The 70850-nt window shown below is 40.1% G+C and overlaps 8 protein-coding genes across 8 annotated transcripts in view; all 8 read right to left on the minus strand.

Moving 5' to 3' along the window:
- Window positions 1-3117: 3117 nt before the first annotated feature.
- LOC116407795 (olfactory receptor 187-like) lies at window positions 3118-4049 on the minus strand. The gene is made up of 2 exons (XM_031893819.1): window positions 3435-4049; window positions 3118-3183 (listed from the first exon to the last, which is right to left on the minus strand). Exons 1-2 carry the CDS (start codon window positions 4047-4049, stop codon window positions 3118-3120), a joined length of 681 nt encoding a protein of 226 aa, XP_031749679.1.
- A 4314-nt stretch (window positions 4050-8363) lies between these two features.
- On the minus strand, window positions 8364-9313 carry LOC116407796 (olfactory receptor-like protein OLF4). The gene is made up of 2 exons (XM_031893820.1): window positions 8699-9313; window positions 8364-8447 (listed from the first exon to the last, which is right to left on the minus strand). Exons 1-2 carry the CDS (start codon window positions 9311-9313, stop codon window positions 8364-8366), a joined length of 699 nt encoding a protein of 232 aa, XP_031749680.1.
- An 8478-nt stretch (window positions 9314-17791) lies between these two features.
- LOC116407797 (olfactory receptor 5AC1-like) lies at window positions 17792-18742 on the minus strand. The gene has a single exon (XM_031893821.1). It carries the CDS (start codon window positions 18740-18742, stop codon window positions 17792-17794), a length of 951 nt encoding a protein of 316 aa, XP_031749681.1.
- A 4343-nt stretch (window positions 18743-23085) lies between these two features.
- On the minus strand, window positions 23086-24035 carry LOC116407798 (olfactory receptor 186-like). Its single transcript, XM_031893822.1, has 2 exons — window positions 23421-24035; window positions 23086-23169 (listed from the first exon to the last, which is right to left on the minus strand). Exons 1-2 carry the CDS (start codon window positions 24033-24035, stop codon window positions 23086-23088), a joined length of 699 nt encoding a protein of 232 aa, XP_031749682.1.
- Window positions 24036-31756: 7721 nt separating this feature from the next.
- LOC116407799 (putative gustatory receptor clone PTE03) lies at window positions 31757-36124 on the minus strand. The gene is made up of 3 exons (XM_031893823.1): window positions 36080-36124; window positions 35122-35910; window positions 31757-31801 (listed from the first exon to the last, which is right to left on the minus strand). The coding sequence occupies exons 1-3, from the start codon at window positions 36122-36124 to the stop codon at window positions 31757-31759; spliced, it is 879 nt and encodes a 292-aa protein (XP_031749683.1).
- A 239-nt stretch (window positions 36125-36363) lies between these two features.
- Window positions 36364-42924, minus strand: LOC100489938 (olfactory receptor 146). Its single transcript, XM_031893824.1, has 2 exons — window positions 42310-42924; window positions 36364-36498 (listed from the first exon to the last, which is right to left on the minus strand). Exons 1-2 carry the CDS (start codon window positions 42922-42924, stop codon window positions 36364-36366), a joined length of 750 nt encoding a protein of 249 aa, XP_031749684.1.
- Window positions 42925-45407: 2483 nt separating this feature from the next.
- Window positions 45408-50505, minus strand: or5b12 (olfactory receptor family 5 subfamily B member 12). The gene is made up of 2 exons (XM_031893825.1): window positions 49870-50505; window positions 45408-45536 (listed from the first exon to the last, which is right to left on the minus strand). The coding sequence occupies exons 1-2, from the start codon at window positions 50503-50505 to the stop codon at window positions 45408-45410; spliced, it is 765 nt and encodes a 254-aa protein (XP_031749685.1).
- Window positions 50506-58494: 7989 nt separating this feature from the next.
- Window positions 58495-70850, minus strand: part of LOC116407800 (olfactory receptor 3-like) — a gene marked incomplete at its 5' end in the record, with an annotated part of 14290 nt that continues 1934 nt past the window's right edge. The window contains one exon of the mRNA XM_031893826.1: window positions 58495-58693. Coding sequence (XP_031749686.1) covers window positions 58495-58693 — 199 coding nt within the window. The remainder of the gene's footprint in view (window positions 58694-70850) is intronic.

Raw genomic sequence — 70850 nt, forward strand, 5'->3', positions numbered from 1 at the left:
TACTTGATTTCTGTTGGTCAGTAAAGATGACCATACACTTTCAGAGTTTCTTTTTCTGATGAATGTTCAGATGTTGATTGAAGGTGTAAATGCAACGACATCGAACATTCAGACTGAAATTGTAGGATAAAGCTCTAAAAATTGGAGTATGATATGAACATAAATTAGGGTGGCCATACACACAGAGATCCTCTCCCGATATCCCCGCCTACAGGTGCGTGATATCTGGCTAATTGGGTCGTTGGTCCTGGGGCCAGACAATCAAATTAGAATGGCGGGTATAGGCGCAGTCGGTTCGGGAACCGCATCAATTAACCAATGCAGTCCTTGAGCTGACTACATTTTTAAACCTGCCCGATCGATATCTGCCCTATTTCAGGCCCGTTGTTTGTGCCCCTACACAGGCCGATAAGCTGCCGGGTTGGTCTAAGGGACCAACTAATGACTATACTATATACGAGTCCATGCAAGGGCAGGATGAGGAATACTTGGAAGAAGCCAGTAGAAGAGCACTGGGCAGGGGTAGAAACTTTTTGTAAATAGACTTTCTAGCCAATGACCCAGTAGATCAGCCCTAGCAGAGTATAAATATTCATGTTTAGCAGGTGCATGGTAGGACATTTCCATTTAACGGTACCAACTCATTATTTTACCATTGTATCTCCATTCTCCATGAGGAGCTGAGGGTTTTTAAAGCAGATTCAACTTAAATAACTGCATTTCTTATTTAACTCTGTGTATGTGACTGATATAAAGGAAGTTTGAAGTTAAAGAACAGAAAAATCATGGACTTGTGCCATTTTGCTAGAAAGCCTAATTACAAAAAGTTTCTACCCCTGCCCAGTGCTCTTCTACTGGCTTCTTCCAGGTATTGATCATCCTGCCCTTGCATGGACTTGTACATTGTATAGTCATTTATTCAAGTATTCATTCAGCTTAAATGGACACCTGGGAAAAGCTTAATGATTTTTTAATCAAGAAATCACAGGTAGAAGGTTGGTAATGTTAGTACTTGGGGTACCCAACAAATGGACAGTGATTTTGATCCTTTTACCAGGCAATGTGCCAAGGAACAGCTTTACTGTTACAAGGGAACGTTCACTAATAGGTTGTATCTCTGTTAAATAATTCTCCCTGTGGGCCCCGTCGGATATCGACAGCTATAGTGAAAAGGCCAGCTAGCTTGCTATGTGTCTCATTTGGTAATAGGAGAAGACACATCATTAATAGAGGCTATAGGCCAGTATCTAGGCTGAGAAAATTTTGCTCAAAAAATTGTTTTGGGACCCAGAACATTTACAATATTGGGTCGTATAAACACAAACACAGGCAGTATATATGACCTTAAGGAGGTCCTGAAAAATTCACAATTTCAATATCCAGATACAAAACATTTTTGCAAGGTTTTGGGAATAGTGCTAGGCCCTAGAATGCCCTCTAGACCAGTGGTTCTCAACCTTCCTAATGCCGTGACCCTTTAATACACTTCCTCATGTTGTGGTGACCCCCCAACCATAAATTTATTTCTAAAACCATTGGAAATATGTTTTCTGATGGTCTTAGGCGACCCCTGTGAAAGGGTCATTCGACCCCCAAAGGGATCCCGACCCACATGTTGAGAACTGCTGCTTTAGAGGAAGGGCAGCCATAATGGTTTCTTTACTGTACTGAACAAGGGAATTACTGTGGCCCCTCCAGCACTATTTTTGTTGATTGACACCATTGGAATTGTTGTGCACAACGAGGGCAGGACTCCAAGGGAATGACTTTACAGTAGGCATGCATTATAAGGGGATAGTGTATGTCTGCAGAAGAAAAGCTAATGAATAAAGATAAAAGCAAGATATCGCCCATTGCCTTGGGTCTTGTGCTCATAAAATCAGTAAGAGCATATGATAGGGTTTATGCAGCTGTTGCTAAAGGCTATGCTGGACATGAGTGGCAGCACCCAATACATTTTATACATCAGATTTTATATCATCAGATTCTGGTAGAACTTTTTACTCATTCAGCTGAAGTGCAGGGGGGCAAATGCTCCGGAGTGGGTTTATCTCAATAGTCCGCCTCTGTGCCTTGTCCACATGTGGAGGCCAGAGCTTTGGTCTAAGGTAACAAAAGAACCAGGAATCTCTACCTTCTGTTGTCTGATTTCACAGAATCTGACTTGTTTGATTTTTCTATGGCAGAAGATATGGTTCCTCTCATCTCGCAAGCCAGTAAAGGCTCAGCTTTATGCTATAAAATGATACAGTGACTATTACAAGTCTGGTTTGGAGTGTAACCTTGGACTGTCTGCTACATATCTAAACAATAAAGTTAGGCAAATCTATGATGAATAAGGACCAGGGAGTGGATAATAAATCCAGGTAATGCCAGTCTGTAAAGTTGGATTTCAAACACTCTGTTCTTAAACCAGAATTGTCTTTTTATTCACAGCATGTCCTATCAACAATATTCTTAATCCGGCTCCCCATCTGGGCATTTTCTCAATCCTAACCCTCCCTACCAAACAGGCTTCTTCCCCTATCTCTCTCACTGCCAGAAAGGCCACCAACCCCCTACTTCCTGCCGGGGGTTATTCCTCCTTCAAACAACTTTATTACCAACGTGAACAATTCAAACAAATGCTGTTCAACTCCTTACAGATCATTAGCAGGAAGGTCCTCTAGCGGTGGCACCTAATATTCTTGAATGATTTCCTAACGGCAAGAAGGTAAATTGGCAGAATTAAGGTATAGAGATCCAAATTACAGAAAGATCCTTTATCCAGAAAACCCCACGTCCTGTGCATCCTGGTCCGCTGGGAAAAACACAGAAAGGTGACAGGCCAATGACTGAAATTTCGCCAATGACTGAAATTTCACCAATTTCAACATTTTTCAACAATTTCTCAAGTTTTTTTTGTCAAAATGGGACAGATCCATTCATCAGTAGCCTCAACAAATGGGAACACTCCCATTTTGAGTGTTTTTTATCTAGTGTATGGGGTTTTTTGTTGCATCTTAAACTACATGACATATGAGAAATATGATTATTACTTATTCGTTCTGTTACTTACATATATAATGAGTGAAAATACTCATTAACTATTGTTCTTCAGCTATTGTAGTTTTCTGTTTAGTTTGGATTTTGAGTCTTTGCAAAGCTCTTGTTAGGGATGATTTGAGTTCCTGGTTCCTCAGACTGTAGATCAAAGGATTTAAAAATGGGGTTAATATTGCATAAAATACAGAAGCCACTTTGTCTTCAGTGTAATGATCATTTGTATATGAGCGGAAGTAGTTGAAGAATAGAGAACTGTAAAATATAAAGACCACAGTTAGATGGGAGGAGCAGGTGGAGAAAGCTTTGGATCTTGTGTGTTTTGATGGGATATTCAAAACAGTGGTGATTATAGGGATGTATGGGTAAAAAGTGACCCCTAAGGAGCCTACTCCAAGCAATATGCCCAAGAGAAATATGAGCAATACATTGATGAATGTGTCACTACAGGAGGCCTCAAGCAACTGGGGCAGGTCACAAAAGAAACTTTGCAAAGCATCAGGCCTGCAAAATGTCAGTTTGGTTAAAAAAACAGTGTGCAACAAGGAATGTACTGCACCACAGAAACAGATACTTGATACAAGCCAAATACAAACATTCCAGCTCATTATCTGCATGTAGTGAAGAGGGCGGCAGATAGCAATGTATCTGTCACAGGACATCACTGCCAGCAGAAGCACCTCAGATGTACAGAAAAAGGAGAAGAAGAAGACTTGAGTTATACAATCTCTCACAATAATGATATTTCTTTCCCTGAGTAAATCAAAGAGCATTCTTGGGGCAGTGACTGAGGAGTAACTCATATCCAGACATGCCAGGGTTCCAAGGAAGAAGTACATGGGGGTGTGAAGATGGGAATCAGTGAAGATCAGGAGAAGGATGAGAAGGTTCCCAGTCAGAGTTACAAGATAGATGAGGAGAAACACCAGGAATAGAGGAAGCTGAAGACTTGGAAGATCAGACAGACCCTCGAGAACTAATATATACACTCTTGTCTGGTTTTCCATCTGACTTTGATGTTGCCTATACACAATACCAGACACAATGATAATACAATACAATTAAAAAATAACAATAGAGACAGACCTGAAATGAAACTTTCACCCATTGATAAATACGCTTCAAAAAATCCCATAGGAATGAATTGAAAATGGGTGAAGTTTTCAGTGGCGTGCTCTAATCACGCATATTCGTAAATCTTCCCCTCAGTGTCAAAGCACATTCTCAGTCTATACTGGCAGAGCATGGTTAAAAGTGGTTGCTGGAATAGTTTAACACTTTACAACCAAAGTAAGTTTAAGATCTCAAACTGGGTGGATACTGTTTAGCACACACACATTAGTTGGCTCACTATACCATTGTGCTTTCTGAGAGATAGTTGGAATTGCACTGCAGAACATGGCATCTTGACACGATGACAGCATTTGGTAGGTTTCCTTTTCAAAAATTCATTGCTGATACTTGTGAATATTTCTTTGCCTTGTCTTTTCTTCACTCTGGATTTGTCTATTCCATACTGTACCTTACCTCTAATCTCATGACTTCTTCTGTGATCAGAAAGCAAATCTCAGCCATAAAAACCCTGCCATCCAAGCCTATTTCTGCTCTTTGTTTGTCTTGGCGTGATATTCTTCTCCCTGGATTTGTCTATTCCATACTGTACATTACCTCTAATCTCAAGCCTTCTTCTGTGATCAGAAAGCCAACATCAGCCATAAAAAAACCCTTCCACCCAAGACTATTTCTGCTCTTTGTTTGTCTTGGCATGATATTCTTCTCCCTGGATTTGTCTATTCCATACTGTACATTACCTCTAATCTCAAGCCTTCTTCTGTGATCAGAAAGCCAACATCAGCCATAAAAAAACCCTTCCACCCAAGACTATTTCTGCTCTTTGTTTGTCTTGGCATGATATTCTTCTCCCTGGATTTGTCTATTGCATACTGTACATTACCTCTAATCTCAAGCCTTCTTCTGTGATCAGAAAGCCAACATCAGCCATAAAAAAACCCTTCCACCCAAGCCTATTTCTGCTCTTTTCCTGTCTTGGTGTAATATTCTTCACTCTGGATTTGCCTATTCCATACTGTACCTTACCTTTAATCTCAAGCCTTCTTCTGTGATCAGAAAGCAAACATCAGCCATATAAACCCTTCCATCCAAGCCGACAAACTCTCCCGAGTCCCATTACATTACAGCAATTCCCAGGTCATTTATAATGGCCCAGCAGATTTCTGAAATCATCGCATTTTTTTCTAATGCATTCTTATTCTTTGAGGGTTGAAATTGTATTGAAATTGTGGCACAGTAGCATCAAAGGTGATGTTTCAGTACCAGCTTAAAGCACATGTAAAAGATTTTTCAATAAAGTTATTGTGTTCTGAATGGAATGTCTTTGTTCCCCTTGGTGGCCAACCTGTTGCCGCAGTAGAAGGGTCTCAATGTGTTGCCTACAACTTTATGAACAAGTCAACAGGGTTGAGGAGACAGCCTCATACGTATGTAAATAGACCAAAGGGATTCTGGGAACAAATTCCTTAAGGCTCCTAAAAAAATCCCATTTACATGGGATTATCCTATAGGCTAAAGCTCACCCACTGGGTTTTTGAAGCAGGAGTGGGGATTCATGAACTGTTCGTGAATCCCCATCCCTGCACTACACTGATGAGCCCCAAGAAGAGCGAAACCCGTCTGTAGTTGGGAATCTGATCAGCTATTATCCTGGCTTTTGCTTCAAACCCAGTGGGTCAGCATTAGTCTATAGGATAAACCCATGTAAATGGGATTTTTTTTAGGAGCCTTAAGTAATTTGTTCCCTAAATCCCTTTGGTCTATCTACAACTTTATTAAAGATTATTAATTGAGAAGAAAACAAAGAAAATAAAACCCTTGCCAATCGTCCCAAATATGCACTTCCCCTCTGCAGCTTTATAGTAATCTGGCTATTTTTTTAAAAACTCGGTTGCCATTACATGTGTTTATTCAATGGCTCCTGTAGTCAGCAAGGGCAACAACTCCATTCCAAATTCTGCATGTGCAAATATAGCATAGTAAACTCCTTTCCTTAATGTGAGTATTATGTAATCACGGGATTGGGGCTTGCACAGGAAGAAGAGACTGGCCAGTCAGTGACATCAGTAGAACTAATACGACGCCCACAGACTTGGAGGACAGAGTCATTTTTTTCATAGTAGTCTAATAAAAGTACAAGGCATTTGGAAAGGGGCTACAGTAGACATATGCTTGGGAAGGTTACACTCTTGGGGGGTTCCTTTTCTTTTAACAGCATAGTTTCAAATAATCTTAAATGTGATTTAAATCTCTACTTTCTGGTCATAGAAATGTGCCTTTGAGTCTGGAATTGAAATCTGAAGATACATATTGGTGACAGGGGTCCATGCTGAGGTTTAGCATTGTGGACAAGGATGTACTGGGACATGACAAGAAAAGAACTGGATAGTTCCACATGCTGTTTGGATGTTATGATTAAGTTTCCATGTTAGTTAGGATCCCCCCAGTATCTCTCTCAACTTGTTCAGCCTGCAAATGGAGAAGACTTTTCTTCATGTATCTGATGCACACAGAACATGATTGAATAGAAAAATGATATCACTGTGTACCAGATGTATCTTCGTCTGTATCTTCATTAATTACATTGTAGATCCTTCATTCCCTTAAAAAACATTCTCTGGAATCTGTTTAGTATCATATTGTTTCTTTATGTATTTAAGTCCAAATATGTATTCTATAGATTGCCCACTGGTGGTAAATGAGCCTGGTCCTGTCCTGCATTGACTATACAGAACATAATTAAGACTGGACAGTGATCCTGAGTCCAGCCTACCCCAGAACCTATGGATTTTATATTGCTTACATCATTTAATAGTAGATTGGGTTGAAAAAGACATCTATCCATCAACTTGAACTTTTTGTTTAAGGGAAAACGTCTACTGTATATGATCCACAAGGGGAGGAAAAAGACTGAAACCATATCCACTTTTCCTCAGGCATCTTATTGTTATCTTACATATAGAGAGGCCATTGGGGATAAAGGACAGACTTGTTCAGTGCTGGGAAATTATTCTTGCATTTGGTGTTGGGAGCATTAAGCACAAAGAACAGGGAGCCAGATTTATACAGTGTCAGGGACCGATGGGCCTTAAAAGGGTTGAGGTCAGGACCAAGAAGGAAGCTGAGTACATAAAATCCAGTATGTGGTATCCAAGGGGTTAAGCAAGTCTTTTAGTCGAATTCAGGCAAAAGATCATGGCAGGCAGCAATCAGCGTAGTCAGGAACAAAGCAGAAAGTCACGAACCGGTTGATCAAGCCAAAAGTTATAGGCACCCTGAAACTTCACAAGGAAGATCTATATTTGGACAGGTTTTTGGTGCCTTTTTATATTGAATCTTTTGAGCCAGGCACATCAAGATGACAACACCATTGGGAAAACAAACTTTTATAGACGTCATAAAAATCTTACATTTCAGAGAAAAATGTTTTTGTAGCCAAGATCAAGTATCTAAACGATGAAGAACACTGCCACTTTAAAGGTGGCCATACACCATACGATTTGGTTGCAGGAAAGATCCTTAGTTCTTCCACTGATGTTCGGAGCTGAATCGTCAGATATGGAGGTAGAAACAATATGGATTCCTCTTCTACCTGACGATTCAGCCCTAAATGTAGATTTTGCTCAGATGCCTTCAATGGCAATTGAGTAAAATCTTTGGTTCTGCCCAATCGACGACCGATATCTGATGCTCCTGCGATATCCGGCACCTCGTCTATCCTCCATTCACACACCGAATTTCATCTGAAACTAGGTATCTTACGATAATATCGCTGCGTGTATGGCCACCCTAAGGGGCAGAATAATCAAAGTACAATTGCTCCGAATACAACTAATTCGTATTTGTTTGTACTGTGCGTATTTTTTGTGACTTTTTCCTGCCTCTGTGTGACTTTTTTGTACTTTGTGACAAAATCTGTGCGACAAAATCGTATTGTCGCACCGAGTACAAGAGTTTCGGATTCATTCAAGCTTGGGTATGGTGACTTTCCTTGGGCCAGGTTGGATCTGCAGAGTGCCATTGAGCCCTATGGGAGACTTTCCTTGGGCCGGGTTGGAGCTGCAGAGTGCCATTGAGCCCTATGGGAGACTTTCCTTGGGCCGGGTTAGAGCTGCAGAGTGCCATTAAGCCCTATGGGAGACTTTCCTTGGGCCGGGTTGGAGCTGCAGAGTGCCATTGAGCCCTATGGGAGGCTTTCCTTGGGCCGGGTTGGAGCTGCAGAGTGCCATTGAGCCCTATGGGAGACTTTCCTAACGTAATTTTTTTGTCCAATTTTGATTTGCAGTCGTTGCAAAGTTCTTTTTACTGATGCTTTGAGTTCCTGGTTCCTCAGACTGTAGATCAAAGGATTTAAAAAAGGGGTTAATATTGCATAAAATACAGAAGCCACTTTGTCCTCTGTGTGATGATCATTTGTTTTTGAGTGCAAGTAATTGAAGAACGTTGTAGTGTAAAACAAAAAGACCACAGTTAGATGGGAGGAGCAGGTGGAGAAAGCTTTGGATCGTGTGTGTTTTGATGGGATTTTCAAAACAGTGCTGATTATAGGGATGTATGGGTAAAAGGTGACCCCTAAAAGGCTTACTCCAAACAGTATTCCAAAGACAAATATAAGCAATACATTGATGAATGTGTCACTACAGGAGATCTGAAGCAACTGGGGCAGGTCACAAAAGAAACTCTGCAAAGCATCAGGCCTGCAAAATGTCAGTTTGGTTAAGAAAACAGCGTGCAGCAAGGAATATACAGCCCCAAAAACCAAAATGACTGATACAAGTTGAACACAAACTTTCCATTTCATTATCTGCATGTAGTGAAGGGGGCGGCAGATGGCAATGTATCTGTCATAGGACATCACTGCCAGAACAGATGTCTCAAATGAACAGAAACAGAGGAAGAAGTAGATCTGAGTTATACAAGCTGGTACAGAAATGACCCTTCTATCTGTGAGTAAATCAAAGAGCATTCTTGGGACAGTGGTTGAGGAGTAGCCCATATCCAGACATGCCAGGGTTCCAAGGAAGAAGTACATGGGGGTGTGAAGATGGGAATCAGTGAAGATCAGGAGAAGGATGAGAAGGTTCCCAGTCAGAGTTATAAGATAGATGAGGAGAAACACCAGGAACAGAGGAAGCTGAAGACTCGGAAGATCAGACAGACCAGTTAGAACCAACACATACTCTATAGTTTGGTTTTCCATTTGACGTTGATGTTTCCTATAAAAACGATCAGACAATGTTGACATCCCTCATTAACATCAAGCACACTGGCTATGTGCATAGAATCCCTGTGTTGCTGCAGTGTGAGATTTCTAGGATGAATGCAGATTGTGAAAATAATGCGGGGTGTAAAAGAAGTGCAGTTATTGTGAGTAATTATGTTTCTGTACTATAAGCACTCAGTGTGTGCCTGCTTATCTTGTGAACGTGTGAGCATTATTAGGGCATTGAACGTAGTGTCCTGTGTGTTATGTACAGTATTTATTGTACCACATACTCAAAGTGACCCGGGGAGGCCCATTTAATAAAAAACATTTCCCACATTCTAATTTTTGTGGTTTTTGAAACCATGACTAATCTCATTTTCTCTAAAACTACGAATTGTATGTGATTTCTTGAAAACACCAATTTTTTGCATTGTCACACAAATGAAAGCATAAAAACCCCATTAAAACCATTAAACAAAGACAGATCTTCCAGTTGTAAAAAGGACACCTGTCATTGACTTCTTCATGACTTCAACAGCTTTTGGGTGTCTTATTTTGTCTTTTGGATTTATCAAAACATATATATGGGATCAATTTTCTGGAATGGATTTGTAGACTCTAGATGCTATTAAGAAGCATTTAAAAGAGACAGAAATGATCAAAATGGCAAACTCCTGTGAAAACTCTCACCTTTTGCTCCATGCTAGAGTTCCAACACTTTAAAAAAGCATCTGGCACTACCGACGGGCCTTTCCCAACCAATATCTGGCTTGAAATCGGCCAGATATCGTTCAGGGCAGGTTAAAATATCTAGTCAGATCGGGGACCGCATCAGCTCGTTGATTCGGTCCCTGAACCGACTGCCCCATTGCCGCCTATATAATTCGATTGTTTGGCCCCAGGGCCAAACGATCGAATTAGCCTACATGTTCCCCGATGTCACCCACCCGTAGGTAGGGATATCAGGTGAAGATCCGCTCGCTTGGCGATCTTGCCAAGCGAGTGAATCTTCACGTGTATGTGGACCTTAAGAAAGACCTGGGAGATAAAAACATGGCAGGGTGGTGCTCCCCAACCAAGTACCCTGGGCTGGTTCATTTTAGAGAAGCGGTTCGACCTCCTAATTGCTGTGGTCTTTAGTTTTATTTACAAGATCATCGAAGGGTTTTTGGATCAGTGCAGGATGATATTAAGTCAAATCTCTTTCAATTTTCTATTCCAACAAAGTGCAATAAACACTACTGGAACCTACAGGTATAAAAAAGCAAAGTTCTTCTTTGTACAGAATTGGCAGGAAGGCAGAAGGTGACAGAAGGTTTAAAAAACTGTATAGATTTTAGATTTTGCCGGAGTTGATGCTTTGTTGAAACAGCATGGTGAAACAGGAATTAATGTGGCTAAAAAACACTTAATAATCAGAGTAAAAGCCAAAGCACATTCTTAGTGAATACTGGTGGAACAGGGAGAAGTTGGGAAGAAGATGCTGCTGGAATAGTAAAACACTTTACAACCAAAGTAAACTTGAAATCTCAAACTGGGCGGAGACTATTCAGCACACACACTAGTTGGTTCTCTAAACTGTTGGGTTTTTATAGAGACTTCATAGAGGAACAACTGGAAATTCCAGAGCATAACAGGACATGTTGACCCAAAGACACTGGTTTATAAATTTCCTATTCACTAAATGATTGTTACAGCTGCTTTTTTCTGCTCTCTCCTCTCTTGGCGTCATATTCTTCTCTCTGGATTTGTGTATTTAGCACTTACCTGAAGACCTATTCTATGAACACAAAGCAAACCTCAGCCATATAAACCCTTCCATCTAAGCTCTCTAATTCTCCTGAGCCTCATTAATTTCATCAACTCCCAGGTCATTTATAATGGCCCAGCAGATTTTAGAATTGTGTTCTATCTGCTCTGTTTTATTGTAAAGTAACACTAAAAACAAATATATATTGTTTTATATTTACATTTATGGCTAAATACCTTTTTTTTTTTCTTATTTATTATATTGTTTTTAAATTAGTATTGAAACTGGGAGGGGGTGGGGGTAGATTTTAGTTTGCCTAGAAAAGCTATACATTGGGGGAAATGTAATCAAAGTCATACATGGAGAAAAAAAATACACAAATGAGAATAAATAATGGCATTCAACAATGTAATATTCTTCGTTATTGCATTACGAATTGTAACTGCACACAGTGCACTTTAAAGACGTGCCTTAAGGTTGTCATAATGTGCAATCTCTCTTCCTCTGTTGGAAGTGGTTGCCAAACAGTTTCCAGGTTCACATAAGCTACATAAAAAACCCATTGCTGATACATGTGAATATTTATTTGCCTGTCTTGACGTGATATTCTTCTATCTGGATTTGTCTATTCCATACTGTACCTTACCTCTAATCTCAAGACCTCTTCTATGATCAGAAAGCCAACATCAGCCATACAAAGCCCTTCCATCCAAGCCTATTTCTGCTCTTTGTTTGTCTTAACTTCATTTCTTCTCTTTGGATCTTTGTTTTTCATACTTTACCGTTAATCTTAAAACCCCTTCTATGATCAGAAAGCAAACATCAGCCATAAAAAGTATTTCATTCAATCCTTTTCTGCTCTTTACTTCTCTTGACCTGCTAATCTTCTCCCTGGAACCCTTCCATCCAAGCCTATTTCTGCTCTTTGCCTGTCTTGACCTGGTATTCTTCTCCCTGGATTTGTCTATTCCATACTGTACCTTACCTCTAATCTCAAGCCTTCTTCTGTGATCAGAAAGCAAATCTCCACCCAAGCCGTCTAACTCTCCTGAGCCACATTACAGCAATTCCCAGGTAACCCTAAGGGGCTGATTTACTAAGACACAATTTCGAATCCGAATTGGAAAAATTCCGATTGGAAACCAACATTTTGCGACTTTTTCGTATTTTTTGCGATTTTTTCGGCGTCTTTACGATTTTTGCGTAAAAACGCGAGTTTTTCGTAGCCATTACGAAAGTTGCGCAAAGTCGCGATTTTTTCGTAGCGTTAACACTTGCGCGCAAAGTCGTGCCTTTTTCATAGCGGTAAAACTTAAAAGGCGCGACGTTTCACGCAAGTTTTAACGCTACGAAAAAATCGCGACTTTGCGCAACTTTCGTAATGGCTACGAAAAACTCGCGTTTTTACGCAAAAATCGTAAAGGCCCCGAAAAACTCGCGTTTTTGCGCAAAAATCGTAACGACGCCGAAAAAAATCGCAAAATTACTGATCATTACGAAAAAAACGCAATCGGACGCATTCGGCCCGTTTGTGGGTTACTAAATGTGCCCCTTAGTGGCCCAGCAGATTTCTTAACTGTGTTCTATCCAATCCATTTTATAATAAAGTAGAACTAAACACAAATATATATGTTTTCATTTTCCTACATACATTTAGCTAAAATTCACCATTTTTTTTCTAATGCCTTCTCATTCTTTGAAGGTTGAAATAGTATTAAACTTGTGGCACAGTAGCATCAAAGGTGATATTTGAAAACCAGTTTAGAGCACATGTGAACAATTTTTGAATAAAGTTATTGTGTTCTAAGTATAATGCCTTTGTTCTCCCTGTTGGCGTATTGTAATATCCCATTATAGTGTGCCGGTACCCAGTCTCTCCCCCACACCTTTTCAGAGAAGGCAGTTGTTTTTGCATGCCCACAGAAGAGCAATGCAAAGAGCAGTGGAAGAGTCTCAGTTTGTTACCTACAACTTTATTAAATATAATAAGCTTATTAAGGAAACCTTGAGCTAAAAAATAAATAAAAGGAACCGAAATAAAAAAAAAAAAATAAGAAAAAAATCATTGGCTATTGTCCCATATATGCACTTCCCCTTTGCAGCTTTATAGTAATCTGGCTAGACTTGGTTGACATCACATGGGCTTATTCAAGGGCTCCTGTAGTCAGCCTGGCCATTTCAAATTCTGCATATGAAAATTTACCATAGTAAACTCCTTTCCTTGATGTGGGAACCACTGCCCAATCTTGTTAAACTAGTCTTTGGAGAACAACATACAGAAATGACAGGAAGTTGGTGGAACCTTGGCATCCTTTTGAATGTCCCTAACTTGGGCGTCATTCAGAAGCCACAAACTAGGACGTTTTTAAAGATAAAAAAAGTAGACTAATAAATGAAGGTGGCATTCTGATAAATAAATATGTTCTTTTATTATTATCATTATTTGGACTCCCGTGATCCAGCAGTAATGGCAAACAAAACTATACCAATAGGGCTAGGCTTATCGTCATTAGAATAAATGATGTCTTATTTCGTAAAAATATTATAGTCTTGGGGAAATCTGAAGATACATATTGGTGACAGGGGTCCATGCTGAGGTTTAGCATTGTGGACAAGGATGTACCAGGAAATGACAAGAAAAGCACTGGATAGTTCCACATACTGTTTGGATATTATGATCAGTGTTGGACTGGGACCCCATGGGCCCACCAGAAAACCTTAGACCATAGGCCCACTCTCCAAACGTTTCTTCTCCTTTGCTCACCAAACCTCTTTATTCTCCTAGTCTCTTTTATTTACATGCTAGCATCTATTCTTCCATCTATTTCTCCTCTTTCTTCCCATTCAAAAATAGGGAATAACCATGAAGCAGCCCAATGTTTAGGCGCAACATTGACACCTGGGCCCACCAGGAGTTTTCCTGGTATCCTGGTGGGCCAGTCCGACACTGGTTATGATTAATTTTTCCATGCTGGTTAGGATCCCCCCAGTATCTCTCTCAAATGTAAATAATCCCAACTTGTTCAGCCTTAAAACAATAATAGTTACCATTCTCTGGAATCTGTTTAGTACCATATTGTTTGTTTATGTATTGAAATCCAAAATTGTACTCTATAGATTGCCCACTGGTGGTTAATGAGCCTGGTCCTGTCCTGCCATTGACTATACAGAACATTATTAAGACTGGCCAATGATCCTGAGTCCAGCCTACCCCATAACCTCAAATCTTATTAATTATGGATATGTACATAATTAAATTGTAAACTGGGTTGAAAAAGATATCTATCCATCAACTGTATATGATCTACAAGGGGGGGAAACAGTCTGAAACCACAACCGATTTTCCTCAGAGGGGTAAAAAAATACTTGCCTATCACAGTTATCGTAAATGTGTTTGACTTTAAACCAAAAAGCTATCTTTTATAAAGGATAATACTTTTTATAATGCCAACATAATCTACCAGGGTTGAGGTCAGGCCCAAGGAGGAAGTTGAGTTCAGAAAATCCAGTACGTGGTATCCAAGGGGTTAAGCAAGTCTTTTAGTCGAATTCAGGCATATAATTGGGGCTGGCTGCAATCAGCATAGTCAGGGACAAAGCAGAGATCAGGAACCAGTAGATCAAGCCAAAACAGAAAGTTAATCACTCCCAGGACCTTCACAGGAAAGACCTATATTCAGACTTTTATATTGAATCTTTTGTGCCAAACATGGCAAGATGACACCACCATTGAGAAAACATAAGATTCTTTAGAAACTTTGACAAATGTCATAAAAAATCTCACATTTCAGGGAGAAATGTTTATGTAGTCAAGATCAAGTATCTCAACTAGTGTATTCCCCAAATCCTTCTTTCAAAAACTTGATAAACTAATGGTCCCCTTTATATGGGGAACGGGGAGAAGGAGACTTAAACTGGACTCCCTCAAAAAAGCCGCAAACAGCGGAGGAGCATCCCTACCAGACTTTAAACTATACTACCTGGCTGCCCAACTAGCACATGCTAAACCTTGGTTCACCCCAAAACCCATTTGCCCATCCTCTAAACTGCTAATGGCTCTAAACAGCCCAGAAAGACCCATGTTACAAGTAATACTAAAAACCCCACCCGACAAACAACAAAATACAGCTCACCCCATAATATCCCTAACCCGCACCATATGGTCGCGAGCTGAAGCAGTATGCACACACCATGCTAAACATCCAGACACACCCATATGGAATAATGGAGCACTCAGCTTGCGGCTTGTAAAGGAGAAGACTGCCCATTAACCAACACCCAATTTTTAATGGCATAAGACCACCATTAAAGGGACGGGTGTGGGGGTTCTTACCCACATGGAAGTTTGGCCATTCTTCCTGCAGAATAACTCTCCTTGCAGTCTGGAATTGATTCAGCACTGAATGGTTAACCACTGCCCAATTAAAAAAATGATTTCAAATAACGGGATTTCAAAGATTCATCTAAAACATAAGTCTGTAATCTTGTTAAACCGGTATTTGAATGACGGGACGTTGGTGGCCCCTTGAATGGCCCTAACTTGTGCATCATTCAGAAGTCGCAAACTAGGAAGTTTTCATGTGGATAAAAGTAGACTAATATCTAAAGGTACAAGTATTCTGATAAATGATTATGTTCTGTTTTTATTACCAGTATTTTGATTCCCATGTTTCAGCAGTAATGGTAAACAAAACTATAACATATCTACTATAAATAAATCTAAAGCAACTGGACTTGTTAAGTAATCATTGAAGATGTTTCACTACTCATCCGAGCAGCTTCTTCAGTTCAACTCGGATTAGTAGTGAAACATCTTCAATGATTACTTAACAAGTCCAGTTGCTTTAGATTTATTTATACTAGATATACTATGACCTGGATGAATGAAAATCTTCATAGTCAAAACTATAACAATGACAGGACTAGGCTTCACTTCGCTAGAATAAATTATGTCTTATTTTGAAAAATATTAGTTTTGAGGAAAACCGAAGATACATTTTGGTAACAGGGGTCCATGCTGAGGTCCGGCATTCTGGCCAAGGATGTACCCGGATAGGACCATAAAAACATCGGATAGATCCACATACTGTTTGGATATTATGATAAAGTTCCATGAAGGTTAGGACCCCATCCTAAAGTATCTCTCTCAAATGTAGACAGTACCAACTTGTTTAGCCTTCAAATGGAGCAGACTTTTTTGATGTATCTGATGCACATAAGTCACAATACTGGGAAATGTATCTGACTGTGAACCAGATGCATCTTCACCTGTATCTTTATAACTGAGATCCTCTTATTTATAAACCTAGTTACCTACTGTAGTTTGAAATCTATCTTGTTCCATAATGTCTCTTTATGACATTGAATATGATTGAATAAGAAAATGATTTCACTGTGTACCAGATGTATCTTCTTCTGTATTTTCAATAATTATACTGTAGATGCTAGCTACCACTTTCTGAACTCTGTCTAGTCCCATATTGTTTCTTTATTTACTGGAGTCCAAAACTGTACTCAGTACTGCCCACTGGTGATAAATGAGCCTAGTCCGGTTCTGTTCTGTCCTGCTGTTGTCCAGCCTATCCCAGAACCTCAAACCTTACTGACCATTGATATGTGCATACTTAATGAAACAGTAGATGGGGTTGAAAAAGACAAACATCCATCAACTTAAACCTTTTCACTAAATGAACACTTTTATTCTATATTATCCACAAGAGCAGGACAAACAGACTGATTCCATATCCCATTTTTCCTGGATGGGGTTCAATTCAATAGGCTAAAGTTATGATAAAGCTCTAATCTCTAATCTAATTTTGAATTTCCAGTTCTGCAGAGTTTTCTCATGGAAACTCTTCATAGCATGACTTTATTTGAATTTCACGAGTGGCAAAAGAATTCTCTTCTGCATCAAGCGTATTGTTGCCTGTCAAAAGAATTGTCTCGCGCCAAAAAGAATTGTCTCTCTCATCAAAAGAATTGTCTCTCTCATCAAAAGAATTGTCTCTCATGTCAAAAAAAATTGTCTCTTGCATCAAAAAGAATTGTCTCATATGTCAAAAAGAATTGTCTCTCATCAAAAGAATTGTCTCTCATCAAAAGCATTGTCTCTTGTGTCAAAAAAATTGTCTCTTGCATCAAAAAGAATTCTCTCATCAAAAGAAATGTCTCGTGCCGAAAAGAATTATCTCTCATCAAAAGAATTGTCTCTCGTGTCAAAAAAATTTGTCTTTTGCATCAAAAAGAATTGTCTCTCTCGTCAAAAAAACTGTCTCAGGCCAAAAAGAATTGTCTCTCATCAAAAGAATTGTTGTGCATCAAACGTATTGTCGTGCTTCATAAGTATTGTTGCGTGCGACAATTCTTTATGACGCACAACTTTTCCGCGGTTTCGCAAATCTTTTGAAAGATTCGCAAATTTTTCGGCGAGCGCGACAGATTCGCTCATTGCTACCAATCATCACTCATTTGGGAACCACCACACCCAAACATGTAAAGAGCATAAAAAGGCTTTGCTGTTCTAGAATGTGCCTTTGCACTCCATACTGCAGATGCTTGTGTGTTCCCCCCCGATTGCAATTGTTCCAAGCCTATCTGGCATTTCCTAGAACATTATTTAGGTTAAATATGTCTGTTGTATAAATTTTACTTGGTCTTCTTTTTTGATATTTGTCTTTATCTATGGCTTTATTGTACCATTTTTTTTTCTATTGCAAGAGCAGCTACTGTAATTTTTTTTGTCCTGTTCTGATTTCCAGTCTTTTCAAAGCTCTTTTTATTGATGATTTGAGCTCCTGGTTCCTCAGACTGTAGATCAGAGGATTTAAAAAGGGAGTTAATATTGCATAAAATACAGAAGCCACTTTGTCCTCTGTGTGATGATCATTCATATTTGAACGCACGTAATTGAAGGAAGCAGTAGTGTAGAATATAAAGACGACAGTTAGATGGGAGGAGCAGGTGGAGAAAGCTTTGGATCTTGTGTGTTTTGATGGGATTTTCAGAACTGCAGCGATTATTATAATATATGGGTAAAAGGTGACCCCTAAAAGACATACGGCAAACAATATCCCCAAAAGAAATATAAGCAATATGTTGAGGAATGTGTCACTACAGGAGGCCTCAAGCAACTGGGGCAGGTCACAAAAGAAACTTTGCAAATCATTGGGGTTGCAAAATGTCAGTTTAGTTAAAAAAACAGCGTGCACCAAGGAATGTACTGCACCAAAAACCAAAATGATTGATACAAACTGAACACAAACATTCCAGGTCATTATCTGCATGTAGTGAAGAGGGCGGCAGATGGCAATGTATCTGTCATAGGACATCACTGCCAGCACAGCCATCTCTGATGTGCAGAAAAATAGGAAGAAGTAGATCTGAGTTATACAAGCTGGTACAGAAATTACCCTTCTCTTTGTGAGTAAATCAAAGAGCATTCTTGGGACAGTGACTGAGGAGAGACTCATATCCAGACATGCCAGGGTTCCAAGGAAGAAGTACATGGGGGTGTGAAGATGGGAATCAGTGAAGATCAGGAGAAGGATGAGAAGGTTCCCAGTCAGAGTTATAAGATAGATGAGGAGAAACACCAGGAACAGAGGAAACTGAAGACTCGGAAGATCAGACAGACCAGCGAGAACCAACACATACACTGTTGATTTGTTTTCCATATTACATTGATGTTTCCTATAAAAATGACCAGACATCATTGACATCACTCAGTAACACTGAGTACCCAGACTGTATGTGTAGAAACCCTGCATTCCCGCAGGTAATTAATGCCTGCAATGTGTGAAAATACTGCGAAGCACTGTGTGCCTACTTAGCTTGTGAATGTGTGAGCATTACTTGGGGAGATAAATGTAGTCTGTATGTCTGTGTGTTATGTACAGTATTTATTGTACCAAATGGAGACCCATTTATCCACATTCTCATTTACGTGGTGTTTGAAACCATGACTAAGCTCATTTTCTCTAAAACTACTAATGGTAAGGGTTTTCTTAAAACCAAACAATACAAATAGTGAAAAAAATACAACCTATAGTTAATGTATGTTCAAGGTGAAGTCCGCACTCAGACCACTCTCCTATCTTGGGTGTTCGGTCAATTGTTAGTTATACAAGAAGGAAAAGGACCAGCACTCCATATTCCCTGAATAGTGATTATGTTTTTATTTAACGTTTCGGTCCCACTGGGGCACCTTTATATATATATATATATATATATATATATATATATTCTTCTTTTTATAAATATATATTTCTGGAATGGATTTGTAAACTTTAGATTAGATATATTTCCTTAATGTGGAGCGCCATAATGCTACTAAAAAGCATTTAAAAGAGGCAGAAATGACCAAAAATGGCAAACCCCTGTGAAAACTCTCACCTTTTGCTCCATGCTTGAGCTCCAACATTTTGAAAAAGTATCTGGCCCAGGGTACCTGGCTAAGGAGTGTACAGTAATGTCTTATCTCCCACACAAGAATAAGAAAGACCTGGGAGATACAAACATGGCGGGGTGGTGCTCCCCAACCAAGTACCCTGGGCTGGTTCATTTTAGAGAAGTGGTTCAGCCTCCTAACTGCTGTGGTCTTTAGTTTTATTTATCATAGAAAGATTTTTGGATCAGTGAAGGAGACAAGAGCACATCTTTGAGAGAGAAGCAAAGGAGGTATAGGAGTATATGAAAAGTGTGTTCATATAAACAAATTGCCTACTAAAGTTCTTCTAAAGTAGGTGGTGAGGAAGGAGGTGTTCAACATTTAGTTAGGGGTTTTCAGCCAGAAAAATACATTATTATCATATAATTTGGGGGGTATTTCTCATGAAATATTGAGGTTACATAAAATGTGATTCTTTCAGTTTTAGCCTGATAATAAATATGATATTTGTTTGTACTTACCCTATTCCTGACAGTACTTCCTATAGATTAGAGCTAATCCATTAATTATCTTTATTAGTAAAACTATTAATGGTATGCAGGAGCAAATTTGTAAGTGCTTTGCTGTTTTTTATTAACACATAAGTGCCACTATCTGGAAAATAATACATATAAAAAACACAGTTGTGCTTCTCAGTTTATGGGTAGCAAAGACAGAAAGAGAACAAGACACAGATCAGAACTGCAGTTTTAGATAAATCCTTAGTGTATGTGGCAACGTAATGACCTGCTTTCTTCTATTATTACAACCACAACTTGAATTCATATGATATTAAATCAATTCTCTTTTAATTTTCTAGACCAACGATAAACACTACCGGAACCTACAGGTATAAAATAGCAAAGTTCTTCTTTGTACAGAATTGGCAGGAAGGCAGAAGGTGCCAGGCGGTGTGTAGGTAAAACAAAATCATAAGTACAGGGAAACCTTTGCCCAAAACCTTTATTGCTTCCCAGACATGCCGGTTTCCATAAGCAAAGTGAACAAAACTGTGTAGATTTTAGATTTTGCAGGAGTTGATGCTTTGTTGAAACCACAGCCTTAATAATCAAAGTAAAAGCCAAAGCATATTCTCAGTGAATACTGGTGGAACATGGTGAGGATGGGCTGGAATAGTAAAACGCTTTACAATCAAAGTAAATGTGAAATCTCAAACTGGGTGGAGACTAGTTGGTTCTCTAAACTGTTGGGTTTTCATAGAGACTTCATAGAGTAACAACTGGAAATTCCAGAGCATAACGGGATGTGTTGACCCAAAGACAGTGCTTCATAGATTTCCTATTCAATAACTCATTGTTACATCTGATTATTTCTACTCTTTGCCTGTCTTGGCTTCATATTATTCTCTCTGGATTTATGTAATTGACACGGTACATTAATTCTAACCTCAAGACCTATTCTATGAACACAAAGCAAACCTCAGCCATATAAACCCTTCCATCCAAGCTCTCTTATTCTCCTGAGCCTCATTAATTTCATCAACTCCCAGGTCATTTATAATAGCCCAGCAGATTTTAGAATTGTGTTCTATCTGCTCTGTTTTAATGTAAAGTAACACTGAATACAAATATATATTGTTTTACTTGCGTATCTACATTTACGGCAAAATGCCGTAAAAAATATGTTCACCCCATAAAAGAATAGATTTTTTTGGAAAGTACACTTTCAGGCAAATCCAAAATGGGTACCCATGCTTTTCTACTTCAAACTACAGAGTAACAAAGCTTTCCTCAATTAGTGGCTTTGATGAATTATCTGAAAATCACCTCAAAGCTTCCACTTTCCGGCATTTTCACATGTTATTAGGTGTGAAGATAAAAAATCCTAAGTATGAATGGCAAGGGTCTACAGAACAGCTTGATTCCTAGTATGTATAGGATCACCAAACTATCTGCCATTTAAAATCAAATTAGTGCATAATAATAGTCCTGGAGGTCACATCAGCTACTGAATAATCAACACATTTTATGTGGGGGTAAAGTCACAAAAAAATCATTGCTGGCCACCATGTTGGTGAATTGTGATTTCCCACTATAGTGTGCCTGGTACCCAGTCTCTCCCCATACCTTCTCAGAGTTTGCTGTGGTTTTTTTTCATTCCAGCAGGAGAGCAATACAGAGAGTCATCTAAAGCAGTAGAAGAGTTGGATGGGGTTCAGTTCAATGGGCTTTACCTAAATTGCTTTACCTGCATAAAGTTCTGTGTCAGCTTTTAAAATTCAATTTTTTGTGATGTTTTTTTCAATTGAGCGAGAAATAATCTAATTTGGAATAACAGCTTTATCAGCATTTCCAGTTCCGCATCTGTTTTTCCATGGAAACTCTTCATAGCCATGTGTAGTTTTAGAAAAAAAAAAATCTGCTGAAACTGACATGAATTTATTGTAGTGACACTATTTCTTTATGGTCACAACTTTCTCCTACTGAGTGATATAAACCAATCATCACTCATTTGTGAACCACCACACCCAGAAATGTATTTGATAAGCGGATCTGTCCTGTTTCGCTTCGCCGAAAAATTTGCGAATCTTTCAAAAGATTCACGAAACGGTGAAAAATTTGTTAAACGGGAAATGATGCACGTCAAAAAAAAGTTTGGCGCATACAATAATACATGGTACAATACGTTTGATGCACGACAATTCTTTTCATGAGAGAGACAATTCTTTTCATGAGAAACAATTCTTTTTTATGCGAGACAATTCTTTTGGACGCGCGGCAAATTTTTTTACCCAATGTTGAACCATGGAAATTCACTGTGAATCCTGCCAAATTTTTTTGCCCATCACTAGTAAAGAGTATAAAAAGTCTTTGCTGTTCTAGAATGTTCTTGTGGCTGCCTTTGCACTCCATACCGCAGATGCTTGTGTGCTCCCCGATTTGCAATTGCAATTGTCCAGGGCCTATCTGGGATTTTCTAGAATATTTTAAGGTTAAATATGTCTTTTGTACAAATTGTAGTTGGTCTTCTTTTTTGATGTTTGTCTTTATCTACAGCTTTATAGGGGAAAGTAAAATAGGAATACAAATTTGACATTTTTCCCGTCATTATATGGCACAGGAATCAGACATGGGGATAAAGGGACAGACTTGTTCAGTGCTGGGAAACTGTGCTTAATGCTCCCAACTCCAATTGCAGGAACAGAGAACAGGGAGCCGGATTTATACAGATCAGCTGGGATTCTCATTGGAGGATTCTTTTGCATTTCAATGCAGCCACTGGCTGGGGAGATTTGGGGAAAAGTTTTATTGATATTGCTGGATGACAGCTCCCAGACTGCTTCAACCTTCATTATATGTTACATTATTCCAGGAACTGTAGCATGGAAAAGTTTGGTTGAGGATGTCAAAATGACAGGCCATAATCTGGGACCATAATCTGTTTTTAAATAGTGGAATTACATCAGCTATCCTCCAGTCCTGTACTACCCTACCAGATGAAAGGTAATCACTGCTGTTTTGCCCATTTGACCAACTCTGAGCTTTGGGTTAGGAAACACACAAGTTTTTTAACTATTGAGAACACTGCCATTTTTATTGTACCATTTTTTTAAATCTATTGCAAGAGCAGCTACTGGAATTTTTTTGTCCCATTTTGATTTCCAGTCTTTGCAAAGCTCTTTTTATTGATGACTTGAGCTCCTGGTTCCTCAGACTGTAGATCAGAGGATTTAAAAAGGGAGTTAATATTGCATAAAATACAGGAGCCACTTTGTCCTCTGTTTGATGATCATTCATATTTGAATGCACGTAATTGAATAAAGCAGTAGTGTAAAATATAGAGACCACAGTTAGATGGGAGGAGCAGGTGGAGAAAGCTTTGGATCTCATGTTTTTTGATGGGATTTTCAGAACTGCAGTGATTATTGTAATATATGGGTAAAAGGTGACACCCAAAAGGCATACGGCTAACAATATCCCCAAAAGAAGTATAAGCAATACATTGATGAATGTGTCACTACAGGAGACTTGAAGCAACTGGGGCAGGTCACAAAAGAAACTTTGCAAATCATTGGGGTTGCAAAATGTCAGTTTAGTTAAAAATACAACATGCAACAAGGAATATCCTGCACCAAAAACCAAAATGATTGAAACAAGTTTAACACAAATGTTCCAGCTCATTATCTGCATGTAGTGAAGAGGGCGGCAGATAGCAATGTATCTGTCATAGGACATCACTGCCAGTACAGACATCTCTGATATAGCAAAAAAGAGAAAGAAGTAGAACTGAGTTATACAAGCTGGTACAGAAATTATTCTTCTTTCTCTCAGTAAATCATAGAGCATTCTTGGGACAGTGACTGAGGAGCAACTCATATCCAGACATGCCAGGGTTCCAAGGAAGAAGTACATGGGGGTGTGAAGATGGGAATCAGTGAAGATCAGGAGAAGGATGAGAAGGTTCCCAGTCAGAGTTATAAGATAGATGAGGAGAAACACCAGGAACAGAGGAAGCTGAAGACTCGGAAGATCAGACAAACCAGTGAGGACCAACATATACACTGTTGTCTGATTTTCCATATTACGTTCCTATAAAAATGACCAGATATCATTGACATCCCTCAGTAACATCAAGCACACAGACTGTATGTGTAGAAACCAAAGACGAATGTAGTTTGTGCATGCAATGTGTGCAAATACTGCGAGGTGTAAAAGATGAGCTGGTGAGCAATTATGTTTCTGTGCTATAAGCACTCAGTGTGTGCCTGCTTAGCTTGTGAATGTGTGAGCATTACTTGGGGAAATAAACGTAGTGTATATGCCTGTGTGTTTATTGGACCAGATTCCCAAATTGACTCGGGGAGGCCCATTTATCCACATTCTCATTTACGTGGTTTTTTAAACCATAACTAAGCTCATTTTCTCTAAAACTACTAATGGCAAGGGCTTTCTTAAAAAAAGCACAAACAAAAAAAGTGGAGAAAAAAACGTGAAAACACAAATGTTTGGTATTGTCTCATAAACGAAAGCATAAAAAAACCCCGAAAGCACTAAAACCATGAAGCAAAGAAAGATCTTCCAAAAAGGACAGCTGCCTTTGAAGACGTACATGACCTCAACAGCTTTTAGATGGCATATTTTTTCTTTCCCGTTTGTTGTGTAATAAATGGCAAAAAAATAGTTTTCTTGCAACAAAATTACATTTTGGAGCAAAAAATACAAATAGTGAACAAATACAACCTATAGTTCATATGTTCAAGGGGAAATCTGCACTCAGAGCACTCTTCTATCTTGGGTGTTTGATTAATTGTTAATTATACAAGAAGAAAATTGACTAATTATTAGGCAGAAATGACCAAAATTGGCAAAGCCCTGTGAAAACTCTCACCTTTTGCTCCATGCTAGAGTCCCAATACTATAAAGAAACATCTGGCCCAGGGTTCCTGACTAAGGAGTGTATAGTAATTTCTTATCTCCCACACAAGAATAAGAAAGACCTGGGAGATAAAAACATGGCAGGGTGGTGCTCCCCAACCAAGTACCCTGGGCTGGTTCATTTTACATCCTAACTGCTGTGATCTTTAGTTTTATTTCCAAGATCATAGAAAGATATTTGGATCAGTGAAGGAGACAAGAGCACATCTTTGAGAGAGAAGGAAAGAAGGTTTGTCATGAGTATAGGAAAAGTGTGTTCATATAAACAAATTGCCTACTAAAGTTCTTCTAACGTGGTTGGTGAGGAGGGAGGTTGTTCATCATTTAGTTTGGGGTTTGCAGCCAGAAAAATACATTATTATTATATAAAAGCAATAGTGACTATATCTGGGGGGTATTTATGACATGTGTTTGTACTTACCCTATTCCTGGCAGTACTTCTTATAGATTAGAGCTAATCCATTAAATAGCTTTATTAGTGAAACTATTAATGGTATGCAGGAGCAAATTTGTAAGTGCTTTGCTGTTTTTTATTAACAAACCACTGATTAGTGCCAATGTTCGGGAAAAAAATAATAAAAAACACAGTTGTGCTTCTCAGTTTATGGGTAGCAGAGACAGAAAGAGAACAAGATGCAGATCAGAATTGCAGTTTCAGATAAAGCCTTAGTGTATGTGGCAACGTAATGACCTGGGATAGAACTGCTGCCTTCTGTTATTACAACCACAACTTGAATTCGTATGATATTAAATCAATTCTCTTTTAATTTTCTATACCAATGATAAACACTACCGGAACCTACAGGTATAAAATAGCAAAGATCTTCTTCATACAGAATTGGCAGGAAGGCAGAAGGTGAATCGGTAAAACAAAATGATAAGTACAGGGAAACCTTTACCCAAAACCTTTATTGATTCCCAGGCATGCCGGTTTCCATAAGCAAAGATATGTATATTTCAGATTTTGCAGGGGTTGATGCCTTGTTGAAACCACAGCCTGGTGAAATAGGAATTAATGTGGTTAAAAAAAACACTTAATAATCAGAGTAAAGGCCAAAGCCCATTCTCAGTGAATACTGGTGGAACAGGGAGAAGTTGGGAAGAAGATGCTGCTGGAATAGTAAAACACTTTACAACCAAAGTCAACTTGAAATCTCAAACTGGGCGGAGACTATTCAGCACACACACTAGTTGGTTCTCTAAACTGTTGAGTTTTCATAGAGACTTCATAGAGTAACAACTGGAAATTCCAGAGCATAACAGGACAGGTTGACCCAAAGACAGTGTTTCATAAATTTCCTATTCAATAACTCATTGTTACAGCTGCTTTTTTCTGCTCTTTGCCTCTTTTGGCATCATATTCTTCTCTCTGGATTTGTGTAATTGACACAGTACGTTAATTCTAACCTCAAGACGTATTCTATGAACTGAGAGCAAACCTCAGCCATATAAACCCTTCCATCTAAGCTCTCTAATTCTCCTGAGCCTCATTAATTTTATCAACTCCAAGGTCATTTATAATAGCCCAGCAGATTTTAGAATTGTTTAGAATTGTTTGCTCTATTTTGTTGTAAAGTAACATTGAATACAAATATATATTGTTTTACTGGCTTATCTACATTTACGGCAAAATGCCGTAAAAATATGTTCACCCCATAAAAGATTTTTTGGAAAGTACACTTTCTGGCAAATCCAAAATGGGTAACCAGGTCTTTCTACTTCAAACTACAGAGTTACAAAGCTTTCCTCAATTAGTGGCTTTGATGAAATACCTGAAAATCACCTCAAAGCTTCCACTTTCCGGCATTTTCACACGTTATTAGGTTTGTTATTAGGTGTCAAGATAAAAAATACTAAATATGAATGGCAAGTGTCTACAGAACAGCTTGATTCTCAGTATGTATCGGATCACCAAACTATCTGCCATTTAAAATCAAATTAGTGCATAATAATAGTCCTGGAGGTCACATCAGCTACTGAATAATCAACACATTTTATGTGGGGGTAAAGTCACAAAAAAATCGTTGCTGGCCACCCTGTTGGTGAATTGTGATTTCCCACTATAGAGTCGCTTGTACCCAGTCTCTCCCCATACCTTCTCAGAGATGGCTGTGGTTTTTTTTCATGCCAGCAGGAGAGCAATACAGAGAGTCATCTAAAGCAGTAGAACAGTTGGATGGGGTTCAATTCAATGGGATTTACCTCAATTGCTTTACCTGCACAAAGTTCTGTGTCAGCTTTTAAAATTAAATTTTTTGTGATGTTTTTTCAATTGCGAGAAATAATCTTATTTGGAATAACAGCTTTATCAGCATTTCCAGTTCCGCATCTGTTTTTCTATTGAAAATGTTCATAGCTGTGTGTAGTTTTAGAAAAAAAATCAGCTGAAAGTGACATTTATTGTAGTGACACTATTTCTTTATGGTCAAAAGTTTCTCCTACTGAGTGATATAAACCAATCATCACTCATTTGGGAACCACCACACCCAGAAATGTAAAGAGTAGTGATGAGCAAATCTGACGCATTTCGCTTTGCCAAAAAATTCACAAATCTCTCACCACAAAACGGTGAAAAATTCGTTAAATGGAGGAAATGGTGCACGTCAAGCAAAAATGTTATGTGCTCTATAATACATGTGACAATAGGTTTGATGCGCGACAATTCTTTTCATGAGAGAGACAATTCTATTTGGTGCAAGATAATTCTTTTAGAATTTTGTTGCCAATGTCGAAATGCAGAAATTAGCTCCGATTCCATTCCCGTCAATTTTTTCGCCCATCACTAGTAAAGAGTATAAAAAGGCTTTGCTGTTCTAGAATGTTCTTGTGGCTGCCTTTGCACTCCATGCTGCAGATGCTTGTGTGCTCCACGATTTGCAATTGCCCAAGGCCTATCTGGGATTTCCTAGAACATTTTTTAGGTTAAATATGTCTTTTGTACAAATTGTAGTTGGCTTTCTATTTTGATGTTTGTCAAACGGCTTCATGGGGGAAAGTAAATAAAATAAGAATACAAATTTGTATTTCGTAATGTAATACTGTTCATTAGAACTATCTTTTGGAGCAAACCTGACAACTTTTTCATTGGGAAGTTTTATTACATACACTGCGCACTGCCGTGAACAATAAAGTTCATAAACTTTCTCCCGCTGTTGGAAGTGGTCCGTGTACGCAAAGCCCATATAAAATTTGCGCAAAGGCAAGTTTGTTCACACAGGGGCATTCATTTTCACATTGTGATTTTTTTCCATTTCCGACTTTTATTATATTCCCCCCATAAAATTAGATCGATAACCCAGAAAACAAAGTCTATTCATCTGCGAGGTTAACACTATAGTGTTATTGTCACTTTAATGCAAATGCAGTTTTCTTTTAGGCCGTCTCCTATTGAAGTTCCAGTCTGTCATGACAAACGCTGGCTAATGATGAGCGAATCTGTCCCATTTTGCATCGCCATAAAATTCGCAAAATGGCGAAAAATCCATGAAATGCATTTGCTGCACAACTTTTTTTGTCGCCCATGTCTTTTTTGTCACCCGTGTCTTTCTTTTTGGCCCAATTTGGTGTCCAGTTTTGACGCGCATGCGCCTGATTTTATGTGACCGAGCCCCATTTTACGTGACCGCAGCTTTTAATTACGCTCAACAATTTTTTCCATGCAATTTTTCATGGAAGTTTCACGAAACAATTTGCCAAGGGTATGATATATTATGAATGGATTCAGCTGTATTGCTTGGTTTTGTACAATTAGCAAACACAGATAATGCATCCCATTCATGAAGTCATTCATAAACTGGTTAAATAAAGGGGAATCCAATGCAGAACCCAACCGCAACATTGTCTCATTTTCCATAGAAGTTGCTGAAAAATATATTTATGGATGCAAGAAAGTTAACCAATGAGAGTTCTACTGATAAAAATGTAATTATAAAGCCAAAAGAACTGACCAATGAGAATGCTGATTTCCAGTACTATGTCAGGCCCCTTGCTGGTACCTTACATATAGAGATAATGATGTCATTTTCCCGTCATTATATGGCACAGGAATCAGACATGGGGATAAAGGGACAGACTTGTTCAGTGCTGGGAAACTGTGCTTAATGCTCCCAACTCCAATTGCAGGAACAGAGAACAGGGAGCCAGATTTATACAGATCAGCTGGGATTCTCATTGGAGGATTCTTTTGCATTTCAATGCTGCCCCTGGCTGGGGAGATTTAGGGAAACATTTTATTGATGTTGCTGCTCAATTTATTGTCCAGTTTTGTATTCCAGTCTTTGCAAAGCTCTTTTTATTGATGATTTGATTTCCTGGTTCCTCAGACTGTAGATCAGAGGATTTAAAAATGGAGTGAATATTGCATAAAATACAGAAGCCACTTTGTCCTCTGTATGATGATCATTCATATTTGCACGCACGTAATTGAAGAATGTAGTAGTGTAAAATATAAAGACCACAGTTAGATGGGAGGAGCAGGTGGAGAAAGCTTTGGATCTCATGTGTTTTGATGGGATTTTCAGAACTGTGGTGATTATTGTAATATATGGGTAAAAGGTGACCCCCAAAAGGCATACGGCAAACAATATCCCCAAAAGAAATACAAGCAATACATTGATGAATGTGTCACTACAGGAGACTTGAAGCAACTGGGGCAGGTCACAAAAGAAACTTTGCAAATCATTGGGGTTGCAAAATGTCAGTTTAGTTAAAAAAACAACATGCACCAAGGAATATCCTGCACCAAAAACCAAAATGATTGATACAAGTTGAACACAAACTTTCCAGCTCATTATCTGCATGTAGTGAAGAGGGCGGCAGATAGCAATGTATCTGTCACAGGACATCACTGCCAGCACTAACACCTCTGATACAACGAAAAAGAAGAAGAAGTAGATCTGAGTTATACAAGCTGGTACAGAAATGATTCTTCTCTCTCTGAGTGAATCAAAGAGCATCCTTGGGACAGTGACTGAGGAGCAACTCATATCCAGACATGCCAGGGTTCCAAGGAAGAAGTACATGGGGGTGTGAAGATGGGAATCAGTGAAGATCAGGAGAAGGATGAGAAGGTTCATAGTCAGAGTTATAAGATAGATGAGGAGAAACACCAGGAACAGAGGGATTTGAAGACTCGGAAGATCAGACAGACCAGCGAGGACCAACATATACACTATTGTTTGGTTTTCCATATTTTGTTCCTATAAAAATGACCAGACATCATTGACATCCTTCAGTAACATCAAGCAACCAGACTGTATGTGTAGAAACCCTGCGTTCCTGCAGTGCGAGATTTCAAAGACGGGTGTAGTTTGTGCATGCAATGTGTGAAAATACTGCACTGTGTGCCTGCTCAGCTTGTGAGTGTGTGTGCATTATTTGTGGAAATAAATGTAGTGTGTATGTCTGTGTGTTATGTAAAGTATTTATAGGACCAGATTCTCAAATTGACTTGGGGAGACCCATTCATCCAGATTCTCATTTACGTGGTTTTTGAAACCATGACTAAGCTCATTTTCTCTAAAACTACTAATGGATTTCTTAAAAAAGGCACGAACAAAAAAAGTGGAGAAAAAAAAAAGTGAAAACTCAAATATTCGGTATTGTCTCACAAACAAAAGCATAAGAAACCCCCGAAAGTGCTAAAACCATGAAGCAAAGAAAGATCTTCCCGTTGTAAAAAGGACAGCTGCCATTGAGACCTACATGACCACAAGAGCTTTTAGATGGCGTATTTTTTCTTTCCCATTTGTTGCATAATAAATGTCGAACAAAATATTTTTGGATCCACATTTTGGAGCAAAAAATACAAATAGTGAAAAAAATAAAACCTATATTTAATGTATGTTCAAGGTGAAGTCCGCACTCAGACTACTCTCCTATCATGAGTGCTTGGTCAATTCTTAGTTATACAAGAAAGAAAAGGACCAGCACTCCATATTCCCTGACTAGTGATTATCTTTTTATTTCAGGAGCACCATGTCCTAATGCTACTAAAAAGCATTTAAAAGAGGCAAAAATTACCAAAAATGGCAAACTCTCGCCTTTTGCTCCATGCTAGAGCTCCAACATTTTGAAAAAGTATCTGGCCCAGGGTACCTGGTTAAGGAGTGTACAGTAATGTCTTATCTCCCACACAAGAATAAGAAAGACCTGGGAGATACAAACATGGCGGGGTGGTGCTCCCCAACCAAGTACCCTGGGCTGGTTCATTTTAGAGAAACGGTTCAACCTCCTAACTGCTGTGATCTTTAGTTTTATTAACAAGATCATAGAAAGATATTTGGATCAGTGAAGGAGACAAGAGCATATCTTTGAGAGAGAAGGAAAGGAGGTTTGTCATGAGTATAGGAAAAGTGTGTTCATATAAACAAATTGCCTACTAAAGTTCTTCTAATGTGGTTGCTGAGGAGGGAGGTTGTTCATCATTTAGTTTGGGGTTTGCAGCCAGAAAAATACATTATTATCATATAAAAGCAATAGTGACTATATTTGGAGGTTACATAAAATGTGATTCTTTCAGTTTTTTCCTGATAATTAACAAGACATGTGTTTGTACTTACCCTATTCCTGGCAGTACTTCTTATAGCTTAGAGATAATCCATTAAATATCTTTATTAGTAAAACTATTAATGGTATGCAGGTGCAAATTTTTCTACAGTAAGTGCTATCTGTGTTTTTTTTATTAATAAACCACTGATTAGTGCCTCTGTTTGGGAAAAAAATAATAAAAACACAGTTGTGCTTCTCAGTTTATGGGTAGCAGAGACAGAAAGAGAACAAGACACAGATCAGAATTGCAGTTTCAGATAAATCCTTAGTGTTTGTGGCAATGTAATGACCTGGGATAGAACTGCTATGATATTAAATCAATTCTCGTAATTTTCTATACCAACGATAAACACTACTGGAACCTACAGGTATAAAATAGAAAAGATCTTCTTCATACAGAATTGGCAGGAAGGCAGAAGGTGCCAGAAGGTGTGTAGGTAAAACAAAATGATAAGTACAGGGAAACCTTTGCATAAAACCTTTATTGATTTCCAGACATGCCGCTTTCCATAAGCAAAGATATGTAGATTTTAGATTTTGACGGAGTTGAAACCACAGCATGGTGGAACAGGAATTAATGTGGTTAAAAAAACACTTAATAATCAAAGTAAAAGCCAAAGCCCATTCTCAGTGAATACTGGTGGAACAGGGAGAAGTTGGGAAGAAGATGCTGCTGGAATAGTAAAACACTTTACAACCAAAGTAAACGTGAAATCTCAAACTTGGTGGAGACTATTCAGCACACACACAAGTTGGTTCTCTAAACTGTTGGGTTTTCATAGAGACTTCATAGAGGAACAACTGGAAATTCCAGAGCATAACAGGACACGTTGACCCAAAGACAGTGGTTCATAGATTTCCTATTCAGTAACTCGTTGTTATTTCTGCTCTTTGCCTGTCTTGGCTTCATATTCTTCTCTCTGGATTTGTGTATTTGACACGGTACGTTAATTCTAACCCCAAGACCTATTCTATGAGCAGAAAGCAAACCTCAGCCATATAAACCCTTCCATCTAAGCTCTCTAATTCTCCTGAGCCTCATTAATTTCATCAACTCCCAGGTCATTTATAATGGCCCAGCAGGTTTTAGAATTGTGTTCTATCTGCTCTATTTTATTAAAAAGTAACACTTTAATACAAATATATATTGTTTTATTTGATTATCTACGTTTATGGCAAAATGCCATTTTTTTTCCTATTTATCATAATTTTTTGAGGGTTGAAACAGTATGGAAACTGGGAGGGGGTGGGGTTATATTTTAGTTTGCCTAGAAACACTATACATTAGGGGAAATGTAATACAAATCATAAATGGAAAAAAAAAATCACACAAATAAGAATAAAAAATAGCATTTAGCCATGTAATATTCATTTCTGCATTACAAATTTTAGCTGCGAATAGTGTATTTTTCAGATGTGCCTTAAGGGGGCGTACTCTTTTGGAGCAAACTTTACTTTCCTAGTAAGACATTTTATTACATATACTGCGCACTGGTGCAAACTATAAAATGTTGCTAAACAGTTTCCAGGTTCGCTAAAGCTACATTAAATTCATGCAAAGGCATACATTTTTGCCCTGTGTATGTTTTTTCCATTACTACCTTTTGATATTTGATTACCAAAGTATCTGGCATGTAGGGGCCCTGGAATCGAATTGGTGCATTTGAATTGCTCAAATTTCAGTTACTGAAAATTAAAATATTTACTTTGTTTTATGTGGCGTAAAGCCACAAACAAGTATAGATTTTCTGGAAAGTACACATTCAGGCAAATCCAAAATGGGTAACCATGGCTTTCTACTCCAAACTACTGAGTCACAAAGCTTTCCTAACTAGCCGTTTTGATGAAATATCTAAAAATCACCTCCAAGCTTCCACTTTCCAGCATTTTCACATGTTAGGTGTGAAGGATAAAACACCCTAAATAAAATGTCAAGGGTCTGCAGAACATCTTGATGCCCGCAATGCATAGGATCACCAAAGTATGTGGCATTTAGTGACCCCAAAATGAAATGAGTGCATACAAATAGTCCTGGAGGTCATGTCAGCTACTGAATAATCAACACATTTACTGCAGTTTATGTGGGGGTAAAGCCACAACAACAATTTTGCCCCATAAAAACCATATATTTTTGGAAAGAACATATTTGGGGTAATGAAAAACAGTTAACTATTGTATGTCTTTCTATTCCAACAGGCAATAGCAGACAAGTGTTACATGCTAGGGACCTTTAATTTCTAGCCCCTACAGAACCGCAGAACTTCTACATTCTGTGGCCCTAAAAGGGTTAAATAAAGTTATTGTGTTCTGGGTGTAATGTCCTTGTTTTCCTTGCTGGCCACCCTGTTGGTGAATTGTGTTATCCCACTATAGTGTGCCCAGTACCCAGTCTCTCCCCATACCTTCCCAACAGAGTTGGTTGGGGTTTTTTTTGTTTTTTTTCATGCCAACAGGAGAGTAATACAAAGAGTCATCTCAAGCAGTAGAGGAGTCTCATCATGTTACCTACAACTTTATTAAAGATAATTAATTAAGTTACCCTGAGTAGTGATGAGCGAATCTGTCCCGTTTCTCCAAAAAAGTTGCGAATCTTTCAAAAGATTTGCGAAACGGCGGAAAAGTCGCATGGAAAAATTTTTTTTGCCCACAACTATTCTTGTGACAATATTTGGACTTGCGACTATTCTTTTGACGCCTGCGACTATTCTTGTGACAATATTTGGACTTGCGACTATTCTTTGGACGCCTGCGACTATTCTTGTGACAATATTTGGACTCGCGACTATTCTTTTGACAATTTTTGGACGTGCAGTGAATTTTTCCGTGGCAAATGTTTTCATCCATTTCGTGAAACAAACCGCCAATGGCGAAATGCGGAAGTTCGCCGTGAATCCATGCCTGGTGAAACGTTTCACCCATCACTAACCCTGAGTTAAGAAACCAAATAAAAGAAAAATACCCTTGCCAATCGTCCCAAATATGCACTCTCCCTTGCTACTTTATAGTGATTTTCAAAGACTTGGTTGACATCACATGTGTTTATGCAAGAGTTCCTGTCGTCAAACTAGTCAAATATAAGTATGGGCAGAAAGTCTCTTCCAAATTCTGCCTATACTAATATAGTGTAACCCCTTTTTGTCTAGAATAAGCAAATGCCCAGCTAGTAATACAGCAGGGGGTACACTGGACTTCCATTCAACAGGATGGGCCTTTTCTATGTGGAAACCAGGTGAGACCAATGAGAATGCTGATTCCCAGCACTGTGTCAGGCCCCTTGCTGGTACCTTACATATAGAGATAATGATGTCATTTTCCCGTCATTATATGGCACAGGAATCAGACATGGGGATAAAGGGACAGACTTGTTCAGTGCTGGGAAACTGTGCTTAATGCTCCCAACTCCAATTGCAGGAACATATATTTTCTTTTACTTGCATATAGTAATGAGTGATAATCAACCCTAAATAAAACTGAACAGTCAAACCAAAGTATTTTTTGTTTTTTTAATCTATTGCAAGGGCAGTTTATAAACTCATTTATTGTTTTTCAACTACTGTAAGATTTTTTGTCCAGTTTTTATTTCCAGTCTTTGCAAAGCTCTTTTTATTTTTGATTTGAGCTCCTGGTTCCTCAGACTGTAGATCAGAGGATTTAAAAATGGAGTTAATATTGCATAAAATACAGAAGCCACTTTGTCCTCAGCGTAATGATCGTTCATATTTGAACGCAAGTAATTGAATAAAGCAGTAGTGTAAAATATAGAGACGACAGTTAGATGGGAGGAGCAGGTGGAGAAAGCTTTGGCTCTCGTGTGTTTTGATGGGATTTTCAGTACAGTGGTGCTTATTGTAATATATGGGTAAAAGGTGATGCCTAATAGGACAGCACCAAACAATATCCCCAAGAGAAATACAAGCAATACATTGATGAATGTGTCACTACAGGAGACATGAAGCAACTGGGGCAGGTCACAAAAGAAACTTTGCAAATCATTGGGGTTGCAAAATGTCAGTTTTGTTAAAAAAACAACATGCACCAAGGAATGTACAGCCCCAAAAACCAAAGTGATTGATACAAACTGAACACAAACATTCCAGCTCATTATCTGCATGTAGTGAAGAGGGCGGCAGATGGCAATGTATCTGTCATAGGACATCACTGCCAGCACAGCCATCTCTGATCCACAGAAACAGAGGAAGAAGTAGGTCTGAGTTATACAAGCTGGTACAGAAATGATTTTTCTTTCTCTGAGTAAATCAAAGAGCATTCTTGGGACAGTGACTGAGGAGTAACTCATATCCAGACATGCCAGGGTTCCAAGGAAGAAGTACATGGGGGTGTGAAGATGGGAATCAGTGAAGATCAGGAGAAGGATGAGAAGGTTCCCAGTCAGAGTTATAAGATAAATGAGGAGAAACACCAGGAACAGAGGAAGCTGAAGACTTGGAAGATCAGACAGACCAGCGAGAACCAACACATACTCTATTGTTTGGTTTTCCATTCAACGCTGATGTTGCCTATAAAAATTATCAGTCCAGACACAATGATCATACATTAAAAGTTGAAAATAACAATAGAGACAGAACTGTATAATGTGACACCCCAGTAAAATAAAGCCCCCAAATGTGTAGAATTCCTCTATACTGCAGGTATTGTGAGTGATTGCCTTTCTGTACTATGAGCATTCAGTGTGTGCCGGTGTTTGTGGATGAGTGAGCATCATTAGAGCATTGAACATAGTGTTTATGTTTGTGTGTGGCATGTATTTATTGGAACCTTTGTATTAATTTTGTACAATACATAGGAGTCTGAGAATTTCTAGACTCCAGATCATAAGACTTTCCTTAATGAGGAGCACTGTGCCTTCTAAAAACAGACAGAAACTACTAGAAAACTAAATTTTCTAGAAAACCCCAGTGAAAACTCAACTCAACTTTTTAATGAAGTATCTGGCCCAGGCTGCAAGTGTGAACTGTATTTTTTTCTCTCCCAAGTACTCCTTGCACACAAGAATAGTTACATTGTACACATGCCCATCATAAGTCCATGCAGGGGAGACCTGGGAGATAAAAATATGGCGGTGTGGGGCTTTCCAGCCAAGTACCCTGGACTAATTCATAATTAAAAAAGTGGTGCAGTGACCTAACCGTTGTGGATTGGTGCAGGGGTATAAGCATATTATTTGAGCCAGAAGGAAAAGGGATTTGCAATGAGTAAAGGAAAGATTTCTCCCTATAAGTGTGTGCCTATGGACAAACTCTCTACTAGTGATGAGCGAATCTGTCCCGTTTCGCCGGAAAATTAGCGAATCTTTCAAAAGATTCGTGAAACGGCGAAAATGTCGCACATCAAAAAAAATTGACGCCTGCGGCTTTTCTTTTGTCACCCACGGCTATTCTTTTGTCGCGGACGACAATTTTTGGACGCTCGTCGAATTTTTCCGCGGCAAATTTTTTCATCTGTTATGCTCCTCAGTTTATGAAGAATATTGAATGTGTAGTGAAGACAATTAACTCCATCCCATAGAAAGAGATCAAGACACAGATCAATACAGCAGTTTTATATAAAACCTTACTGTATGTAGCAACACAATGACCCGGGGTGCATTGCCCTCTGCTATTATTACAACCAACACTTGTGAAGTCAAATGAAGTCTCTATTCATTTTCTATTCCATTAGTCCAATAAGAAAGTAACTTATTAAATCAGCCCCTTCCAATGAACACGGGGAGAGGACAAACTGTGAACAGTAAGGGGCTGATTTACTAAGACACGAATTCCGACCGAATTGGAAGAATTCCGATTGGAAAACGAACATTTTGCGACTTTTTCGTATTTTTTGCGATTTTTTCGGCGCCTTTACGACTTTTCGGAAATTATCGCGACTTTTTCGTTACCAATCCGATTTGCGCGAAAAAACGCGAGTTTTTCGTAGCCATTCCGAAAGTTGCGATTTTTTCGTAGCGTTAAAACTTGCGCGAAAAGTTGCGCTTTTTTCGTAGCGCTAAAACTTAAAAGGCGCGACGTTTCGCGCAAGTTTTAACACTACGAAAAAATCGCAACTTTTTGCGCAAGTTTTAACGCTACGAAAAAATCGCAACTTTCGGAATGGCTACGAAAAACTCGCGTTTTTCCGCAAAAATCGTATTGGTAACGAAAAAGTCGCGATAATTTTCCGAAAAAATCGCAAAATACCGATCATTACGAAAAAAACGCAATCGGACGCATTCGGCCCGTTCGTGAGTAAGTAAATGGGCCCCTAAGTGTATATGGAAAATAATATTCTATGTACAGGGAAAGCATTGCAAAAACCTTCCTTCCCAGACATGGTACTTTCCATAAGCAAAGTGATGGAAACTGTGTAGATATATAATAAATAGACTTAGCAAGGGCTGATACAACTCCTGCTGAAACGGGAACGAATGTGCAAGAATTGTTGAATATCAAAGCAAACTTGATATCACATAACTCAGTGTATCCTGGGGGAGCAGGGAGAAGTAGGAATCAAGATGCTAGTGGAATAGAACAACACAACCAAAGTTACCGTAAAGCTCTTACTGAATGGCTGCTATTCAGCACCTACACACAAGATGCAGAACTGTTGTGTATTTTTTTACTAATTACTAGAGTAACAATTGGAAATTGCAGTGGAAAACATGACATCTTGACGTAAAGACAACATTTTGTAAGAAATTGCAATCTGTCAGTTCTCATTGTCGTAACATTTGCACATGTCTACTCTTTGCCTGGCTTAATGTGGTATTCTTCTTTCTGGAATTGTGTATTCCATACTGTACCTTACCCCTAATCTTCTTCTGTGATCAGAAAGCCAACATCAGCCTTAAAAACCCTTCCATCCAAGCCGTCTAACTCTCCTGAGTCTCATTATATTTCAACAATTCCCAGGTTGTATATATTGGCCTAACAGATTTTGTAATTGGTTTCTATACCCTAAATGCTATCATAAAGTAGTATTAAGTGCTAACATTTTACTTCTTTACCTAACTTTTAGACACAATTAATCAGGTCTCATATCATATTATTATATCTAATGGTAGTATGGAAACAAAATTGTATGGATTCAGTAACCCAGTAAGATCCTCTTTAATGTTGCAGCTGGTCTTAATGGCAAAATTCACATGAATTTCACATGAAAGTAAAGTCTAGCCTAGATTCTCCAGGATCTCTAAAATTGTGGTTTATGAATTATGAAATAGAGGCCCTGTTTGTGGAGCACTGGGTGGATGATTGGTTTAGGCAGCTCCTGATAGCTGATCCCTCACTAGTTAGCAGCTCCAACAATGGTGTGTATGTCTAGAATCCTGAGAAGAATGACCCCAATCAACACCGACTAGAAGGAGGAAACCAGTTACCAGAAGTCCACACCAAACCAAAACTGGATTAAGCAGAGGAGCAGAGACTCTATTAATGCCTGGTTAAGGGGAAACTCTCCAGATTGTATGATAATCATCTCTATCATAACCTAGACCATTTAACTAACTTGCACCAACTCAGTGATAGACTGCTTAAGGGAAGTGTCAGTGCAGTGGTCTACTGTGAAGTTTAGCATATCAGGGAAGGACTGCAGAAGGAAATGGTACAGGAAATATCATCACAGTGGGGCAACCAGTGTCACCCAAGTAAACAAGGGAGGCAGTCCCTTGCAAATCAGCCTGTATTATGTCCGTCAATCTCGAAAAGATTCATGGAGCATTCCAGAGATCAAATGGCATGACATTGAATTTGAAAAGTTCATGACTGGTGCCTATTAGCAGGTTGGACCTCCACTTGCCAGTATCTTCTTGTAAGATCTAGGGTAGAAAACCACCTGTCATTTGACAAAGGATCAAGGATATTATCAGTTTGGGGCAGCAGATAAGCATCTTTGAATGTGATATAATTACGTTTTTTATAGTCCACACAAAGTCTTACCCCACTGTCTCTCTTGTTGACTATTACAACTGGTGCTGCCCATGGACTAGGGAATAGTGACACTAATTCACAAGAAGAAAGATCTTGAAGTTGAGTATCAAAGTCTCTTTAAAAGACTCTTTGCGGGTCCATAAATATGGGAGGGGCCTGCCTTGTGTGAAGGAGATGCCAGGCAGCTGTCGTACATTGTAAGTCATTGTCTCCAGAACTAAAAACACATTCATATTGCATTAAGATATTGATAGCATTTTGTATTTGGTCATTGTCTAGTCCTCTACTGTCCAAGTTCTTTCTTTCTTGCTCTGTTAAGTTTGCATTGTTTGAGGGTTTCTGGTCCCAGCCATGCTTATGGGTCATGGAAACTTGTGCACTACAGTCGATTAAAAGGTGATACGGACCTTCTATATCAGTGGTTCTCAACCTTCCTTATGCCGCGACCCTTCAATACAGTTCCTCATGTTGTGGTGACCCCCAACCATAAAATTATTCCTAAGACCATCGGAAATATGTGTTTTCTGATGGTCTTTTGCGACCCCTGTAAAAGGATCATTCGACCCCCCAAAGGGGTCCTGACCCACAGGTTGAGAACCACTCTTCTATATGAAGAGGTAGAAAGTAGCTGCATCTTACAGCTTAAAGAGTACCTCTTTCAGCTTTATCGGCATTTTTAGACCCTGCAGGCTGGAATAAGCCACTGACCTTTGGGATTGTGTGTTTTTTTGTGCTTTACACTTACTTTTGGTATAGCAAAATGTCTACTTCTATTGGAACCCCTGTCAGACCCATCTATAGTCCTAGTAGATCTTTTATTTATTGATAGACCTTTCAGTTCTGAGGGGCCTGTGACAGGCTGAGCAGTCGTTGGGAAGCTTTTTCCTCTTTCTGCTGAGGTTCCTGACTTTTTTTAATCATTTTGAATAGTTGGAAAACAATGATTATGCACTCTTTTAAGTTTTTCATGAATTGCTTATATAAAACTGAACCCAATATAGAACCATGTGGCCCCTATTTAGAACCCTAGTCCAATTACAGAACATACAATCGCCAAAAACTCTCTGAACAATGTCTTTTATCTCTTCTCTGTCCATGTACAAAGAGCAAAATCAGCAAACTGTACCAAGACCAAGGGGCAGATTTATCAAATCACGAGTTCGAATCCCGAATGGGAAAAATTCGGATTTGAAACGAAAATTTCTGTAAATCGCAAATAGTGATATTGGTGACAAAATGCTTACGAAAAAATCGTATTAGTCACGATAATATCGTATTGGCGATCCAACAGTCACAAAATTTTCGGATCGAATGATTGTAAACAGCGGCAAAACCGATCCGATTTTTTCACGCTAAAAATACAAAAAAGTTGCGCAAGGTACGAAAAAGTCAAGGAAAATACGACTGGACCGATCGAACGAACGTGCGGAGCGTTCGTGGATAAGTAAATGTGCCCCCAAGTGTTTGGAAAATGAATATTGATGCAGAACTGCATCAGAAACTTTTGCCAAGAGATCCCACATCACATCTACTTCAATACCACTGGTTGGTTTCCTACTGATTACATCAAAAAACACAAATACGTCAGCCATAGAGCCATGCTTTATGATGGATATTGCTATTTATAATGGCATTTTCAAAAACCTGTTTTTGAATGTAATTAAGTTAAAGATGTGAAACGTAAAGGCACAGAGTTTCCTGGTTGAGACCATAATTAGCTAGCTTCCAATCCAGTCGTACCATACCAAATAAAAGGGGGGGGGGACATTTTTTCAACATTACTGTTACAGTGCACTTTAATTAAATGGCTCGCACCAACTTTGAGCTTAATAGGTGTCTAGGTAAGGAAACAAAAAAAACTATGATGTTAACCATGCTGCCATTTTGAGTCTTTGATAACCAGTCTAGAAAAGTTAAAATTGAAAAAAAGTATGCCAGGTCTAAGCTGTTGAGAACCATTGAGTCCTATGGAGGCTTACAATAGTAGCGGAAAAAATAGTCAGTGACAGCCTGTACGTGACACATTTTGAAGGGGTAGTCAATCCCATAATTATTTTCTGTTTCACCCAGTTTCAAGGGGAAGTTAATCACATCATTGTTTTCTATTTCACACATTTTCAAGGGGAAGTTAATCACATCATTGTTTTCTATTTCACACATTTTCAAGGGGAAGTTAATCACATCATTGTTTTCTATTTCACACATTTTCAAGGGGAAGTTAATCTCATCATTGTTTTCTATTTCACCCAGTTTCAAGGGGAAGTTAATCACATCATTGTTTTCTATTTCACCCAGTTTCACGTGAAACTTAAACACATTATTGTTTTCCAAAAATGAGCCCCAATGCTCCTAAAATGGCTGCTGGAGCACTTCCTGTTTGAGAAAAATAAAGAGGATTCATGGAAATTATTGGCTTTTTTTTGGACAATAAACTTGATATTTTCATTTGACCCTACCAGCAAGGTAAATCTGCCCCTAAATTTGATAAAATGATCATTATCATTACCTATATCTTCTTTCACTTGCATATAGTAATACGTGAAAATAGACATCAACCATAAAACAGGAGAACAGTAGAACCAATTTGTTCTCCAGTTGATCACAGAAGTGGATTATAAACCTGTTTTTTGTCCAGTTCGAAATACCAGTCTTTGCAAAGCTTTTTTTAGAGCTAATTTAAGTTTCTGGTTCCTCAGACTGTAGATCAGAGGATTTAAAAAGGGGGTTATTATTGCATAAAATACAGGAGCCACTTTATCTTCAGCATAATGTTCATTTGAATAGGAGTGAAAGTAGTTGAAGAAACCAGTAGTGTAAAATATAGAGACCACAGTTAGATGGGAGGAGCAGGTGGAGAAAGCTTTGGCTCTTGTGTGTTTAGAAGTCATTTTCAGTACAGTGGTGATTATAGGGATGTATGGGTAAAAGGTGGCTCCTAAAATTCCTACTCCAAACAGTATTCCAATGAGAAATATAAGCAATACATTGATGAATGTGTCACTACAGGAGACCTGAAGCAACTGGGGCAGGTCACAAAAGAAACTTTGCAAAGCATCAGGCCTGCAAAAGGTCAGTTTAGTTAAAAAACCAATATGCAACAAAGAATATATTACACCAAACACAAATAAGCTTAATACAAGCTTAACGCAAAAGTTCCAGTTCATTATCTGCATGTAGTGAAGAGGGCGGCAGATGGCAATGTATCTGTCATAGGACATCACTGCCAACACAGACATCTCTAATGTACAGAAAAAGAAGAAGAAGTAGATCTGAGTTATACAAGCTGGTACAGAAATGGCCCTTCTTCTTCTGCACAAATCATAGAGCATTCTTGGGACAGTGACTGAGGAGTAACTCATATCCAGACATGCCAGGGTTCCAAGGAAGAAGTACATGGGGGTGTGAAGATGGGAATCAGTGAAGATCAGGAGAAGGATGAGAAGGTTCCCAGTCAGAGTTATAAGATAGATGAGGAGAAACACCAGGAACAGAGGAAGCTGAAGACTCGGAAGATCAGACAGACCAGCGAGAACCAACACATACACTGTTGATTGGTTTTCCATTCAACGCTGATGTTGCCTATAGAAATTATCAGTCCAGACACAATGATCATACATTAAAAGTTGAAAATAACAATAGAGACAGAACTGTATAATGTGACACCCCAGTAAAATAAAGCACCCAAATGTGTAGAATTCCTCTATACTGCAGATATTGTGAGTGATTGCGTTTCTGTACTATGAGCATTCAGTGTGTGCCGGTGTTTGTGGATGAGTGAGCATCATTAGAGCATTGAACATAGTGTTTATGTTTGTGTGTGGCATGTATTTATTGGACCCTTTGTATTAATTTTGTAGAATACATAGGAGTCTGAGAATTTCTAGACTCCAGATCATAAGACTTTCCTTAATGAGGAGCACCATACCTTCTAAAAACAGACAGAAACCAAAAATTACCAGAAAACTACATTTTCTAGCAAACCCCAGTGAAAAATCTCATCTTTTTCAAAAAGTATCTGACCCAGGCTCCTTGGCTGCAAGCGTGCACTGTATTTGTTTCTTTCCCAAGTATTCCTTGCACACATGCCCATCATAAGTCCATGCAGGGGAGACCTGGGAGATAAAAATATGGCGCTTTCCAGCCAAGTACTGAACTGATTTATAATTTAAAAAGTGGTGCAATGACCTAACCACTGTGGATTGGTGCAGGGGTATAAGCATATTATTTGAGCCAGAAGGAAAAGGGATTTGCAATCAGTAAAGGAAAGATTTCTCTCTATAAGTGTGTTCATATGGGCAAACTCTCTACCATTTTGGTAAACATTTAGGTGGAGACATGGGTTACTTGTGTCCATAGCAATCCAGTGATTCTTTCATTGTGTACTTCCAAAAATGATCTTGGATTGTACTTACCCTGTTCGTGACAGAACTTCTTAGAAATAAGAGCTAATCCATTAAATACGTTCATTAGTAAAACTATTAGTGGAGAATATCGAAGGATATGTGTATGTGCTTTGCTTTGGGATTCATTAAATACTCATACATGATTAGTGACCAAAACACCATGCTCCTCAGTTTATGAAGAATATTGAATGTGTAGTGAAGACAATTAACTCCATCTCATAGAAAGAGATCAAGACACAGATCAACAGAGCAGTTTTATATAAAAACCTTACTGTATGTAGCAACACAATGACCCAGGATGCATTGCCCTCTGCTATTATTACAACCAACACTTGTGAAGTCAAATGAAGTCTCTATTTATTTTCGATTCCATCAAAGTCCAATAAGTGCTACAGAAAGTAGCTTATTAAATCAGACCCCTTTATTGGACACGGGGAGAGGACAAACTGTGACCGAAGGTGTATATTGAAAATAATAGTCTATGTACAGGGAAAGCATTGAAAAAAACCTTCCTCTCCAGACATGGTATTTTCCATAAGCAAAGTGAGGGGAAACTGTGTTGAACGAATGTGCAAGAATTGTTGAATATCAAAGCAAACTTGATAGCACATAACTCAGTGTATCCTGGGGGAGCAGGGAGAAGTAGGAATCAAGATGCTAGTGGAATAGAACAACACAACCAAAGTAAACCTTCAAGCTCTTACTGAATGGCTGCTATTCAGCACCTACACACAAGATGCAGAACTGTTGTGTATTTTTTACTAATTACTAGAGTAACATTCGGAAATTGCAGTGGAAAACATGACGCAAAGACAACATTTTGTAAGAAACTGCAATCTGTCAATTCTCATTGCTGTAACATTTGCACATGTCTACTCTTTGCCTGGCGTAATGTGGTATTCTTCTTTCGGGAATTGTGTATTCCATACTGTACCTTACCCCTAATCTTCTTCTGTGATCAGAAAGCCAACATCAGCCTTAAAAACCCTTCCATCCAAGCCGTCTAACTCTCCTGAGTCTCATTATATTTCAACAATTCCCAGGTTGTATAAATTGGCCTAACAGATTGTGTAATTGGTTTCTATCCCCTAAATGTTATCATAAAGTGGTATTAAGTGCTAACATTTTACTTGCTTACCTAACTTTTAGACAAAATTAATCAGGCCTCATATCATATTATAATATCTAGTGGTACAGTAGTATGGAAACAATATTGTATGGATTCGGTAACCCAGTAAGATCATGCAATCACTGATCTTTAATGTTGCAGCCGGTCTTAATGGCAAAATTCACATGAAATTAAAGTCTAGCCTAGATTCTCCAGGATCTCTAAAATTGTGGTTTATGAATTATGAAATAGAGGCCCTGCTTAAGGAGTACTGGGTGGATGATTGGCTTAGGCAGCTCCTCACAGCTGCTCCTCAATTAGTTAGTAGCTCCAACAAGGGTGTGTAGGTCTAGAAGCCTGAGAAGAATGACCCCAGAGAGATCCTGGGATGAGTTCAAGGGCACCACACTGCCCATAGTTCAAAGCCATTGGAGGTGGGCTTGCTACTGTGAGGACTTCTATCACACAGGCATCCTCAGGGGTTAAAGTCATACAAACCTGTGGAGCAGTTGGTACTAATACTAGAAAGAAGCAATCAAATGGGTCCCAATCTCTGGTTCATTTCAAGTTTTTCATCAAATGTCCTACCAATCACAATAATGTTACCGAAGTAAACAAGGCAAGTCGCCCCTTGAAAATCAGCCTCTATAATGTCCATCAATCTCTGCAGAGACCAAATGGCATGATATTGAATTTGAAAAGATCGTGACTGGTAACAAATGCTGATTTGTGCCTATTAGCAGGGTTGACCTCCACTTGCCAGTATCCACTAGGGTAGAAAACCACCTGGCATTTGACAAAGGATTAAGGGTATCATCAGTTTGGGGCAGCGGATAAGCATCTTTGAATGTGATATCATTAAGTTTTCTATAGTCCACACAAAGTCTTACCCCACTGTCTTTCTTGTTGACTATTACAACTGGTGCTGCCCATGGACTAGGGGATAGTGACACTAAAGTTGGCCATACACCTTCAGATCCGCTTACTTGGCGATGTCGCCAAGCGAGCGGATCTTCTCCCAATATCCCCACCTACGGGGCCCTGGGGCCAAACCATCGAATTATAATGACGGGTATAGGCAAAGTTGGTTCTGGGACCGCATCAGTGAGCCAATGTGGTCCCCGATCCGACTAGATTTTTTTAACCTGCCCGATCAATATCTGGCCGATTTCAGGCCAGATATCGGTTGGGCAGGCCCGTCGGGAGTCCCCATACATGGGCCGATTAGCTGCCGAATTGGTCTAAGGGACCCATATCGGCAGCTAGAATCAGCCTGTGTATGGCCACCTTAAGTCATGAGAACAAAGAACTTGAAGCTGTGTATCAAAGTCTCTTTGAAAGACTCTTTGCAGGCCCATACAAATGGGAGGGGCCTGCCTTGTGTCAATGTGATGCCAGGCACCTGTAGTACATTGTGTAAGTCATTGTCTCCAGAGCTGGAAACACATTCCTATAGCACTAACTCATTGTAGTTGGTCATTGTCTAGTTCTCTAATGTCCAAGTTCTTTCTTTCGCAGGTCAGGTACCTACAAGCAGTGGTGCTCTGGCAAGTTTGCATTGTTTGAGGGTTTCTGGAGAATCTGGTCTCAGACATGATTAAAAGGTGACATGGACCTTCTATATGAAGAGGTAGGAGGTTGCTGCACCCTACAGCTTGAATAGTACCTTTTTTAGCCCCTGCAGGCTGGAATAAGGCACTCACTTTGGGGATAGTGTGTTCTTGTGTCCTTTACATTTACTTTTGGTATAGCAAAATCACATTTCCCACATTTTATGCTACCTCAATTGGAACCCCTGTTGGACCCATCTATAGTCCTAGTAAATCTTTTATTTACAGGTAGACCTTTCAGTTCTGAGATTTCATAAAGTAAGTGGTCGATAGCCTCCATGATATAACAATTAGAGGGGCCTGTGACAGGCTGAGCAGTAGTTGGGAAGCTTCTGCCTCTTTCTACTGAGGTTCCTGACTGATTTTTTTGTAGAATTTCTAGCTCAGTTGCATATTGTATGGCATCTGATAATTTTTTAGGCTTGCACAATCTCAGCTGTGAGGGTAAATCTTTATTTACGCTATGTTTGAGACACTGGCCAAGGGTAGTCAACTGTTCATCTCTTGTATTGCATGATGGAAAGCTTTAACGGTCAGTGTATGTAGTTCACATCGAATTCTGCAACAATTTCACCTGGTTTTTGCCTTTCATTAAGGAAATGTTTCTGTTTTCTGCTCTCTCCTGCTCCCCCCCTTAGGAATGTGGATCTGAGCCAATCAGCAGGAAGCTGACTCATAGGGGGAGTTTTACTAATCCACAAACGGTCCGAAGGCGTCCGAATGTGTGCGCAATGATCGGTATTTTTGCAACTTTTTCGTCGCCGTCGCGACTTTTTCATATGTCCCACTATTTTTTCGGCGCCATCGCGACTTTTTCGGATATTTTCCGCGACTTTTTCATCGCCGTCGTGAAAAAATTGGATTGGTTTTTCCGGCATCTACTATCGCTCAATACAAAAAAATCGCGGCGGCGGCGAAAAAGTCGCGCAAAATACGATAAAGTCGCGCAAAATACGATAAAGTCGCGACGGCGACGGAAAAGTCGAAACAAATACGAAAAATCACGACGGCGATGAAAAAGTCGCAACATTTTTGGTTCCAATACGATTTTTTTCCCTTTGGGGATTCGGATTCGTGGATTAGTAAATCTGCCCCAAAGTCTTACTAACTGAGCATGCTCACTTGGTCTGGGTGTCTGTGCAGGAGTGAGGCATTATGGGAACTTTCATTACACAGCTCAGCGTTTTTTCTTCCTGTTTGGCTTCAGATCTTCTGAACAGGTGAAATATGGGGAGACTTAAGGGCACTACTGAGACAACTGAAGGTATGCCTGCAGCTTGGGATTAACTCTTTACTAGCCTTTCCTTCTCCTTTAAACTGTTCCAAAAACATGTTTATGGATCTGACCCCCAGTCCCTGACCTGTGTGATTTGGTTTTCAGGTATTAACACTAGGAAGGGGGGGGGGGGGGGGTCAAGAAATACATTGGTTTGCTGATTTCTTCCTGTTTATTATAATGCAATGCAATGCAAAAAAAAACAAAACAAAAGAGAAGTTTGTGCAAGTAATTCAGAGGATATTGCTATGTATTGTGACCACTACTGCCACCAATTTGTTACGTGCTGGGAAGCCTGGCAAGGTATGGGTTAATTTATAATGCTGCACTCTCTATTTTACTAGAACATGTAAATCAGAACCCTAAAAGAATACAAACAATGTTAAACCTCTGTGGTGCACCACGTATAACTGAGAGTTCAGGCGTATCTGATATCCAGTTTGTAATTCTTAGGTTCTTTGGAACTGGGCCCCTAACTAAGCAGGTGTGACTAAACCTAACAGGAACCAGAACTTGGGTTCTAACCTACTCTGATCAGAGAAGGGGCTTGAATAATGAACCTCCTGGTTCTTTTGAAGCAATTCCACAAATTCCCCACTGGCCCCTAGATATGCAGTAACTGGAGTGAAGGCCTACAGAAACAGGATCCTAAGGGACCTAAACTGCAAGAAAAGTAAATTCCTTTCCCGACTAACACTTACTGGCACCCTAACGGGAATCTGAAGTTGGTGCAACCTCTTCTACACTTTAATCACCTTGAATCCCAGAGAATCTCTATCTCTCTGGTACCAGATCTGTGAATGCTCTTTGCTTGCTTTATTGCCTTGGTTGCCTCTTTCCCATCTTTCCAAGCACACTTACTTGGGTTCTAACCTACTCTGATCAGAGAAGGGGCTTGAATAATGAACCTTCTGGTTCTTTTGAAGCAATTCCATAAATTCCCAACTGGCCCCTAAATATGCAGTAACTGGAGTGAAGGCCTACAGAAACAGGATCCTAAGGGACTTACTTGGGTTCTAACCTACTCTGATCAGAGAAGGGGCTTGAATAATGAACCTTCTGGTTCTTTTGAAAAATTCCATAAATTCCCAACTGGCCCCTAGATATGCAGTAACTGGAGTGAAGGCCTACAGAAACAGGATCCTAAGGGACTTACTTGGGCTCTAACCTACTCTGATCAGAGAAGGGGCTTGAATAATGAACCTTCTGGTTCTTTTGAAAAATTCCATAAATTCCCAACTGGCCCCTAGATATGCAGTAACTGGAGTGAAGGCCTACAGAAACAGGATCCTAAGGGACCTAAACTGCAAGGAAAGTAAAGTCCTTCCCCGACTAACACTTACTGGTACCCTAACGGGAATCTGAAGTTGGTGCAACCTCTTCTGCACTTTAATCACCTTGAATTCCAGGGAATCTCTATCTTTCTGATGCCAGATCTGGGAATGCTCTTTCCTTGCTTTATTGCCTTGGTTCCCTCTTTCCCATCTTTCCAAGCACACTTACATGGCATCAGCCTTACTGTTTCAGGATTGCCTATGGCTACCATCAGCAGGCTGGAGGTGACCTTTGCATGGTCCTCATTTGTCTACATAGTACAGCATGGGTTTTGCAATTTACACTAAAAGAGATAAAATGATAATGATGATAATTATTATTATTACCTTCATGTTCTTGTACTTGCATATAGTAATGCATAATAAGAGACAACCAAACTAAAACAGGAGAACGTTCAAACCAGGCTTTTGAAGAAGCAGCTATAAACTCATTTGTAAGTAATTGTGCTACAACTATTGTGTGTGGGTGGTTTATTCTTCTCCAGTTTGGATTTACCGTGTTTGCCAAGCTTTTCTTAATGATGATTTAAGTTCCTGGTTCCTCAGACTGTAGATCAGAGGGTTTAAAAAGGGGGTCAATACAGCATAAAATACTGAAGAAACTTTGTCCTCAGCATTTTGATCGTTTGCAAATGAGCGAAAGTAGTTGAAGAAAGCAGTAGTGTAAAATATAAAGACCACAGTTAGATGGGAGGAGCAGGTGGAGAAAGCTTTGGATCTCATCTGTTTTGATGGGATTTTCAGAACAGTGGTGATTATTGTAATATATGGGCAAACGGTGACTCCAAAAGGGCCCATTCCAAACACTATCAGCAAGAGAAACATAAGCAATACATTGATGATTGTGTCACTACAGGAGACTTGAAACAACTGGGGAAGATCACAAAAAAAACTTTGCAAAGCATCAGAGTTGCAAAATGTCAGTTTAGTTAAAAAACCAATGTTCAACGAGGAACATACTAATCCAAAAAACAAAATGATTGATACAAGCTGAACACAAACATTCCAGGTCATTATCTGCATGTAGTGAAGAGGGCGGCAGATAGCAATGTATCTGTCACAGGACATCACTGCCAGCAGAAACACCTCAGATGTACAGAAAAAAAAGAAGAAGAAGACCTGAGTTATACAATCTCTCACTAAAATGACTTTTTTTCGTGTGAGTAAATCAAAGAGCATTCTTGGGACAGTGACTGAGGAGTAACTCATATCCAGACATGCCAGGGTTCCAAGGAAGAAGTACATGGGGGTGTGAAGATGGGAATCAGTGAAGATCAGGAGAAGGATGAGAAGGTTCCCAGTCAGAGTTATAAGATAGATGAGGAGAAACACCAGGAATAGAGGAAGCTGAAGACTTGGAAGATCAGACAGACCAGCGAGAACCAACACATACACTGTTGTTTGGTTTTCCATTTCACTTTGATGTTGCCTATAAAAATAACCATTCCATACACCATGATCATACATTTAAAGAAGGAAAATAGAGAACAATGCAACATCACCCCAGTTAACAAGCACACACACCGTGTAGAAATCTTGTGTTTCTTTATTGTAAAACTTCTAGGATGAATGTAGTTGTGCATGTAATGTGGTACTCTCTAGTGCAGGTAATGTGTTACAAGTGAGGTGGACTGGGGAATGTGTGAGCATTATTAGAGCATTGACCGTAGTATTGGATGCGGCATGTATTTACTGGACCCAATTCTTTGTAAATGAATCCAAGTGACCTTGTAAAATACATATGAGTTTGGGAATTTCTAGACTCTAGATCAGGGGTCCCCAACCTTTCTTACTCGTGAGCCACAGCCAAATGTAAAAAGACTTGGAGAGCAACACAAGCACCATAAAAGTTCATGGAGGTGCCAAATAAGGGCTGTGATTGGCCTCTATGCACCCTATCAGCTTACAGGGGCTTTATTTGGTAGTAAATCTTGTTATTATTCAACCAAAACTTGCCCCCAAGTCAGGAATTCAAAAATAACTCCCTAGTTTGGGGGCACTGAGAGCAACATCCAAGGGGTTGGGGAGCAACATGTTGCCCCTGAGCCACTGGTTGGGGATCACTGCTCTAGATCATAAGTCTGAGCACTATGATTTAATGCTAATAAAAAAACATTCAAAGGAGACAAAAAATGGAAATTACTGGCAAATGTTCAGGAAACCCCACTGAAAACTTTCATCTTTTGATCCATGCCAGTGTTAGTTCTTTATTAATCTTGCCAAGTAGCCTGGCCCCGGCTCCTTGGCTACAAGTGTGCACTGTAATTGTTTGTCTCCCAGGTATTCCTTGCCTGGGCAGTCACACACAGTTCTACCTGACACAAAAGAATAGTTACATTGCATCCCAAGTCCATGCAGGGAGATAAAAAATATGGCGGTGTGGGGCTTTCCAGCCAAGTACCCTGGACTAATTCATAATTTAAAAAGTGGTTTAATGACTAACCAATCTCTTAGGGGGAAGAGCACAATATTTGAGACAGAAGGAAAGGGGATTTACAATCAGTAAAGGAAAGATTTTTTCTCTGTGTGTTCATAAGGACAAAATCTCCACCAACGTAGGTAATAAGAAAGGATCTGTTCAACATATAGATGGTGGCATTGGTTACTTTTGTCTATAGCAATCCAGTGATCCTTTCATTTTTTTCCCTTCCAAAAACAGTCTTGGTTTGGACTCACTCTATTCCTGACAGTACTTCTTAGAAATGTGAGATTATCCATAAATATGTTCATTGAAAAACTATTAATGGGGAATATAGAAGCATATTCTATGTACTCAGCTTCGTAACTCATTAAAATACCACTCAAACAACATGGAAAAAAATGAAAACCTGTTGTGTCCCTCAGTTTATGAAGAAGAGAACAAGACACAGTAATTATTGATAAAAACCTTAATACTGTATATGTAGCAACTAAATGACCAGGGAAGCATTGCTGAGCTCTATTATTTTACAACTTGGGTTTTTATGAAATCAAATCAAGTCTCTAGTGATGTTTTATCTAGTGATGAGCGAATCTGTCCCGTTTCGCCCGCAACTATTCTTTCGTTGCACGGCTATTCTTTTGTCACCCACGGCTTTTCTTTTGTCGCCCGCGGCTATTCTTTTGTCGCCCGCGGCTTTTCTTTTGTCGCCCGCGGCTATTCTTTCATTGCACGGCTATTCTTTTGTCGTCCGCGGCTATTCTTTTGTCGTCCGCGGCTATTATTTTGTCGTCCATGGCTATTCTTTTGACGCGACAATTTTTGGAAGTGAGGCGAATTTTTCCACGGAGAATTTTTGATCCGTTTCGCGAAACAATCCACCAATGGCGAAACGCGGAAATTCGCCGCAAATCCATGCCTGGCGAAACATTTCGCCCATCACTAGTTTTATCCCATCAAAGTTCAATAAACACTGCAGAAACCGATTAAAACTTATACTCTTATTAAATACACTTCTTAAAAACGGTGACAATAGGTGTATATGCAAAATAATATTCTATGTACAGGGAAAACAGTGCAATAAAAACCTTCCTACCCAGACTTGGTACTTTCCATAAGCAAAGTGATGGAAACTGTGTAGATATATAATAAATAGACTTAGCAAGGGTTGATGCCACTTTGAAACTTGAGTGAATGTGCAAGAATCGTTAAAAAAAAAAAAAGCAAGCAAGCTTGAAGGCACATACTCAGCGTATACTGGTGGAACATGATGAAGTTGGACTCAAGATGCCAAAGGAATAACACTTTCAACCAAAGCTCACACTGAATAGATACTATTCAACATACTCACGAGATGACTGTTGTGTCTTCCAACTGATTTAGAGAGTAACGATTGGACATTGCAGTGCTAACCATGACATCTTGGCACAAAGACAACATTTCATAGGAAATTGCAATCCTAGTCAAACCCTTTTTATCTAAACCTTCTAACTCTCCTGAGTCTCATTACATTTCAACTATTCCCAGGTCATATACAGTATATTGGCCTAACAGATTTTGTAATTGTGCTCTATACACTACTGTATATAAAATAGTAATATGGTACTAAATGCAACTAAATGGGTTGAAACAAAATCATAAGGAAACTCAGTAAGATCAAATTGTGATCTTGCCACCAGTCTTAATGGGAAAACTCATCTGAGTTCATAGCTGAGGCAGAATTCACAGCTGATATTATGGTGAATACAGGGCCTCTGGTTGTGTCAGGAAGTCTTTATAAAACATAGCTGGATATTAAATGCCAAATATATCTATTTTTTCACAGGAATAGCAAATTGTAGTACATATGTAGAATCTTACCCCCAGGATAGGTGGGTCCAGGTGCTCATGCCCCAGACCTTCAGCTTAGGGAGCCATACAGGAGTACACAAAGGAAAAAACAGCAGGCAGGCACTTCTGGTATCCAAAAGGTCATATTTTATTTAATCCATAAAAAACAAACAATTAGCCTTACGCGTTTCGTACCTAGGGGTACTTAATCATAGTCTTTGACCTTTTATGAATACTATTAGATGCTTCCTATGTTTTTTTTTACGTATTTTTGGATACCAGAAGTGCCTGCCTGCTGTTTTTTCCTTTGTATAGCTGGATATTAATCAGGTGATGCCCTAGCTGTAGGGCTTAACAAGAAAATACAAAAGTATTAGGAAAAATGTGAGCCATTGAGAAGGGCTTTATGACCCTAACCCAACCATATGGTGGGCATAGGGTAGTTGGAATGTGGGGGAAGGGAAAAGGTGGCCATACACTGTAAGATTTGCTTGTTTGGCGAGGTCGCCAAGCAAGTGGATCTTCTCCCCATGTGCCTACCTATGGGTGGGCGATATCAGGCTAATTCGATTATTTGTCCCTAGGGCTAAATGATCTAATTAAGATGGCAGGCATAGGCACCATCCGATCGGGGAGCACATCAACGAGCCGATGCGGACCCCAATTCCAACAGAAAAATCAGACTAGCCCTATTGAGATAAGGCCAAGTCGGTTGGGGAGGCTTGTTGGTGGCGCCCATACACAGACAGATAAGCTGCCGAATTGATCTAAAGGATATATATAACTGATATAAGCAGCTGAACAAGCATGGGTGGTTCATGCTTGTTCATGTCAGACGAGTACGACCTTGGTTTTATATTGTATGATGAGCCAGGCTATAACTGATCGGTTGTCTTCCAAGTGTAGCTAAAATGAAAGTCCCAGAGTTTTCTGACTGACATTGAGATGTACTGTAGCTCTTCTGTAGCGATAGTTCCTATTGGATCTCTAGCCATCCCTGATATACATTAAAAGACCCATCATGAGATTGGGACGCTTGAACATGTCACCTTACTTTCATTCGGGATCATATAATTAATCAATATTTTTTATGTTTTCAAAATGACTAATCATGAACATGGTGGAAGTGTGTACGAGCTGTACATAAGGGATGACATTTACCGATTACAGGCATGGTTCCACCATTAGCAACCATTAAAATGGCATGGAAAGTTTCTAGAGGGTTAAGGGTTTCTAGAGTTAAGGTGGCCATACACGTGAAGATCCGCTCGCCTGGCGAGGTTGCAAAGCGAGTGGATCTTCTCCCCTCCTACGGGTGGGCAATATCGGGAGAATTTAGGCTAATTCGGTATAACCCTAACCCTGGGGCCAAATGATCGAATTATAACGACAGTAATAGGCACAGTCGGTTCGAGGACTGCATAAACGAGCCGATGCGGTCCCCGATGTGACTGAATTTTTTAACCTGCCCGATCGATATCTGGCCGATTTCAGGATTGTATGTTCTTTTGTGCTTTACATTACCTTTTGATATGGCCAAATCATAATGTCAGACCCATCTACAGTCCTTGTAAATCTTTTATTTACTGATAGACCTTTCATTTCCGAGACATCCTGGCATAAGTGGTCAATACGCTCCATGATATCCCAATAAGAGGGGCCTGTGACAGGCTGAACTGCAGTTGGGAAGCTTTCGCCTCTTCCTGCTATGGTTTTTTTGCAGACTTTCTAGCTTAGTTTCATACTTTATGGCATCTGATCATGTTTTTGGTTGGGATAATCTCGGCTGCATGCTTGCATTCTTTTATTCACTCTGCCCGAGGCTAGTAAATTGTGCACCTCTTGTGTTGTATGAGGGAAAGCAGTAACGGCCAGTGTCTGTAGTTCATATCCAAACTCTGCAACCATTTTACCTGGTTCTTGACTTTATTAAGAAAATGTTGATGATCCCAAGTCAGATGATCCCCAAGTCAGGTTCAAAAACTTGCTTTAAAGTAGCCTATAGCACAGGCCTAGGGAACCTATGGCTCGGGAGCCAGATGAGGCTCTTTTGATGGCTGCATCTTGCTCACTGCCAAATCTTTAATAAAAAAAATAATGGGGGTGTGTGGCCTGCACTCAGCAGATAGAAGACATGTTCTAAGCCTTAGAACACGTCTTCTATCCGCCGAAGGCAGACCATGCCCTCTTCCTTGCATCCGGCATCCTTGGGACCCACCCTACCTTGCCCCTGCGCTCGGCAGATAGAAGACGTGTTCTAAGGCTTAGAACACGTCTTCTATCTGCTGAGCACAGGCCACGTCCTCCTCTGCATCGCATCCAGCACCCTTGGCACCCACCCTACCTTGCAGGGGTGGGCCAAGCCGACCGGGCGCCCTAGGCAACCCGATCGACCAACTCCGCCCACCTCCCTGCGGTGCAATTAGATCGGTCATTGCCTCCGCCGCTAATGACAAGTGGCGGAGGCAATGACAAAGTAGCACTAGGGGTAGGCAGGAGAGGCTCCTGCCTGGCGCCCATCGATGGTTGCGCCCTAGGCAGCTGCCTCTTCTGCCTTCCCCTAGTTCCGGCCCTGCTACCTTGTCCCACAGCGTCCTTGGCCAAACATATTGTATGGCTCTCATGGAATTACATTTTAAAATATGTGGTGTTTATGGCTCTCTCAGCCAAAAAGATTCCCGACCCCTGGCCTAAGGTTCCCAACCCCTGCTATAGCAGCTGGTAGTTGCCTTTTATTTTTGCATTAAAGCCTTGGTGGCATTCCCTTGTAGTACCTGTAGGTTTATCCCAGCCATTAATAGTAGCAGTGAGCTTAAACTATTCAAGCCATTCTGTCCCACCCCTAATAACACCATCCAATGGGTCAGGCCTAAACATTGGTTTATGGATCTAACCCCCAGTCCTTGCAGAGCTGAAAGTGGATTGGTTTTCAGGTATTACCACCGGGGAGTCAAGGCCTACAATGGTTTGTTGCTTTTCTGCCTATATATATATATATATAATACAATGCAAAATTTAATGTAATTAAGTAATGGTGAAGCTAATTCTCTGTAATGGAACCACTGCTGCCACCAACTTGTACCAAATCAGTTACCTTGCTGGGTAGCTTGGCAAGGTATGGGTTGCGTTAAAAGCTTGGTACTAGAACATGTAAATTAGAACCATAAAAGAACAAACACAGTAAATATAAAAAAAACACTTTAGAATGGAACCACCTTGCTTATAATCTCAGTACAGGGTTCCGTTAGGGTTCCGTTGACCCAGGCTTTCTCACTTGTAGGAGGAGGAGGACACACTAGAAATCATCCTCTATTCAAGGTGATCTATCCTAAACGGATGAAATTGTTTTACATAGGGGTACATTTATCAAATCATGAGTTTGAATCCCGAATGGGAAAAATTCGGATTAAATACGATAATTTCTGAACATCGCAAATATCATGAAAATGCTTACGAAAAAATCATATTAGTCCTGATAATATTGTATTGGCGATCCGAAAGTCATGTAATTTTAGTACTGAACGATCGTAAATGGCGGGAAAACCTTTCCAACTTTAATCCTTCAGTGCATGGTTTTGGAAGCCTCCCATAGGGCTCAATGGCACTCTGCAGCTCCAACCCGGCCCAAGGAAAGCCTCCCATAGGGCTCAATGGCACTCTGCAGCTCCAACCCGGCCCAAGGAAAGCCTCCCATAGGGCTCAATGGCACTCTGCAGCTCCAACCCGACCCAAGGAAAGTCTCCCATAGGGCTCAATGGCACTCTGCAGCTCCAACCCGGCCCAAGGAAAGTCTCCCACAGGGCTCAATGGCACTCTGCAGCTCCAACCCGGCCCAAGGAAAGTCTCCCATAGGGCTCAATGGCACTCTGCAGCTCCAACCCGACCCACGGAAAGTCTCCCATAGGGCTCAATGGCACTCTGCAGCTCCAACCTGGCCCAGGGAAAGTCTCCCATAGGGCTCAATGGCACTCTGCAGCTCCAACCCGGCCCAAGGAAAGTCTCCCATAGGGCTCAATGGCACTCTGCAGCTCCAACCCGGCCCAAGGAAAGTCTCCCATAGGGCTCAATGGCACTCTGCAGCTCCAACCCGGCCCAAGGAAAGTCTCCCATAGGGCTCAATGGCACTCTGCAGCTCCAACCTGGCCCAAGGAAAGTCTCCCATAGGGCTCAATGGCATTCTGCAGCTCCAACCCGGCCCAAGGAAAGTCTCCCATAGGGCTCAATGGCACTCTGCAGCTCCAACCCGGCCCAAGGAAAGTCTCCCATAGGGCTCAATGGCACTCTGCAGCTCCAACCTGGCCCAAGGAAAGTCTCCCATAGGGCTCAATGGCACTTTGCAGCTCCAACCCGGCCCAAGAAAACTTTCCCATAGGGCTCAATGGCACTCTGCAGCTCCAACCCGGCCCAAGGAAAGTCCCCATAGGGCTCAATGGCACTTTGCAGCTCCAAACCGGCCCAAGGAAAGTCACCATACCGAACTTTGAATGAATCAAAAACTTTCGTACTCGGTGCGACAATGCAAATTTTTTTATATTGTCGCACAAATATTGTCGCAAAGTTAGAAAAAGTTGCGCAAAGGTACGAAACTGTCGCAAAAAATATGCTCATTGCGAAAAAGACGCATTTGGACGCATTCGGAGCATTCGTACGTTAGTAAATGTGCCCCATAGTTTTGAGTAGTTGGAAAACAATGATTATGAACTTTATTAAGTTATTAATAAATTGGTTGAATAATTGAACCCAATACAGGACCCTGTGCCCCCCCCATATAGAACCCTAGTCCAATTACAGCATATACAATTGACAAATACTTTCTATACAATTTCTTTTAGTTCTTCTCTGTTCACGTGCCAAGAGCATTAGCAAGTTGCACCAAGACCAACAGTTTAGATAATGGACATTAATGCAACTACGGGGAATTTTTACAGGACTAAAGGTTGTACAGTAGGTTTTAGTTTTCACAATTCATGGTTTTAAGTACAAAAAATCTTAGTTCTTCTTGGCAGAAAAATCTCACACTTTAGGAAAAAATGCCTTAGTAGTCAAGATCAAGTATCTCAGCTATTGAGAATGCGGCCATTTTGTATCTTTGATACCAATGTTTATTCTATATCATACACTAAGGGGCAGATTTATAGAGAGGCGAAATCAGTCTATAAACCTGTTTTTGTCCAGTTTGGATTTCCACTCCTGGCAAAGCTTTTTTTAAGAGATGATTTGAGCTCCTGGTTCCTCAGACTGTAGATCATAGGATTTACAAATGGGGTTAATATTGCATAAACTACAGAAGCCACTTTGTCCCCGGAGTAGTGATCATTTGAATATGAGCGAAAGTAGTTGAAGAAAGCAGCACTGTAAAATATAAAGACGACAGTTAGATGGGAGGAGCAGGTGGAGAAAGCTTTGGCTCTTGTGTGTTTAGAAGTCATTTTCAGTACAGTGGTGATTATAGGGATGTATGGGTAAAAGGTGCCTCCTAAAATTCCTACTCCAAATAATATCGCTAAGAGAAACATAAGCAATACATTGTTGAATGTGTCACTACAAGAAACTTGAAGCAACTGGGGCAGGTCGCAAAAAAAAGTTTGCAAAACATCCGACCTGCAAAATGTCAGTTTCGTTAAAAAACTAATGTTCAATATGGAACATACTAATCCAAAACCCAAAATGATTGATAAAAGCTGAACACAAACTCTCCAGGTCATTATCTGCATGTAGTGAAGAGGGCGGCAGATAGCAATGTATCTATCACAGGACATGACTGCCAGCACGGATACCTCTGATGCACCCAAAAACATAAAAAAGAAGACCTGCGTTAAACAAGCTCTTATTGAAATTACCCTTTTTTGGTTGAGTAAATCAAAGAGCATTCTTGGGACAGTGACTGAGGAGTAACTCATATCCAGACATGCCAGGGTTCCAAGGAAGAAGTACATGGGGGTGTGAAGATGGGAATCAGTGAAGATCAGGAGAAGGATGAGAAGGTTCCCAGTCAGAGTTATAAGATAGATGAGGAGAAACACCAGGAACAGAGGAAGCTGAAGACTCGGAAGATCAGACAGACCAGTGAAAACTAAAGTAGGCACTATTGTTTGGTTTTCCATTAAAAATTGATGGTGCCTATAAAATTAATCAGTCCAGACACAATGACCATATATAAAAGGTTTGAAATAATAATAGAGACAGAACTGTATAATGTGACACCACCCCAGTAAAACAGTGTGTAGAATTCTTCTACAGAGCAGGTATTGTGAGCGATTGTGTTTCTGTACTAAGAACATTCATTGTGTGCCAACGTTTGTGAATGTGTGAGCATTATTACAGCATTTAAAAATAGTGCTTATGTTTGCGTGATTTTTGTAAATTAAGCCAAGAAAGAGATACAATGCATATGAGTCAGGGAATTCCTAGACACTAGATCAGAAGTCTTTCCTTAATGCAGAGCACCATGCCTTAATGCTTCCAAAAACATTCAAGGGAGACAGAAACTGGAAATTACTAGCAAATGCAATTTTCTACCCCAGTGAAGACCCTTACCATTTGATCCATCCCAGTGCTGGTTCTTTTCTAAAAAGTATCTGGCTATTTGGCTACAAGTGTGCTCTGTAATTGTTTGTCTCCCAAGTATTCCTTACCTGGGCACTCACACAGTACTACCAGACACACAAGAATAGTTACATTGCCCAATTGCCCATCCCAAGTCCAAGTCCATGCAGGGAAGACCTGGCAGATACAGGATGTGGTGCTCTCAAGTACCCTGGACTGGTTTATTATTAGAGACGTGGTGCAATGACCTAACTGCTCTGATCCCTTCGTTTTAGTTACAAGATCATAGAATGATTTTGATTATTAAACTTTATCTGTGGATCTGTGCGGGGGGCAAGAGCATATTATTTGAGACAGAAGTGAGTGTTTATATGGACAAACTCTACCAAAGTAGATGGTGAAAAAGGATCTGTTTAACATTTAGATGGAGGAATTGGTTACTTTTGTCTATAGCAATCCAGTGATTCTTTCATTTTATTCCTTCCAAAAAAGAACTTCATAGAAATTTTGTTATTATATGTTAATTTGTAAAACTATTAATGGAGAATATAGAAACCTGTTGTGCTCCTCAGTTTATGAAGAATAGAGACTGTGTAGAAGACAATAAACTCCATCCCATCTTAGGGGCAGAAAGAGATCAAGACCTGGGAAGCATTGTTGTCTTCTAATATTTCAATGACAACGTGGGTTTTTATGAAATCAAATCAAGTCTCTAGTCATTTTTTATTCCATCAAAGTCCAATAAACACCGCAGAAACCGATTAGAGCTCATAACCGATTAAAGCTTCTTAAAAATATTTCGTTGTGCAGAACTGGTATAAAGGACCGTTGCACTCATGGCTCATTGGACACGGGGAGAGGACAAACTGTGACAGAAGGTGTATAAGCAAAATAATATTCTATGTACAGGGAAAGCATTGCAAAAAAACCTTCCTTCCCAGACATGGTACTTTCCATAATCAAAGTGAGGGGAAACTGTGTTGATGTATAACACACAGACTTTGCAAGGGTTGATGCCACTTTGAAACTGGAATGAATGTGCAAGAATTGTTTCTAGAATTGTGCATTCTATAGTGGACCTTACCTCTAATCTCAAGATCTCTTCTGTGATCAGAATGCACACATGAGCCAATAAACCCTTTTATCTAAACCTTCTAGCTCTCCTGAGTCTCATTACATTTCAACTATTCCCAGGTCATATATATTGGCCTAACAGATTTTGTCATTGTGCTCTATACACTACTGTATATATAATGATAATGTGGTACTAAATGCAATCATTTTCCTTCCTTACCTAGATTATAGGCTTAATTCAGCTTGCCTTATCATTATATTTAGTGGGTTGAAACAAAATCATAAGAAAACTGTAGCTCATTAAGATCAGATTGTGATCTTGCAACCAGTCTTAATGGGAAAACTCATCTGACTTCATAGCTGAGGCAGAATTCACAGCTCATATTATGGTGAATACAGGGCCTTTGGTTGTGTCAGGAAGTCTTTATAAAACATAAAACACAGCTGGATATTAATCAGGTGATGCCCTAGCTGTGGGGCTTCACAAAAAATACAAAAGTATTAGGAAAAATGTGAGCCATTGAGAAGGGCTTTATGACCCTAACCCAACCATATGGTGGGCAAAGGGTAGTTGGAATTTGGGGGAAGGGTAAAGGTGGCCATACACTGTAAGATCTGCTCGTTTGGCGAGGTCGCCAAGCAAATGAATCTTCTCCCCATGTGCCTACCTATGGGCGGGCGATATCAGGCTAATTCAGTCCCTAGGGCTAAATGATCGAATTAAGATGGCAGGCATAGGCACCATCTAATCGGGGAGCACATCAATGAGCCAATGCGGACCCCAATTCCAACAGAAAAATCAGACTTGCCCTATTGAGATCTGGCCAATTTAAGGCCAGATATTGGTTGGGGAGGCTTGTTGGTGGTGCCCATACACAGACAGATAAGTTGCCAAATTGATCTAAAGGACTGACATAAGCAGCTGAAATTGCCCCGTGTATGGCCACTTTTAACGCTCTGGGAAGGAACAGGATCTACATACCATTAGATAAGCTGTAGCTTATTATGATTTACATTCAGGCAGCTGAAAGTAAAAATTATCAAACCACGTCAATGGGCGTTTTTCCACAGCTACAGCGCTACTTTTTTTTTTTTACTTTCATTTGAGTCCATGGCAGTTTTTTTGCTGTTAAACCTTGCGAAAAATGACACTCATCACTATTAATAAATTTATGAAGTTGTTATTCTAGTTTGTGAGTTTTAGCGCAGAATTGCTGTAGAAAGTAAAATTTGAGTGATGATAAATCAGCCCCCTAGACAACAGGGTACTTGTTTAATAATTTGGGGTGGTCATGTCAGACAAGTACGACCTTGGTTTTATATTGTATGATGAGCCAGGCTATAACTGATCGGTTGTCTTCCAAGTGTAGCTAAAATGAAAGTCCCAGAGTTTTCTAACTGACATTGAGATGTTCTGTAGCTCTTCTGTAAAGATAGTTCCTATTGGATCTCTAGCCATCCCTGACATACATTAAAAGAACCATCATGAGATTGGGACGCTTGAGTCTTGGGTCTAGACAAAATAGGTCAAGCTCTCTAAAATTGTGCATTATGAAATAGGAACCTTGTTTGTCAAACACTGGGAGATGAGTGGTTTAGGCCGATGCTTCTCCATTGGCCAGGGTAGTTCTAATTTGGGGGCAGCTCCAAAGAGGAGCAGTATCTACATAGCATTAGATAAGGTGTAGCTTATCATGATTTTAGTTTGAGCAAGTAAAAGTAAAGTCTAGCCTAGATACTTCAGGATCTCCCAGAAGAATGACCCCAATCAACACCAACTAAAAAAAGGAAACCAGCTAAAAGAGGTCCACATCAAGCCATTCTATCCCCTAGTGAGGTTCAAAAATTTGCTCTAAAGTAGCCTATAGCAGCTGGTAGTTTCCTTTTACTTTTAAAGCCTTGGTGGCATTCCCTGTAGGTTTATCCCAGCCATTAATAGTAGCAGTGAGCTTAAACAATTCAAGCCAATCTCTAAAACCACCATCCAATGGGTCAGGCCTAAAAATTGGTTTATGGATCTAACCCCCAGTCCCTGCAGAGCTGAAAGTGGATTGGTTTTCAGGTATTACCACCATCGGAGTCAAGGCCTACAATGGTTGAGTGAATGCAGAGCTCTCTATATTACTAGAACATGTACATTAGAACCATAAAAGAACAAACACAGTAAATATAAAAAAAACACTTTAGGATGGAACCACCTTGCTTATAATCTCAGTACAGGGTTCCGTTAGGGTTCCGTTGACCCAGGCTTTCTCACTTGTGGGAGGAGGACGAAACACTAGAAATCATGCTCTATTCAAAGGGAATGGGAATTACTGATATGCACTGATTAATGCTCTTATTAATGGTATAATTAGTCTGCAATATATTCAGTTCCAAGTGCATAACCTCACAGTTTTCAACACTGAATCTAATCTAACACTTATGGTAGATGCCAAGGCTGCCATTTCATCCAGATCCTTCCTAAATGGATTGAATTATTTTACATAGGGGCCCATTCATTAAAACACAATTTGTTTTTTGAGAAAAAAAATCATATTTTTTCTAATTTATAGAACTTTTTGTAATGTCCACAATAATTTCGTTAAAACTCCACGACTTTTTCGTGGTTTTCATTAACTTCCACTAAAAAGTCGTATTTTTCGCAAAGACTACGACCATTTTGGAATCCATTCAAGCTTTGGTATCATGACTATCTTTTGCCCAAGGTTGGAGCTGCAGAGTGCCATTGAGTCCTATGGGAGACTTTCCTTGGGCCGGGTTGGAGCTGCAGAGTGCCATTGAGCCCTATGGGAGGCTTTCCTTGGGCCGGGTTGGAGCTGCAGAGTGCCATTGAGCCCTATGGGAGACTTTCCTTGGGCCGGGTTGGAGCTGCAGAGTGCCATTGAGCCCTATGGGAGACTTTCCTTGGGCCGGGTTGGAGCTGCAGAGTGCCATTGAGCCCTATGGGAGACTTTCCTTGGGCCGGGTTGGAGCTGCAGAGTGCCATTGAGCCCTATGGGAGACTTTCCTTGGGCCGGGTTGGAGCTGCAGAGTGCCATTGAGCCCTATGGGAGACTTTCCTTGGGCCGGGTTGGAGCTGCAGAGTGCCATTGAGCCCTATGGGAGACTTTCCTTGGGCCGGGTTGGAGCTGCAGAGTGCCATTGAGCCCTATGGGAGACTTTCCTTGGGCCGGGTTGGAGCTGCAGAGTGCCATTGAGCCCTATGGGAGACTTTCCTTGGGTCGGGTTGGAGCTGCAGAGTGCCATTGAGCCCTATGGGAGGCTTTCCTTGGGCCAGGTTGGAGCTGCAGAGTGCCATTGAGCCCTATGGGAGACTTTCCTTGGGCCGGGTTGGAGCTGCAGGGTGCCATTGAGCCCTATGGGAGGCTTCCAAAATCATGCTAAGTCTGAAAGTTTCGCCCGCCGCTTACGAGCGCTCAATACAAACAAGTCGTGACAAGATACGAGCGCATTGTAATGGCTACGAAAAACTCGCGTTTTTTCGCGCAAATCGTATTGGTAGCGAAAAAGTCGCGATAATTTCCGCAAAGTCGTAAAGGAAAAAGTCGATTGGAAACAATTTGGAGTAACCACGATAATTTTGTGGTTGCGTTCCGAAAGTCACAAATTTTTCGGATCTAAACGTTCGTAAACGGCGCAACAACCTTTCTGGCTTTGAAACTTCAATGTATGATGTTGGAAGCCTCCCATAGGGCTCAATGGCACTCTGCAGCTCCAACCCGGCCCAAGGAAAGTCTCCCATAGGGCTCAATGGCACTCTGCAGCTCCAACCCGGCCCAAGGAAAGTCTCCCATAGGGCTCAATGGCACTCTGCAGCTCCAACCCGGCCCAAGGAAAGTCTCCCATAGCGCTCAATGGCACTCTGCAGCTCCAACCCGGCCCAAGGAAAGTCTCCCATAGGGCTCAATGGCACTCTGCAGCTCCAACCCGGCCCAAGGAAAGTCTCCCATAGGACTCAATGGCACTCTGCAGCTCCAACCCGGCCCAAGGAAAGTCCCCCATAGGACTCAATGGCACTCTGCAGCTCCAACCCGGCCCAAGGAAAGTCTCCCATAGGACTCAATGGCACTCTGCAGCTCCAACCCGGCCCAAGGAAAGTCTCCCATAGGGCTCAATGGCACTCTGCAGCTCCAACCCAGCCCAAGGAAAGCCTCCCATAGGGCTCAATGGCACTCTGCAGTTCCAACCCGGCCCAAGGAAAGTCACCCATAGGACTCAATGGCACTCTGCAGCTCCAACCCGGCCCAAGGAAAGTCTCCCATAGGGCTCAATGGCACTCTGCAGCTCCAACCTGGCCCAAGGAAAGTCACCCATAGGACTCAATGGCACTCTGCAGCTCCAACCTGGCCCAAGGAAAGTCTCCCATAGGGCTCAATGGCACTCTGCAGCTCCAACCCGGCCCAAGGAAAGTCTCCCATAGGGATCAATGGCACTCTGCAGCTCCAACCCGGCCCAAGGAAAGTCTCCCATAGGGCTCAATGGCACTCTGCAGCTCCAACCCGGCCCAAGGAAAGTCTCCCATAGGACTCAATGGCACCCTGCAGCTCCAACCTGGCCCAAGAAAAGTCACCATACTGAAGCTTGAATGAATCCGAATCTTTCGTACTCGGCGCGAAAGCTGCGAAAAAGTTGCGACTTTTCGCGCAATTCGTAACAGCTACGAAAAAGTCGCGACATTTCGCGAAACATTCGGAATGGCTATGAAAAAGTCGCGACAATTAGCCGAAAAATCGCAAAATACAGATCATTACGAAAAAAACGCATTCGGCCCGACGAAGGGGCAGATTTATAGAGAGGTGAGAATAGAGAATAGAGTTCACCACAGAAAATCAGTCTATAAACCTGTTTTTTGTCCCGTTTGGATTTCCACTCCTTGCAAAGCTTTTTTTAAGAGATGATTTGAGTTCCTGGTTCCTCAGACTGTAGATCACAGGATTTACAAATGGGGTTAATATTGTATAAAATACAGAAGCCACTTTGTCCCCGGAGTAATGACCATTTGAATATGAGTGAAAGTAGTTGAATAAACCAGTAGAGTAAAATATAAAGACGACAGTTAGATGGGAGGAGCAGGTGGAGAAAGCTTTGGCTCTTGTGTGTTTAGAAGTCATTTTCAGGACAGTGGTGATTATAGGGATGTATGGGTAAAAGGTGCCTCCTAAAATTCCTACTCCAAATAATATTGTTAAGAGAAACATAAGCAATACATTGATGAATGTGTCACTACAGGAGGCCTCAAGCAACTGGGGCAGGTCACAAAAGAAACTTTGCAAAACATCCGACCTGCAAAATGTCAGTTTCGTTAAAAAACTAATGTTCAATACGGAACATACTAATCCAAAACCCAAAATGATGGATACAAGCTGAACACAAACTCTCCAGGTCATTATCTGCATGTAGTGAAGAGGGCGGCAGATAGCAATATATCTATCACAGGACATGACTGCCAGCACGGATACCTCTGATGCACCCAAAAACATAAAAAAGAAGACCTGCATTAAACAAGCTCTTATTGAAATGACCCTTTTTTGGTTGAGTAAATCAAAGAGCATTCTTGGGACAGTGACTGAGGAGCAACTCATATCCAGACATGCCAGGGTTCCAAGGAAGAAGTACATGGGGGTGTGAAGATGGGAATCAGTGAAGATCAGGAGAAGGATGAGAAGGTTCCCAGTCAGAGTTATAAGATAGATGAGGAGAAACACCAGGAACAGAGGAAGCTGAAGACTTGGAAGATCAGATAGACCAGTGAGAACCATCACATACGCTGTTGTTTGGTTTTCCATTCAATGCTGATGTTGCCTATAAAAATAATCAGTCCAGACACAATGATCATATAATATATAAAAGGTTCAAAATAATAATAGAGACAGAACTGTATAATGTGACATCACCCCAGTAAAACAGTGTAGAATTCTGTATGTCTCCCAAGTATTCCTTACCTGGGCACTCACACAGTACTACCAGACACACAAGAATAGTTACATTGCCCAATTGCCCATCCCAAGTCCAAGTCCATGCAGGGCAGACCTGGCAGATACAGGGTGTGGTGCTCTCAAGTACCCTGGACTGGTTTATTATTAGAGCCGTGGTGCAATGACCTAACTGCTGTGATTCCTTAGTTTTATTTACATCATAGAAAGATTTGGATTACTAAACTTTATCTGTGGATCAGTGCGGCGGGCAAGAGAATATTATTTGACACAGAAGGAAAGGGGTTTTTTAATCAGTAAGGGAAATAATTCTCTCTGTGAGTGTGTTTATATGGACAAACTCTCTACCAAAGTAGGTGGTGAAAAAGGGATCTGTTTAACATTTAGATGGAGGAATTGGTTACTTTTGTCTATAGCAATCCAGTGATTCTTTCATTGTTTTCCTCCCAAATATGAACTTGGTTTATACTAATCTAATCCATGAAATATGTTCATCTGAAAAACTATTAATGGACAATATAGGAGCCTATTGTAGGTGATTTACTTTGTGATTTAATAAAATACCAATCAAACATTATGGAAAGAAAATAAAAACCTGTTGTGCTCCTCAGTTTATGAAGAATAGAGACTGTGTAGAAGACAATAAACTCCATCCCATCTTAGGGGCAGAAAGAGATCAAGACATAGATGACTATAGCCGTTTTATATAAAACCTTACTACTGTAAATGTAGCAATGGATTGACCTGGGAAGCATTGTTGTCTTCTATTATTTCAATGACAATGTGGGTTTTTATGAAATCAAATCAAGTCTCTAGTCATTTTTTATTCCATCAAAGTCCAATAAACACCGCAGAAACCGATTCAAGCTCATAAACTTATTACATATACTTCTTGTTTGTGCAGAACTGGTATAAAGGGCCATTGCACTCATGGCTCATTGGATACGGGGAAAGGACAAAATGTGACAGAAGGTGTATAAGCAAAATAATATTCTATGTACAGGGAAAGCATTGCAAAAAACCTTCCTTCCCAGACATGGTACTTTCCATAAGCAAAGTGAGGGAAACTGTGTATATAATAAATAAGTTTTGCAAGAGGTTGATGCCACTTTGAGACCACAGCATGGTGGAACTAGAATGAATGTGCAAGAACGTAAAAAAATTAAACTTGGAAATCAAAACAAACTTGAGAGCTCATATTCAGCATATACTGGTGGAACACGGTGAAGATGGAATCAATACTCTAGTAGAATAATACAACCAAAGCATACCTTAAAGCTGACACTGAATGGATTGGACACAAAGACAACATTTCATAGAAAATTACAATCCTAGTCAATCCTCATATGTCTACTCTGTGCCTGCCTTGATGTGTATTCTTCTTTCTGGAATAGTGCATTCTATAGCAGACCTTACCTCTAATCTCAAGATCTCTTCTGTGATCAGAATGTACACATGAACCAATAAACCCTTTTATCTAAACCTTCTAACTCTCCTGAGTCTCATTACATTCCAACTGTTCCCAGGTTATATATACAGTATTGGCCTTACAGATTTTGTAATTGTGCTCTATCCACCATTTGTGATCATAAAGTTATACTAAATGCTAACATTTTCCTTCCTTACCAACAAGTTAGGCTAAATTCAACTTGCCTTATCATTATATTTAGGTTATTGAAATAGTATGGAAACAAAATGGTTAGGAATTAGGAAACTGTAGCACAGTAAGATAAGAGGCACTGAATGTGATCTTTAATGTTGCAACCAATCTCCTCTGACTTCATAGCCAAGGCAAAATTCACAACTCATACACATATCCAAGGCTATTGTGATACTAATATCTACAGTTAGTACTAGTGGTTGTATATATAGTGTATGTATGTGAGTGTATAGATTGGTAGGTGTGGGTTAAGTGTGCTGGGTTTACTTGGATGGGTTGAACTTGATGGACACTGGTCTTTTTTCAACACTATGTAACTATGTAACATGGTAAACACATGCCCCCAAGTCTTTATGTTTATTCATTTACGTAAAACATAGCTGGATATTATTATTATTATTTGGCTTCACAAAAACTACCAAAGTATTAGGAAAAATGTGAGCCATGGAGAAGGGCTTTATCACCCAACCCAACCATATAGTGGGAATAAGGTAATTCAAATTTGGGGGCAGGGTTAAAGCTCTGGGGAGGAACAGGATCTACATACTATTAGATAAGGCAAAGGTTATTATCATTTAAGTTCAGGCCAATGAAAGAAAAGTCTAGACAAGATACTTCAGGATCTCTAAAATTGTGTATTATGAATTATGAAATAGAGGCCTTGCTTGCCAAACATTGGGAGATGACTGGTTTAGGCAGTTCCTGTTGGCTGCTCCTCCAGTGGCCGAGTTAGCAGCTCCATCAAGGGTGTGTAGGTCTAGAATCCTCAGAAGAATGACCCTGTCAATATCAGCTAGAAGGAGGAGGCCAGCTACAAGAAGGCCACCTTAAGCCAGAACTGGATTAAGCAAAGGAGCAGACACTCTATTGCAGCCCAATTGAGTGAGGGCCTTCAAACTTGTATGACATTAGTCTCCACAATAATCTAGTCAATTCCTCACTCACACCAGTTGTCTACAGTGAAGTTTAGCATATCAGAAAAAGAGTGCAGGCAATGGAAAGTGGCACCACAGTGGAGCAACTATAAAAAGCCATGTAGTAGGCTATAGCAGAGTTGGGGAGAGCAGAGAAGCATCACTGCTTACGTAGTACACCCAAAACTTGCCCTTTCCTAGCCTATCCCATTCCACTAACTTGCCCAAGCTCAGTGATGCTCTGCTTGAGGGAAGCTTCATCACAGTGGTCTACTGTAAAGTTTAGCATATTGGGAATGGCGTGCAGCAGGGAATAGTACAGAGAAGTGGCACCACAATGGAGCAACTATAAAGAGCCGTATAGTAAGCCATGGCACAACTGGGTAGTGCAGGGAAGCATCAGGTTCAATGAGCTCATTGGAAAGCTGTTTAACATTGATGGTGCAGTATGGGTGACAGAAGAAAACCCTGGGGCTTAGTTTATAGCAGCCACGTACAAAAGACTGAAAAGAGGCAAGATGTGGCCAGAACATCACCATGAATAATGCAAAGCCGGGTCTGTCAGGGCCCCTTCAGTAGGAGTATTAAATAATAAGAGTTAATTCGGGTTAGGGTTACTCGGAATTAGAAGTAGACCTTATGGGCTACAGTGGGTACAGCATGGAAAGGTGTCTAGTAGCTGCACAATGACAGCTAAACATAGGGTGCCCCTGGCCTGTCAGGGTCCCATCAGTAGGAGTAAAGTTAACTACTACTAAGTGGGCATGCAGTACCTGAAGCCAGGAGCTCCACCAACAGGATGGTATCCCCAATATTTCTGTCAAGGGAACCAGGCAGAACTGCTGCTAATATGGTACACCCAAAACTTTTCTTGCCACGGAAACAAAGCACATGACTGTGAGATCCCCTGGGGTAAGTTCAAGTGCAGGAGGCACACCACTGTCTGTAGTACAAAGCCACTGGAGGTGGGATTGCTACTGGGCTAGGGGTAATTAACGAATGCAGTCTGGCTAAAATGGAAGCAAATTTTGCACTTCTTGAAGTACTTTCATTCAACCATGCTTATTGCATGTCTATATAGTGGGACTGAAACCCATTGGGTGGGTCCATCCTCAGCTACAGGCATGGGATCCATTATCCAGAAAGCTGCAGGTTACTCCAGATTACAGACTCAATTTTAAGCAAATAATTCTAATTCTTCAAAATGATATCCCTTTTCTCTGTAATAATAAAACAGTACCTGTACTTGATCCCAACTAAGATATAATTACCCCTTATTGGGGCAGAACAGCCCTATTGAGTTTATTTCATGGTTAAATGATTCCCTTTTCTCTGTAATAATAAAACAGTACCTGTACTTGATCCCAACTAAGATATAA

This window comes from Xenopus tropicalis, chromosome 9 (assembly GCF_000004195.4).
Source record: "Xenopus tropicalis strain Nigerian chromosome 9, UCB_Xtro_10.0, whole genome shotgun sequence".
Taxonomy (NCBI): domain Eukaryota; kingdom Metazoa; phylum Chordata; class Amphibia; order Anura; family Pipidae; genus Xenopus; species Xenopus tropicalis.

What these genes read in the sequence shown, in the direction of transcription:
- LOC116407795 (XM_031893819.1), bottom strand. Translation starts at nt 4,049, where the DNA reads ATGGAAAACCAGACAAGAGTGTATATATTAGTTCTCGAGGGTCTGTCT. An exon ending in TCTTGGGCATATTGCTTGGA is followed by an intron (nt 3,184 to 3,434) that starts GTAGGCTCCTTA and finishes TTTGATCTACAG; the next exon opens with TCTGAGGAACCAGGAACTCA.
- LOC116407796 (XM_031893820.1), bottom strand. Translation starts at nt 9,313, where the DNA reads ATGGAAAACCAAACTATAGAGTATGTGTTGGTTCTAACTGGTCTGTCT. An exon ending in TCTTTGGAATACTGTTTGGA is followed by an intron (nt 8,448 to 8,698) that starts GTAAGCCTTTTA and finishes TTTGATCTACAG; the next exon opens with TCTGAGGAACCAGGAACTCA.
- LOC116407797 (XM_031893821.1), bottom strand. Translation starts at nt 18,742, where the DNA reads ATGGAAAACAAATCAACAGTGTATGTGTTGGTTCTCGCTGGTCTGTCT.
- LOC116407798 (XM_031893822.1), bottom strand. Translation starts at nt 24,035, where the DNA reads ATGGAAAATCAGACAACAGTGTATATGTTGGTCCTCACTGGTTTGTCT. An exon ending in TTTTGGGGATATTGTTAGCC is followed by an intron (nt 23,170 to 23,420) that starts GTATGCCTTTTG and finishes TCTGATCTACAG; the next exon opens with TCTGAGGAACCAGGAGCTCA.
- LOC116407799 (XM_031893823.1), bottom strand. Translation starts at nt 36,124, where the DNA reads ATGCTCATAGTACAGAAAGGCAATCACTCACAATACCTGCAGTAT. An exon ending in ACTCACAATACCTGCAGTAT is followed by an intron (nt 35,911 to 36,079) that starts AGAGGAATTCTA and finishes GAGTATGTGTTG; the next exon opens with GTTCTCGCTGGTCTGTCTGA. An exon ending in CTGAGGACAAAGTGGCTTCT is followed by an intron (nt 31,802 to 35,121) that starts GTATTTTATGCA and finishes TTATACCTGTAG; the next exon opens with GTTCCAGTAGTGTTTATCGT.
- LOC100489938 (XM_031893824.1), bottom strand. Translation starts at nt 42,924, where the DNA reads ATGGAAAACCAATCAACAGTGTATGTGTTGGTTCTCGCTGGTCTGTCT. An exon ending in TCATTGGAATACTGTTTGGA is followed by an intron (nt 36,499 to 42,309) that starts GTAGGAATTTTA and finishes TTTATCTCCCAG; the next exon opens with GTCTCCCCTGCATGGACTTA.
- or5b12 (XM_031893825.1), bottom strand. Translation starts at nt 50,505, where the DNA reads ATGGAAAACCAAACAACAGTGTATGTGTTGGTTCTCGCTGGTCTGTCT. An exon ending in TGGGCCCTTTTGGAGTCACC is followed by an intron (nt 45,537 to 49,869) that starts GTTTGCCCATAT and finishes TGGTCTCTGCAG; the next exon opens with AGATTGATGGACATTATAGA.